Source organism: Myodes glareolus, chromosome 3, assembly GCF_982192425.1.
Source record: "Myodes glareolus chromosome 3, mMyoGla1.1, whole genome shotgun sequence".
NCBI lineage: Eukaryota > Metazoa > Chordata > Mammalia > Rodentia > Cricetidae > Myodes > Myodes glareolus.
In genome coordinates, this window is record NC_142028.1 from 13,500,444 (window position 1) to 13,572,532 (window position 72,089).

Below are 72,089 nucleotides of genomic sequence, written 5' to 3' on the forward strand. Positions count from 1 at the left end.
ATAGCATCTTTCTCTGAACCCCTTTTAAGCCTAAAGGAAATATTTCTTTAATGATTTTAATAAAAATAAACAAGTAAAATATCATACATGCTTGGTACTATGAATCTAGAAATTTATGATTAGGGAATCTCATAAACCTTAGTGGATAAACTGCCAATAATATATATAATATATATATATATATATATATATATATATATATATATATATATATAAATGCATATATATATGTATATATATAGGGGTGGGGTGGGGGTATGTGTTTTGGTTTACTGGTTAGTTTTGTTGAGAACTATGAACTGCCCAAAATGTTGAGATCTAGCACTGTTAAGTCCTCAGTCCTCAATAAGATGTCTGTCAGCCTCTCAAAGACTCAGAGAACGTCATGCAGCAGAGGTTTTAAAGAATGTAGGAGACAGAGGAAGAGCAGAAATTTTATAAAATGCTGTCTTCTGGCTAATGCCTATATAAACTAACATCAGCTGAAGTGACCTGAAAGAGTCATATATGAGACCGAGCCCATCAACTCTGAGGCATGAATTCGAGAGGGATTTTATGTGGCAAAACATTTCATGAGTTTCTATTGGTAGGTAATGATTACAGGAGAACATGTAGACATTTTATTCAGTAGTGTAACCACTGGTATGTTGCCCTTGCTTCTATAAATAATCCTCCACCTGTCTGCATGCAAACATCCCTAATTAAGTCAGTGGATCACACCAAAAGGACATGATGTAGGAAGGGAACAAGTTGATAAGAAGAACAGGTTTAATGGGGGGTTCTGAGTGTTGAGCATAACACAAACATGTTATGTGTGTTTTTAAATCACCCCAAATGTAGATAAGCTGAAATGACTATTCTACTAGTCAAATAAAAATTAATTAGTGGGAACAATTTGAATATTCTTCTGCTCAGGTGAAGTACCATGGTTTTATTTTATGTGAATGGTATTCTTTATATCATTTGACTCATTCTGTTGTCATGTGGTAAAGTTTAGAGTTAAAAGTACCTTTAAATAGAGCATTCCTATTCAGATTTTGTTTTGTACAAATTGATATAGTTATATTGAAGATTGAGGTAAATTCCCCCCAGGATAAACTCTCTCTCTCTCTCTCTCTCTCTCTCTCTCTCTCTCTCTCTCTCTGTGTGTGTGTGTGTGTGTGTGTGTGTGTGTGTATGTGTGTGTCAGACTTAGATTATCTCTGATCTGATTCCCAGGAACATTGCATTCTCTTCTTTTTGAGATACTTATGCTGGGTATAAAGCTTATTTTCTGAACCATAACACAAGAATGAAAAGGAAAACCTTTCCTTTGTTAGACTTTGATTGGCTTTTTTTTTCTCCTTTTTGAAATAACATTTCCCTTTACAGCACACACATGGTGATGCTGGTGGAGGTTTCTGTCCTGTTCAGTCCTACAACAAGCACACAAAAGCTATATTATTTACAATCCTGTTTGTCCAATAGCTTAAGTGTATTTCTAGCTAGACCTTATATACTAAACTAACCCACCTCCATTAATCTGTGTCAGTCATGCCCAACTGGCAAAGTTTCACCAGCTCTGGCAGAGGCATCTGTCTCTGGAGACATCTACATTTCTTCTCCCTGACTCGACCTTCTTTCTCCCAGCATTTAGTTTAGTTTTTCTGTCTGCCTCTAGTCTGCCTTATCACAAGGCAAAGCAGTTTCTTTATTTATTAACCAATAAAAGCAACACATATACAGAAGGACTTCCCACACTGGGTGGTTGTTCTATAGCCACTGTCACTAGCTCCACACCATCTCCCCTTTTCTGTCTAAATAAAAATAAAGGTTTTAATTTTAACGTAATAAAATTACATATAACAAAACAGGTATCTTTTATTATAGCTAAAGAAAACTATAACTACCTATTCTTTTTTGGGTTTTTTTTGTGAGACAGGGTTTCTCTGTAGCTTTGAAGCCTGTCCTGGAACTAGTTCTTGTAGACCAGGCTGGTCTCGAACTCACAGAGATCCGCCTGTCTCTGCCTCCCGAGTGTTGGGATTAAAGACGTGCGCCACCACCGCCCGGCTATAACTACCTATTCTTAAACTCTAGCAAAGACTCCAGAAGGATATAATATTACCTAAGTAAACAGGAAGTGCATTGTAAGCAACTTCCAAAACTCTAGAATTGACAAAGAAATCTCACTGCCTGAACAGTCAGCCAAAATTCTTCTGTAACTTTGGGCACTCATCTTCAGCCTTTAGGCCCATAGTATCTGGCAGACTTTTCTATGAAGCAGGAAATGCAAAGATCTGTTATGCCTTGTAATGGCAAAATCTATCAGTTAATACAGATTTCTGTTATTATTTTGGTGGTCTGGGTGGTTGGGAATGAACAAACAGGTTCCACCAACAAATCGGTGCCAATATGGATAACTACATTCATAAAACCTAAGAAAGCATTTTTTTTCCAGATGGGTTCTATTTGCTGGTGGTGAATACGATCTCTGTGGCTCCTTTAATAGAGGTCTTCCTGGTGCAGCAACAGCAAAACAAAATCAAAAATACAAAAAAATGTGTGGTTTCAAACAAAAACACAAACTTCCTGTTTTGTGCTGCTAGCTTGAATGCTGGTTCTTTCAGGAGGGTTTGTGGGCAGCATGATCTAAGTTCCTTGATGGCAGCATGGGTCAACTTGTTACCAGAGTTGAGGTGGTGAACTTGGCTCCCACCCTCCAGTGAACAGACCTCTGCCTTGTTGGCCTGGGCAGTGCCAAAGCAAAGCAGCCTTAGTCTTAGCCAGGCTGCTTAACATTTTAAAAAGTGGTACTGGTCAGAAAGTAATTACAGATGCACAATAAAGACAGATTCAAATTATAAAGACCTCTAAATGAGTCATAGTGTTGGATAAATATATGAAGGCTTGAGAGAGAGAGGAAAAAGACTATAGAAAGTTATAATAAAAAATGAGTACATACAGTCATAGCTTAAAGTGGTAAATATAATAAAATAAATATTAAATTTGTAGAAAAAGTAATAAAGTAAGAAAAATAAGCCATATAAAGATGGAATATACACAGAGAGTCTGGATCATGTATATTATTTTGATTTTTTTGAGTTTTTGGATCATGAAAGAACTAAATTCAGAGAGATATTTCATTGTGTGGGGTGCTAAGCTAAACCAACATATGCATTTTAATGGTATCTTGACTTCAAAATTTGAGTCTAAGAATTTGTTGCTTTGGAAAAGAGGTTCTTTTTTTGTTTCCATAAAGGATGAGAACCTGTGGATTCCTTCCACACTAATATTGTTTGATGGACCAAGACCTCCTGAGAGGTTGCAGGGAACACCTCCTAAAATTACTTCACCCAACAAAAAGCAAGAAACAGTTTTGAAAGAAATACACCCAAATTCCCAAATATTGTTTGTAAATCTTTGTTTACATTTAAAGGGTGATATGATATAGAGATTAATACTTTGCATTTGTATGAATCTTGGTTTATTGATGCAAATTTAAGGTCAATTTTGTTATATTTATATTTCTGCTCTTGTTTACGGTATTGTGTTTGTGCAGCTCATTTTAAAATGTAATGTGTAATTAAGAAATATAGGTTACTAGATAGTCATCTATTAGAGTCAAGCTTGTGGTGATGTTAGTTGCTTGTGGTGATGTTAGTTAGGTTTCCTAGAGGTACAGAGATATATTTCAGATGGAAAGTTATTCTTCAGATCTCTAAAAGGCTGAAAGAATATGACATTTAAAATGTTTTTAAAACTTAGGACCTTTTATGACTGTGAAACACATCTGCTCCTGGCAGCACCAATTTCTTCAAGAGGAAGATGGGCATCAAAGAGGCTCCTTATGGAGTTGGTTAGTCATTTGGGCAAGAAACTGCTCTTGCCTGGACTGCTTTACTAGACATTCAGGACCCACAGAAAAATGACTGCTGAACTTGCATAAACATGAGAAAATCCTTCAGGGTTCCTAATTCATAGAAGAGTCTGCCAGACATTCTGAAGGACACAGAGGAAAGTGTTTGACAAACTGTCAATATAGGTGGAACTGTCTTTGAAATTTACTTCTTCATGGAAATGTCTGTCAGATAGTATGGGCCTGTAGGCTGAAGATGGGTATCCCACAGTTACAGAACTTTTGCTGACTGTCCATGCAGTGAGGTGTCTCTGTCAATTCTAGAGCTTTGCAATTTGCTTACGGTGTGCTTCCTCTTTACTTGGGTAGTATATCCTTCTGGAATATTTGATGGAGTTGAAGAATAGGTAGTTATAGCTATAGTTTTCTTTAAGTATGATAAAATATAAAGTAGTTATACATATTGTAACTATAATTTTTGCATGATACCTGTTTTGTTATATGTAATTTTACTATGTTAAAATTAAAGCTTTCCTTTTCATTTACACAGAAAAGGGAAGATGGTGTGGGAAGTCCTTCTGTATATGTGTTGCTTTTATGGGTTAATGAATAAAGCTGTTTTGGCCAGTGGTTTATCCGAATAGAGGTAGGCAGGAAAACTAAACTGAATGATGGGGGAAAGAAGGTAGAGTCAATGAGAAGTCATGTAGCCCCGCTGGAGACAGACATCAGACGTTAAATGGTGGATGGAACTTTACCCGGTAAACCACAGCCACATGGTGATACACATATTAATGGAGATGAGTTAGATTAGAATATAAGAGCTAGCTAAAAATATGCTTAAGCTGTTGGCCAACCAGGGTTGCAAATAATATAGTACCTGTGTGATTATTTTGAGTCAGAGCAGTCAGGAAATGAACTAGCATCCTCTTCCAATATGGTGAACTCAAAATCATGATGTTCTACCTTCAGTGGAGTTGCAATACTGCAGAGTTGCCCTACTATTCCTGGTTTAGCTTTTATAGTAGCTTTGGGCCACTGCATTTCTGTGACCTTTTTTCATTAGGTTGTGAGTTGGTTGCACAAACCCTGTCATTTTTGCACCTAGAAACAAACACCAATGTGAGGTATTCTAGTTTTTAACTCAGTTATTTCTCATTTAATTTTAGGTCTCTTATACACCATAGAGGCCTGTAGATCTGCTATGAGGAATTATGGAAATCCTGCATACAATGTATATGTCAGGTGAGATGGAAGAGCATGTACACAAGCCAGATGAAGGAAACTTTTAGTCACAGATAGGCATCAGTGACTATGAAAGGCATGCCAACATCAGCAGCCTTCCTCTGTGGCTCAGGGAAGGTGAACAAGGCATGTGGACTCCTATCTGAAGAAACTCACTTATTACTACAGCTAATAGATGCTGTTAGAACTTCACCTTGGTTTTATAGCTTATCTGTAGGTTGATTTCCCTGTTACAAAAACTGAAAGACATCCTGTTTTAATGAGGATTAAGTAAAGCATCTGGCTCTTCTCTAGACTCCTGTGTGATGGCAGATGTAGCGTTCTTGCACATTCTTTTAGTTCTTTGGCCAGGACCCAGAGTTCAATGAAAAAGGACATCAGGAGACTTGTTTTCTTGAAAGCACGAGATCTGAGCAAGAGTGAGACTATGGAGCCTCTTAGCTCAGACATGCCCTGTGCAGACTTTACTCAGCAACCAGGAGAATCCCAATAAGACCTCTTCTGTGTTTTTGCTTATGTGTCACTTGTTGAGAGACGTGAGACTATTCATGTTTGATTGCTGGCTTTAACTACTTCCACTTTCTACTGTTTTTCTTCTTTTCTATAGTGATAAAACAGCACAGGATTTTTTTGTAAATAGGATTGTGTCAGAGAATATATTTTTCTTTCTGAAGTAGAAAAATGAATGAAATGGAAAAATGAATTGTTAAGCTTTCCTTCGATCATAAACAGATAGAACAAGGGAAATTGTCTTCTTGATAAAAGAGTACAAGCCTATTGCATTTCTAAAATAAAACTGTAATGCACGGGGGTTTTTATTTGTGAAAGGCAGTGGAAAAGAGATCTAGTTATACAAAGGTGACCATGCAATTATATAGAGAGGTTTTGAATGAGAGGCTAATGAAATATGGGACTGGTAGCATTACTGTTTATTCAGCTTTTATCCAACTGTCCTAGCTCAAGCTGATAACCTGAACACTTAAAAACTGAGTAAACAGCGAACAAGCACACATATAACACAGCTCACCTGAAGATGGAATACATTATTTTTCCATAAGAAATTATTACATAAGAGAATTATTCCTTATTTTAACTTTTCCTACTGTTGGATTAGAGAGCAGAAGCATCAAGAGCAAGTGCTTGCATGATTTTTTGTTTGTTATTCCTTGTTATATGTGGTACACAGCTACTAAAGGTCACAGGACTAATTAGTGGCATGCTGATGACAAAAATCCAGTGCTCCTGAATCACTAAACAAGACTGTTTTCTCTAGGAAAATCTGTGACTCCCTTTTTGTGGCTTTCAAACTTTTTTACTTATGTGCAAGATTGTAACTTTTCTCTGACTTTAGTATATTAAATAACAAAACATTTGGTTATGTGTAGCTTAATATCACCTATGCATAGTGTCAATTCCTATCAGACCCCAACAGAAATATCTTGCAAAGTCTGTGTTGTGTCATTATAGTGTATAAAATATAGTTACATTGTTTTTACTTTTACTGTGAATTTTTGTGCTTGTTCTAATAAACTACAACTTTCATAGAAAATTTAACAATCATATATCATTTATAATTTAATGACCCTGACATATTTACCAGGATGATAGAAACTTTCAAACTTAAGCCCTAATATAGAGTATTCCAAATGAAAACTAAGCACCAAATATTAAATTGTTAGAATATATGTGAATATTTTGAAGTTAGCCTTGGGTTATTTGTGTGTGATTTTAGGACAGATAGAAAATCCACATTCGTGTCACTGTGTCCATCATCTTTCATGTTCAAAAAGAAGACAAATTAGAAGACCAAGAAAAACTGTCTGATGTTGTTGAATTAAATTAGAATATGATTATTACCCCATGTCTTCACAAAAGACATTTTGTAACATTTAAGATTTCTGCTAATTACTCGAGGTACATTATCATGCAAAAGAATGTTAGTGAAGGTTGAAAAGGACAAACCAACTATTCTCGTACATCACCATAATTATGCAGCCCCATGTTCGAACAATTACATCTATGTAGACCCACTGTTAAAATCAATGTTACTTGTACAGCTAGTCCTTAATCAATGAAATCAGTCAATTTCCCATGGTCACATCCTTCTTCTTAATTAAGACAGTGATATCTCTGGAGCACAGGGTCTCAGAGAGATAAATAAGTACAGAGGTTGGGAAATGTCAAAGAGGTGACTCTCGATTTTACTCCTGACGAACTTGGGAGGAAATAAGACAGTTCTTTCAGTTCAGGGAAGCAGCACAGGCTTCTAAAGCAATGGCTTAGCATTCATTAAGAAAAGAGCAGGGAGTAGCGTCTGACAGGAATAGCACTAATGAGCAAAGAAGGTTTTCAGCATGCATATCCTTCATAGTCATATTCAGAATTATGAAGGTTGTGCCATCTAAGCCAATTTTAATTAGAGTGAGCATGGACCTCTTTGGACAGTTAGCCTTTCTTTCCAAAATCCATTTCAATATGGTGTCACTTTGTTGTCATAATCAAAATGGCAAAGTGATGGAATAACCTACTTAAAATGTCTGTGGTGTTAAAGCAGATATGGCAAACAGGCTCTAATGACACATGGAATAAGGGTTTACCTGGGGGACATTGACAGCATGCTCTGTGTTGTCACTAGGGCAGGAATAATGATAGAGGTGATGGTTGAAGTCTTCAAAGATGAACTTTTGCTCTCTGTTTTACCAATTGGCTGTAAAAGTCCCCTTCATTGAAAAGGAAAGAAATACTTGCAAGAAAAATGAAACAGCTCTATTAAATTAGAAAATGTAGACATCTCACAGTTTCTTTAAAACAAAATTCACAATGCAGACTAGCTGCACATACACAGGCTTGTGGGAGCCATCTGCTTTTGGTCATAAGAAAACCATTGTTTGATCAAGTAAATAGAAAAATATCAACACACAATACTGACTTACTTTCCTATGATAATTTTATCTCTATAAATATATAATCATTCTTGTCCACACAAAGAAAGTGTAAAATAATTAGTTAGCTTTCAGGGACCACCTAATTATTAAGAACATAAAATACTCTTGCATGGGACCAGACAGAGTTCAGTTCCCAGGACCCAAAACGGGCTGCCCTCCACTGCATTTAGCTCCTGGAAATATAATTGCAGGCACTTGTGCTCATGTATATAAAGCCACACAAAGACTCACAAATACATATCATTTTAAATTACGTTTTTAAATTTAATTTTGTTTGTAGGCATGGTTATATATATGAACACAAATAATTGATTTCTGACCTTATATCTGTCATCAACATAATTTCTCAGAAAGATGTCAGAACATTAATATGTAAAAAGATGCATTTGTATAGGCATCCATGAGTATATATATTGAAAAACTTTCTACAGAATATATAGATACATATTATTATCACAAATATTTTCTTTCCCTGTTTTGCCTAAGTTGCAACCCCAAATAAATATGTCCATATTTTAAATGTGTGAAATTGGTTGCTCTCAAAAGCTTGAAAATGTGCTATCTGTCATTCTTTATATAGTCTTTTAAATTTAATTTGTAACAAAGATAAAGTAGCTGTAAAATGAGAAAACATAACAGATTTTGTACACATATGTCATTGGTTTTAAACCAAACTGACGGATCAAGTTATTGCTTAAATCATCAAAATTTTAATTACAATGTAATTATGAGGTAGTATTAGAGAGCTCAGGATTGGTTTACTCGGAATGTGATTCTCAATGCTAGCTCTAAAATACCTTAAGCAGAAATGAACCCTCATGGATTAGAAGGCCAATCATCTCTTCCTAAGTTTGCCAATATGTGTAGTTGGTTGTTTTTAGTCTTTGCTTCTTTGCTCTTTTTGGGACCCATCCCTCAGCTTCCAATTAAATCACACATGGACACTTCTTAGTTTGATTTGTTTCTAGACATCTCTTCTTACCTTATAATATCACCTCTACCTTTTACCTCTGGGCTTTTATCTTTTCTCTCTTATATATACCATTCTTTACCTCTATCTCCATGGTTGGCTACGTAGCTGGGTAGCCAGTCCCTGACATCCTCTCTCATTTTTCTCTCATTCATTCATCTTCTCCTCCCAGATTTCTTATCCTCTTTTATTCTCTCTGCCTGCCAGGCCTGCCAATCATGTTTTGGGCTTTGTGGTTGGCCATTTTTCTCTTTATAAGATGAACCAGGTGTTTCAGACAGGCAAAGTAACACAGATTCACAAAGTTAAACAAATGCAATATAAAAGAACACAGTACATCTTTGCATCATTAAAGCAAATGTTTCACAGCATAAACTAATCTAACACATTGTAAAATGATATTCCACAATGAATATGTCTACAAACTCCAGAGATTTCCCTTGTATTACATAAGACAGAAGGGGCAGACAGTGTTTGTGGCATTAATCTAAAAGGAGCCTTGGAGTGCTTTAAAGATCCTAAAAGAAGCTTCTAAGTGTCAAGGAAGGAGGAAGGCAGCAACTCCACTTTCAGGGAATTTTATCATTTCTCACCTTCACAAACACCAGGCATACATGAGTGGTATACAGACACACATGGACACGAAACACCCATGCTCATAAAATAATAGTAAAAAAACTTTAATTAAAAATAAGTTAAACCATGATAACTTAAATTTAATGCTGTAAACAATGGCTTTTTGAGTAAATACCTCTTTTAGCCATTCTGAATAACATTCATTAACTTGGAAACTGCATGACAGGAACAGGCTCAAAGGGCCTTCTGGGTGCCCTTCATCCATGCAGAGAGAGAGAGAACGAAGTGATTCTAGTCTTATAATGCATCAAGTTTGTGCTTGTTAGAACCTTAAACATAGACACTGAGAATGACTCCTCCCTTCTCCTTAGAACAGAAAGAGACTTATGCTATTCATATATTTGGAGAGGAATCTAAGTGTTTGGAAAATATTATGAGGGGATGGGGGCAATAGCTCAATGGAACAAGCACTTGCTGAGCCAGGATGAGGTACAAAGCTCAACTCTCCCGAAGGCACAAAAGCTGGGCAGGCATGATCTTCCTTTTCTCTTCACAGGTCTCATTGGGGGCAAGGTGAGACTCCTAGGCCAACTAGCTACATAGAGTAGTCAGACTGGCAGGAACAGAACTCAGTGAGTAGCCCCTTTTCTATAACTAAAGGAAACCATTCTGAGGAAGATAGTAACATTAAGTCTCACCTCAAATGGCATGTGTATACACATGTACACACACCCTATACATATACTCCCAATTATGGGTTCATGTACACACATTAATAAGAACAAAAAAAGTTTTATGAGAATATATTGCTATACTAAGAAATTCTACTTAATTGTCATCCAGGTAGCAACTCTTTATTTAAATAATTGGCTACAATGTACAATCAAATGAAAATAAAATTAAACTTAATAAAACTTGGAGTGAGAGCTTCATGTGTAATAGAATGGCTGTTCTCAGAAAATATTTGATAAGCCAGTTTGCATACTGTAGTGTCTATGGTGATACCATATTGAAATTTCTGAACACAAACGAAACAGTAATGTGTGATATTTTTGCATATAGCAGTGTTTCACTTTCTATAGTGAACTCAGCCTAAATGGAGATACCATGAAACTAAACTATATATATATATATATATATATATATATATATTTATGATTTTTATATATATAAAATCACATATATATATCACATCTATATATCTCTTTATAAATGTGTACATGTACATTGTGAATACAGTTATATGCACATAGAGATAACTTAATAATGCTTGACTCCATGACTTGCTAAGCTACACTATCACATTGAGAAAGAAATTGTTTGCTTACAGGACAGCCAGAAAATAATGCTTGACAGAGCAGTCAATTCAAACAGAAGGGAGATTTTAGATCTGCTGTCCTCCTGTCTTCATGACTTGAACAGATTTGACAAAAAGATACAGCAGTTGTGGGCAAAGCTTGTGGACAGGCAGGAAGAAAACCCTATGGACTTCCGCTTCATGAACCTGATGACGTGTGACATAGTCTCTCTAGCGATCAGGTGTATCCTTTATGTTCTTTCCTCCAACAAAAATGGTGGTTTGTGAGAAAGCCACACAGGTCTGAAGCAGCTTCCTTCTTGGTCCTGGAGGAAATGATCCACATTTTCCTGAAGGAGCCTGCTTAGCAGGGATCCTGCCTGCCAGGAGAATAGAGTTGATTATTTCCACCCTCCCACTTCAGCCTTTTCATCCTGTTTTCTTTTGAGTAAATGCACTTGAGGAGTCATTGATTTTTCTGTGGGTATGGAACACAGTACAATAGCTTCATATCACCTGGTGCTGTAATACCCAATTCTCTGACATTGTAGTTCTCTCTGAATAGACTGCTCTGTCCTTGTTATTCCAATGCTGGGTACCTACACTTCTCCGTCTAAAGACAATAGGTCAGATGACAGTAATCCAGGAATGACGTGGAAGCAGATGCTGTCAGTATACAATAGATTCTAATAAGAACATGAATACCCATTAAATTATTCTAAGGTCACTTGTAGTATGTAACTGAGGGGCACAGTGAACCAATTATATGTACAGTGAGAGGAAGCCAATTGTTATATCCTATGGTATAAAAATCATCATGCTGCCAGAAATGACTGATTATCTGTAGAAAAGAAATAAGATGACTATTCAGTAGTCTAAAAGCTAACTCAACATAAAGATGTTAAAGGGATATTCTTATGAATTTATTATCTCTATGTCACCCTTTAATATAAAAGAAAGTAAGGTTTAGAAACAGTCAGTAACCTGATGGAATCACAAAACTACCACTGTTGTTCAGTTTTAGAGAAGAAAAAAATGTACATGACATTTATCGAAACATCATCTGCATTTATAATACTAAAATGTAAAAATTTGGATGCTAAAGGTTACTTAAGAGAATTAATACATACTCCTAGTGCATCTTATTTATTAAAAGTAAAGAAGGATAAAAGGAAATCCAATTCATTTTAAATCTCCCAAAAGTTGTTCCATAATCACGTTACACAATGAATGCTTCTTGAGTTTTCAAATAGGAAATGTTTGCAACTGATGTGACTCAGGGCATGCTCAGTTCATTATGAAAATGGAATGCAATGTGTGACATTCTATATAAAATTCAGAATTTTCATATTAACCTCTACTTAATTCATACAGAAAACATATTAAAATTGATGAACATGAAATAGATGTATTAAAATAGACTCTGGGTATATTCTGGTTTCTCTTCAGATTGCATCAATAGACTATCGGGAATGGAGATTACATAAATAAAATGATTGAGATTGAAATGCAAGGTCAGCGTCTACTTTTATCAGTTTTCTGAGAGCAAACTGATTCACCAACCCCAAGCCTCTCTTTGTAGGCTATGTAATGGGGGAGGGGGATAGTCAATTGTGAAGATCCACGTTTGGTACTGATAGGACCAAAAATAATAACTCTAATAGGAATTATTAAAGTTGTGAATGAGCTTCTGTTGATGCTGCTGAGCCAACCATATGAATATTATTTTATGAATATTTTTTTAAGTTACTGGATATTGAAGCCACAGGATTATTCTCCATAAGAAGCACCTACTTACTTGGTTGAGTGAAAAGAAAAATACCTTCTACAGGTCAAATTAAAATTTTGATGTATTAAAGATTCTTACTTATAAACAACCAAATCAGCATAGTTATAGAACTAAGGGTTGAAATAGTGAATAAAGCCCTTGCCATACAAGTGTGAGAACATGGGATTAAATCCCCAGAAACTGTGTAAAAACTAGGCCAGCGAGGAAGCCACCTGTAATCCCAGTATGTGGGAAGCAGAGACAGGAGATACCAGGACAAGATGACTAGCCAGAGGAGCTATTTGTTTCATTGGCTTCAAATGAAAAAGCCAGCTTCAAGAAATAAGGTTGACCACAATACAAGAAAGCCCCCATTCTCATGTGTACAAAGGTGTATAGGCGCCTCATACACTCATCCACACGCAGGCAAACAGTCATGCAAAGCATGCATAATACACACAAACACACACACACACACACAATCAAGATTAAGTAATTAGAATTACAGTATAAATCGGACTCAACCATTTATTTTTAAAAAAAAAAACGAGTTGAAAATCATCATGAGAAGAGAGGAAAGGAAAGGCAATTTTCGAGGATCTCCAGAGTCTCCAGGGATCTTTGTGTAGTTGAGGACACAACTGGTAAAATACACAATACATGTATAACTGATCTACAATGTGTGACAGGCATATACACAGAGCAAAGTACTTTTTTATTATGAAAGACAAAGACAGAAACAGACTGAATGTACTTAAAGAAGAGAACAATTGTCTTTGAAATTCTAACTCAGTGTTACGCTGATTCTATTTGCATCGGGTTTGAGAAGCTTTTGCTGTAGGATCAGAAACTGTGGAAAGGAAAGTGTCATGGTTTAATATTTGTAGAAATTATAATAAATGTAAAAAGTGTAATCGCAATGTGTTTTCACAGTGCTTTCTGCATAAAGACGGAGAATTAAGAAGAAAAGCCAAGGCAGCTCTGGGGATTAGAGAAGATATTTTTTCAAATTTGGAGGCAGATGTTCCTCCGTCTGTGGTACCTGCCTGCTTTACATTCGTTTTGGCTGTATCACCACCAACTCGACACTGCTAATCTGCGGAATAGCTCACTGAATAACCAACTGTGTCATTCCACTGTAATCCAGCTAACTAGGCCATGATGCTCTTGGGATATGTTCTAAGCAAGTAAAACAAAGAATGAACTCAAAATACTGTAAGCACAATGGCGATTCCTCACTCCTTATGACTGGGAACTAGTTTTAAACTTAGAAAATATTACTTCTATTTTTGTCTGTGTATATGGATTAACAGAGAAATGTTGATTTTAATATATTTAAGGCGCATATATTTCAGTCAAATTTTACAAAGTTTTTGTAGTTGAAAAATCCTAAATTGTACCATAAAATAGTCTTCTAGAAAGGTAATAGTCACTTTTTTCTTTACAATATTTGTATTAGGAAATAGTTTGCCAATTTTTTTAATGAAGAAAGGACAGATTACAAATAAATATTCTTAGAGCAATACAAGTGAAACAATTCTTTAAGCTGTTTACCTGTTTATGTATTTATATATGCATGTACATATTCATTTATTCATTTATTTACTTCAAGACTGGTAAATTACAGCCATAGGCCCACAGTGTCCAACCTAGCATTTGCTATTTTTGAAAACGTGTGCAGAAATGGAAACGAATATATGTTTATAGCTTTAAGAATTCACAATGAGTACCCTAAGAGAGACATACATAGATCTAATCTACATGGGAAGTAGAAAAAAAGAGGAGTTCCCAGGTGTCCAAGGGAATGTCCCTAGCTAGGTCCTTCGGCAGTAGAGGAGAAAGTGACTAAACTGGCCTTGTCCCATAGCCACACTGATGAATATCTTGAATATCACCATAGAACCTTCATCCGGTGATGGATGGAGATAGAGACAGAGACCCACATTGGAGCACTGGACTGAGCTCCCAAGGTTGAAGAGCTCCCAGTTGAAGAGCAGAAAGAGGGAGAAGATGAGCAAGGAAGTCAGGACCGCAAGGGGTTGGTCCACTCACTGAGACAGTGTGACTGATCTACGGGGAGCTCACAGAGGCCAGTTGGACTGGAACTGAACCAGCATGTGATCAAACCAGACTTTCTGAATGTGGCTGACAATGGGGACGGACTGAGAAGCCAACGATAATAACACTGGGATTTGATTCTACTCCAGGTACTGGCTTTTTGGGATCCTAGTCTGGATGTACACCTTCCTAGGCCTGGATGGAGGGGGGAGGACCTTGGACTTCCCATGCCCTCTTAGGACTGGAGGGGGATAGGGGAGGATGAGTAAGGGAGGGGGAGGGAAGTGGGAGGAGGGGAGGAGGTGGAAATTTTGGATGGTATTATTTATAAAGGAAAAAATAAAAATATAAAATATAAAGAAAGCAAAAGACAAGATCTCCTGAGTAAATTGGGAGGATAAGGACCTTGGAGGAGGACTGAAGGAGAGGAGAGAGGCGGGGAGGGGAGCAGAGAAAAAAACATAGATCTCAATAAAAATCAGTTTAAAAAAGAATTCACACAGAAATAAATCAATTCGCATTATAAACTCACCATCACCGCTATAGTCACCCTCCACCTTCTTTTCACCTACCTACCCACTCACGATCCGATTAGAAATTACCATCCTGATTAACAGCTAACAAAAATCCATTGTGTGCATTTTAAAATGTAATATAAAAGGGTTGATCAAACATTTAGCTGGGAAGTGGTGGTATACATCTTTAATCCCAGCACTCAGGAGGCAAAGATAGGCAGAGTTTGAGGCCAGCCTGGTCTACAAGAGCTAGTATCAGGACAGGCTCCAAAGGGAAACCCTGTCTCAGAAAAAACATATACATTTTATGACAGTTGTTTTTCAAATCAGCACTATTTCTCAAGTTGTTTTCATGGTTCTTCCAAATTTACCTAAAGTGAAAAAATTGTAGCTAGTCTCAGAACTGCATACATCTAATCTCAGCATTGGAGAAATTGAGTCAGAAGTCTTGGAAGTTTATTGCCATATTCAGATACATTGTGAATTTAAGACTAGCCTTGGCTTTATGAGAACCTGGCTTATAACACAAGTGTGTGTGTGTGTGTGTGTGTGTGTGTGTGTGTGTGTATACATATATTGGAAGAGTAGGAGAGAGAGATATGATAAAACAAGAAATGATTGAAGACATCCCCATGCTTACCAAATTTTCTACATTGCAGAAGATTTTCACTTTAAAGATAATTCTTTTATTATTATTATTTTCTACAGATTATTTTCATTTAATCATTTGTGACAGTATGGAAAAGCTAATCTCTGAACTACATAATGAGGCTTTTTTTTTAAAAAAATGTTTCTAATTCTTAAAAATTTTACTTATGCATGTAGTCTAAAGATGATTTTTTTTAAAAGAAGCTTAACATGTAGAATGGAGATAGGGCCCTTGTCAGTAAATCTTGATCTATTGGAAGGGCACACATCCAAGAGTACATGGGTAACACCAACTGTACTTGATGACTTGTTCATTTTAAGAGGACCCCAAGTTGGTTGGTGTGGTGGCCTGAATGAGAAAGACCCCATAGACTCACTACCTTAATGCTTGATCACTAATTGATAGAACTGTTTAAGAAGGAGAAGGAGATCAGATATTCATGGAAGAGGTATAACACTGAGGATATGCTTTGAGGTTTCAAGAGTCCATGCCATTTTTCTCCAGTTAACTTTTCTCTCTGCCTTTTGTTGTGAATCAAAAGGTAAGCTCTAGTGACTGCTCTAGCACCGTGTTTGCCTGTCAGCCACCATGCTCCCCACCAGGATTGTCATGGACTCTAACCCTCGGAAAATATAATCCCCCAATGAACTCTCTCCTGTAAGCTGCCTCCTTAAGTTGTAAGTCATGGTGTCTTATCACAGCAGTAAAACGGTAACTAAGATATATGAGCAGCGAAAGGAGTCATATCTGGAGACAGTAGAGACATACCCATGGTTGACATACAACCAAAGAAATTCTCAAAGAACTACAGAATTAGAAAAATTTAAAATAATACACACACATAAATGTATATATGTACATATATATGTACACACACACACACACATATATATATATATATTCTTTCTCACCATTCTCTTAAAAACAGTAAACAAATAATCTATGACCAAATGTGGTTTTCTTACTTCCTGTTGTTCAACAGTTCCTTCACTTGCCTCATTTCTGTAGCTCTGATAGTGAATTATCACAAATTTTGAGACATAAGCAGCAAAACAATAATCCATTTTCTTAATATCCCAGTATCAAAGTCCTAAATCAGTCCCTGAACTAAGATCATGTTGTCAGTTGAGCCGGCTTCTTCTGAGGACTTCAAAAGCGGATATGGCCTATTTTTTGGTTTCTGTGGTAGCTTGTGTGGCTGCTTTGTAGCATAAATAATAAAAACTCAGAGACAGATGTTGGGATTCAACCTGAAAATCAGAAAAGCAAAGAAACCAGCCACTGCATTTTACCTTGATTGTAGTCTGAAAATGGCTAGCCTACCTCCAGGAAACCACAGAATAAGTCCAAGACTGAGTGCTGTCTCCTTCTGTTTTATAATCCTCTCTAGTTCTGGGATTAAGGGTATACACCACTTCCATGCGGGAACTAGTGTGACTACTGGGATTAAAGGTATGTGTTGCCACTGCCTGTTCTGTAAGGCTGGCCAGTGTGGCTGTTTTACTTCTCTGATCTTTGGGTAAGTTTTATTTATTAAAATAAAAATAAAATATCACTACAGGGCTTGTACATCCTCCTATGAATGTTCTCACCTCCTTGCTTCTAAGGCCATATCTATAACTACTTAGGACTTTTCGCTCCACTTTAACCATATGCCCTATAGGGTGCATTTGTCACAGGTCTAGGGGATGAGTATGTGAATATTCTTGTGAGACCAATATTCTATCTTTAATACTGATGAAGACTGTTTATGATTTATAGACTTCTTAGACAATGACAAACAATGATATAATCTCTATCTACTCTTTTGTCCTGTGTGAATTATGATGAGCATGAGCAATGTTTGGATATTTGTTTAGTTTTAAGACATTAAGTAAGTGAGATGCCTTGAGTAGAAGTAGGAAAGGTGATGCTTCTTATGAGTTTGTCTTAGTTATAGTTGATTGCAAAGTTTGTATATTAGATATTGTGCTTTATAGATATAAACTATAGTGAAGTAACTAGAGATTCATTACTAAGGAGATGTTTACATCATTGTTGAAGATTAGAGAAGTTACATCTAATGTAGTATATAATTACTTGTAACATTTTCAAAAGGTAAGAGTTAAGTGGAGTGAAATTCCTGAAACTGCAAAAATTAATAGGTTTAGAGAGATTATTCTAAAACTGAATGTTATAGTACTAGGATTCTGCAAACATTCTAAGGATATTAAACACATATAAATGGAGCTTGGCTGGTAAGTAAGAAAAAGATATGTGAGAAAGACATAAGCTAACTATTACAAAAAATAACTGGTCAAGATAAATTAAGAAATGCACATCACACGCTGAGGAATAAGATGAGAATTTCGAGTACCATTAAATACCTAAAAAGAAATTTTGACTGATGAGTAAAGAAAAGATTGGACTGTGGTATGTACATATGTGGCAGTAATTTGGAGCCATCTCAGTGGGAGAAAAGGGAACCATATTCTACAGTGGGGTTGATAGGACTGAGGTAAGTTGATGTGGGATTCCCCTCTGTATGCTGCGAATATATTTTATTACCCTTGACTAATGAACAAAGCTGTTTTGACCAATGGCTTAACAGAGCAAAGTAGGGAGTAAATCTGAACAGAGATATAGAAAGAAAGTAGGTGGAGTCAAGGAAGTGCCATGTGGCTGCCAAAGGAGAAATGTACCCGAACAGAATCTTACTCAGTAAGCCACAGCCACATGGCAATACACATATTAATATCAATGGATTTAATTTAAAATGTAAGAGTTACTTAATAAGAAGCCTGAACTAATAGACCAATCAATATTGTAATTAATATAGTTTCTGTGTGATTATTCTTGCTGGGTGGCTGGGAATTAAATGAGCATTCACCATTTACAAAATAAAACCCAACTTGGAGCAACTACATCCACAAAAAGTATGAGAGAACTTGAGAAGAATTCTAGACACACACACACACACAAAAAAAAAGACTTAAAAACAGCCTCTTGGTAGCAACAGTTTTCTCACAAAGACCATGTTTTCTGGTAGCAAACAGAGGCACAGCTCCATTAAAAGAAGTTTTTCTGACTCAGTGTTAGCCACAAAATAATTGCATGGCTTCTCTAAGATCTGGCTTCTTGGTTCATGCTGGTAGAAAGAACTCTGACTCTTTTGGGAGGTCCTGCACTTAAATGGGGTCTGTGAGCAGTATGTCACACATTGCTCAATGGCAACATAGACCTGCTGTCTCCCTGGAGTTGGGGTGGTAAGCATAGCTCATAGAGCTGGCAGTGAAGATATTTGAAGTTGGACTGGACAGGGTCAGAAAACAAAGCAAGTCTGGTTCTAGCCATGCCTCTTAGCATTTTAAGAGGCATTTCTAGTCACAAAATGATTAAAGGTGCAAAATAAAGATAAATTCAGAACAAAAAAAGACCTCTAAATGGGTCACAATGTTGGATAAGTGTACATAATCTTGGGAGAGAGAAGAAAAAAGTATAGAGTTATAAAAGAAGTAAATAGTTTTAAAAATACAAAAAAGTCTTTAAGGAGACAGTAAAGTAAGGTAAAAGAATACAGTCATAGATTAAAGGAGAGAAAAAACAAACCACATAAACATAAAATATACACAGAGTCTGAATTATGTATATTATTGTGCTTTATTTGAATTTTTTGACTACAGAGAGATATTTGATTCTGGGGGCTGCTAAGTTAAACCGACATAATGGTTTCTTAACTTCAAAAGTTGGGTCTAAGGATATGTTGCTTTGGAAAAGAGGTTCTGCTTTTGCTTCCACAGAAGATGAGAACCTGTAGATTCCTTCCAGGATAATGTGGTTTGGTGAACCAAGACCTCCTGAAGGATTGCCATGAACACCCAAATTGCTTCACCCACTTAAAATCAGAAAGCATTTTGGAGAGAACTAGGCCCAAATTTCCTGAATGATTGTTTTGAAATGTTTATTTTCATTTAAAGGGGGTTAATTATAAATGATTAATTGTCACAGTCAATTCCTAATGGTGCTTGAATAACTGAATATTAACATGTAGAAGAAAGAAAATAGATCAATATCTACCCCATGCATAAAACTCAATTCCATATGGATTAAAGGCCTCAATGTAGATCTCACTACACTAAATCTGATAGAAGAAAAGGTAGAAAGTACCCTTCAATGCATGAGCACATGAGACCATTTGCTATATATAACCCCAGTAGCACAGACACTGAGAGCAACAATAAATAAATGGGACCCCCTGAAACTGAGAAACTTCTGTAAAGCTAAGGACACAGTGAATAAAACAAAAAGGCAGCCTACTGAATGTGAAAGATTCTGAACTAACCCCACATTAGACAGAGGACTGATCTCTAAAATATATAAAGAACTCAAGAAATTAGACATCAAAATTCCAGATGCCACAACTGAAAAATTGGGTACCGAACTAAACCAAAAATTCTCAACAGAAGAATCTGAAGTGGCCAACGGACTATTAAGGAAATGTTCAACATCCTTAGCCATCAGGGAAATGCAAATTAAAACAACTCTGAGGTACCATCTTATACCTGTCAGAATGACTAAGATAAAAAACAACAATGATATCTTATACTGGAGAAGATATGGAGTAAGGGGAACACTCATACATTGCTTGTGGGAATGCAAACTTATACAATCACTTTGGAAATAAGTTTGGCAGTTTCTCAGAAAACTGGGAATCAATATATTTCAGGATCCAGAAATAGCACTCTTGTACATAGACCCAAAAGATGCTCAATTATACTACAAAGACATATATTCAACTATGCTCATAGCAGCATTATTTGTGTTAGCAAGAACCTGGAAACAACCTAGATGCCATTCAATCAAAGAATGGATAAAGAAAGTGTGGCACATATATACTTTAGAGTACTACTTAGTGGCAAAAAAAAGGCAGCTTGAATTTTGCATGCAAATGGATGGAACTAGAAAACACCATTCTGAGTGAGGTAACCCAGACCCAAAAAGACAAATATGATATGTATTCACTCATACATGAATGCTAGCTATAAACAAAGGATATTGAGCCTATAGTTCATGATCATAGAGAAGCTAAGTAACAAAGTGAACCCGAAGAAAAACATAAATAGATCCACCTGAAAAGTTGCAATAAACAGAATCACCTGACAAAATTGGGAATATAGGGGTGGGGGAAGAAGGGGAAAGGAGAAGGGGCAGATATGGGGAGAAGGGGAGAGGTTAGGAGAACTTGAGAGAATGAGATAGTCGAGATGGAGGAATGACAAAGATGAGGGCAAGGAAAGAGATATTTTGATTGAGGGAGTCATTGTGAGGTTATCAGAAAACCTGGCCCTAGAGAAATTCCCAGGAATAAACAAGGATGACCCCAGATAAGACCCCAAACAATAGAGGAGAGGGTGCCCAAACTGGCCTTGACTTGTAGTCAGACTGATGTATATCTTAAATATTACCACAGAACCTTCATCGAGCAACTGATGAAAACAGAAGCAGATACCCACTTTGGAGCACTGGACTAAGCTCTCAACACTCAGATAAAGAGTGTGAGGGTTGAGAATATGAGCAAAATCATCCAAGTCATGATGGAAACACCCACAGAAACAATCTACCCAAGCTAATGGGAGCTCACTAACACCAGCCAGACTGGGAAGGAATAAGCAAAGGACCAAACTAGTCCCTCTGAATTTGATTGACATTTTCATGGCTAGGGAAGACTGAGGAGCCACTAGAATTGGCACCAGGACTTATTCCCACTGCTTGTACTGGCTTTTTGGGAACCTATTCTCTTTGGATGGATACCTTGCTCAGTCTAGAGATAGTAGTCAGGGCTCTGGACCTTCCCCAGAGCAATTTACCTTACCTTCTCTGAGGAGTAGATGGGGGTTAGGAGAGTAAGTGGAGGGAATGGGAGAAGAGGAGGGAGTAGGAACTTGTATTGAGTTTGTATAATAAAAAGATAGTTTATTTTTTAAAAAAATAAAAATAAGAAAGCAAAAAATAAAAATAAAAATAGGGAGGATATAGAGATAAATATCTTGTTTGATATGGATCTTGGTCTATTGATGCAAGTTTCAGGTTTATTTTGTTACACTGTATATATGTATTTCTGTTCTTTTTAGTGTATTGGGTGACTCATTTAAAATGTAATATATAGTTAAAATATAGATTAATAGATAATCATCTATAATATTCAAACTCTACCCATGTTAGTTAGGGTTTCTTGATATACAGGGATATATTTCAGATGGATAGATATTCTTTAAACCTTTCAAAGACCTATAGAATATGGCATTTAAAATGTTTTAAGGACTTACACTTTTCTCGACAGTGAGGCATATCTGCTCTGGCAATACTAATTACTTCAGAGAGGTTGATGACCATTAAAGAAATTTGTTATATATTTGCCTTCAGTGTGAGAAGTCTAGCAATTTGCAAAAGAAACTGCTCTTTCTTGGACTACTTGGTGGTATGCTGTATGAACTGGACATGCAGGAGTAACAAAAAAAAGTGACTGTTAGACATTCCAAAGGACAGGATGTCCTTCAGGGTTTTTGCTTCATGAAAGAAACTGCCAGACACTCTGCATGATACAGAAGAACATGTCTGACAAACTGCCAAGATAGGTAGAACAGCCTTTCAATTTTCCTCCTTCATAGAAAAGTCTGGCAGATGCTATCAGACTATATGCAAAAGATGGCTGCCTCAATGTTACAAAATAAATTTGGTTTACTGTCCAGGCAGCGAGATGTCTCTGTCAATTCTAGAACTTTGAAAGTTGCTTACAATGCACGTTCTGTTTACTTGGTTAATATTATTACCTTGTGTGGTCTTTGTGGAGTTAAATTCAGATAGTTATAGTTTTCCTTAGTTACGATAAAAGATAAATTAGATATAAAACTTTAGACTCACAAAGATAGGATAGATGATATTTTTCTTAATTTTCCTAAAGGTAAATAGGCTAAATATTGTTAACTGTAATATTTGATTCATATCTTTTTGTATATATAATTTTATTATCTTAAATTTAAAATCTTCTATTTTATTTAGACATAAAAGGGAAGATAGTGTGGGATTCCTCTCTGTGCGCTGTGAATGTGTTTTATTACCAATGGTTATTGAATAAAGTTGTTTCAGCCAATGACTTACCAGAACAAAGCCAGGTGGGAAATCAGAACAGAGATTTAGAAAGAGAGTAAGCAGAGTCAAGGAGACGCTATGTAGCTGCCAAAAAACACAAACACCAAAAAACTTTAAACCACAGGCCTCATGGCAGTATATAGATTAATAAAAAATGGTTTAATTTTTGATATAAGAATTCATTGAAAGCCTGAGCTAATAGTCCTAATGGTGTTATAATCAATATAGTTTCTGTGTAATTAATCAGATCTGGGTTGCCAGAAAACAAATGAGCAGTCTCTGCCTATAAGTTCTAGTGTTTTGAACTTTGTCTGAAAATAGGCTAATTATGTAAGATTGTTGTAAACGGTACCTACAGGTAATGATAGCTCGTGTTAGCACACAGCCCATCCGATTGAATTGTTCACTTATTACATAATGAATAAGCATCTAAGATTATAAGTACTGGATGGTGTAAAGCTCAAATAGCTATAATTAAGGGCATAAGTATAGATTATGTTGTAAATGGAGATTGATTTACATGGATTTGGAAAAATTTTCTTTCTTCACAAATAGTTACATAGATATTATATCTTTGAAATCACCTTAAATTATTTTTAAAGTTTAAAGCACCATCATTGGCAACTATGTCATCACCTTCATTAGTATTGTACTTTTGATATCTCATTACCTGTATCTATATATCTATATCTATATCTATCTATCTATCTATCTATCTATATATATATATATATACCTCACTAACAAATGTTTTCTAGTTTCAATCCTGAAATAGTCACCATCAGCACATTTTCTTTCAGTATACTTTACAGCCTACTTTATATTGTGGAAGAATCATACCTTTGAGAAATACAGGCCTCCGTTTAAAAACCAGTTTGTTGCTTTCTGATAATGTGACACCATAGCACCAATGTTGCAATATTTGCAGTTATAACTTGGGAGCTAACAACAGCTATTTAATTGAACTGACAGCCCACTTCACTTAAGCAGATGTTCACCTGATACTGTAAACCTCACTGTCTGTTTATAGATGGGGAGGAGAAAGTACTACTGCTCTTTTTTCTTCTAAAAGCACTCTAAACATTTGTCTGTATGCTCACAGGTAAGTGTACCTCTCACTGCTTTGAAGAAGCTTCTGTGTGCAGCAGATAGAGGCTACTGTGGAGGCTCACAACTTGTCAAAATGCAGAGAATAAGTGATATTGAATTAAAACATCTGCAACACAACTCATACACCCAGTGCTCAAATAGCATCATGGGAGAGGAGTTAGAAATACTGCATGAGACAGAGACCAGAACACCATATCCTAGGTAGCATCTTCTAGATAGCTCAGAGATAGTGTGGGAGGTTCTTCTCTCTATGTGTTGTTTTAATTGGTTAATGAATAAAGAAACTGCCTTGGCCTGGTGGTAGGGTAGAACTTAGGTAGGCGGGGAAAACTGGACTGAATGCACAGAGATGCATCACCCATGACATTTCAGCAATATGGTTCTCCGCATAAGACCAGCATGATATCCAACCACAGCAGCTGGCATAATATGCATATAGGTTAAAGAAATTTCATGGAGTTTTACCCCTAGATGAAGAACTTAATTTAGTCATGGTTGCTGATATAGGAAGAATGAATTTTCTGGAGAAATGAGCCCCTTGATATGTTATTCAGTCCCAAGTTGTCAGCCATAACATATGGACGTAAGAGCAACACTCAGGGAGACTCAGTAGGTTTTGCATATGATTATAATAATCATTTCAATAATGATAGCTATAATTGAAGTCATGAATGTAAGAAGGACGGGAGAGGCAAGGAAGAGGTTTGAATGAGGAGAGGGAGTGTTGAAAATAATATAAATACATTATACTTACATCTATAAAAAATTCAACAAATAAAAAATTAGAAAGAATGTTATATAATATTTTGACTTATTTCTAATCATATAAAAGTGATAATATGAATCTTATAAGATTATTAAGTACGAAAGTCAAATACATTAAATTACTAGTACTGCATATCACAGATATCAATCACTAAAGTAGGTTATTATAATAATTAACATAGAGTTTTTTGTCCTGGTCACTCTATATTTTCCAAAGGAAGATGGAAAAATATACCAGCTGTATCTGTAGCATCAAGGGAAATGTTAGTACAAAAAGAAATTAAATTTCTAATTTTGATTTAGATTATGATCTCTGTTTATCATGTTTCCTTATTTTACACATAAACCTAAACACAAAATTTAATCTAATTTTAATCTAATGCTTGTGTGGTGTTATTAATAAGGTTCTGATAAAAAGAAAGGTGTGATAAATAAAACATCAGTCTTTAAAAAAATAGAAAACACAAAAAGAAAAGCATTGGCAGAGGGAGTCATTCTGAAGATCAATCACAGTATAAGTCTTACATTTTAGCTAACTTTGCTTCTGTCACTCAAACAGGTTATAATGTTCAAGGCTGGAGTGTGATCTATTGCTGGGTTGGTAATGACAGTCAAGTTTGCCAACACAATCACAGCACTACATTATCTTAGTCATTGCTCTCTAAAGTGTTCTGAGATACCTTGACTCTGAAAGGCTATATATCAAGTCTATTATATTTTATTCTATATGGTGCCTGACTTTGGGCAATGCATATTCAACAAGATGAATAAAAGGACCTCCAGATGTACTCCATTAATGTGTGCCTTATGCACTCACCATACAGAACATAGGCCCAACTTGAGCTTCATGAAAGAAATTATTTTGAGAGAAAGGATCTCAACCCTGAAGGTAGAAACACCAATCTAATAGGTACCTTAAAATCATCACTACTTCAGATAGTTCACCTCTCTATTGTCACTCAGCACCCCAAATGAACTTGTTTTCCTACAAGAATGATGTATGAAGATAGTAACACATCAGACTCATGAATGTTTAATCCTACATTACTAATATCACAAAAATGAATAAATGACTGATGTTGATGATATCTATGCATGTCTCTGAGTTTATTATTTTTAAAAAATAATTGATTATTTTATATGAGTATGCTTTTAGGTAGCAAGTGTCACAGTGTGTGTGTGTGTGTGTGTGTGTGTGTGTGTGTGTGTGTGTGTGTAAGGACAGCTTTTAGGAGTCAGTTCTATCTTTCTATCAATGAACTACCAAGAATCACAAAATGACTTTGTATCACTTGACATAAATTGCAGTCAGTTGTGAGCTGCTCAAAGTGCTGGATCAAATTCAAACCACTAAGATGAGTTCTTTGTCCATGAACCTACATCTCAGAGGAGTTATCTTCGTAATTGTTTATTTTAGCTTGATTTTTTTTGTGTGTGTGTGTGTGTGTGTTATTTTCCAACTATGTAACCCAGGGTAACTACAAGCTATTAAGTGTTGTATGTTAGAAAAAGTGACAGATTGTTGTTCTATAGACTTATGTTAATATATACACTAAACTACGAAGGTACTTACTCTTTTATTATATTGTTCCCATAAATATCATACACCTTAAGGAATTTAGATAGATCCCTCTCAGTTCATATTTCAATATTTGATACATTATGTTTCTGTCCAGTTTTATGGGTCTGCTTCTAGATTCAAAAGATATTTATTAAATAACTAAACACACTTTATTCAGTTCTGTTCATGTACAAAACTTATGCAAGCTTGGATGATTTAATATATATCCACAATTTTAAAAAATTAATTAACTTTATTGTAGGAGCAAATGCACTCTCTTTTAGTCACAGGGCATAGTGAACATCTCAAAGTATTATTTTAGTCACTCAGAGTAAGATGCAACTAAAAAGAAGAGAAGTGTTTTCTTAAACAAAAGAGAAAGTTAAATAAGGCATCTATGTAATGGATACAGTGAATGAGAACACAATCCATTCCTGCATGCTTTCATCAACCGACCAGTCATTTCAACATTTTAGTTTATCACTAAGGTCTAGAAACTTATAGCCCTTCATTATTCAAAAAATGGCGCTCTGCTCCAGACTTAAATGAATGATCTTCTTTATAATGGCTACATGTCTATCAATAATAAAAAATTGCTACTTAATTTTACCTCATGCACAAAATATTCAAATATATTTAAATATGATAAATATGGACTTTAAACATTCAAGTTTGCTAAGTCAGATATAAGAATTAAACCACTAAGAACATTACAATGTTAAATATTTTTTGAAAATTTGGTGGTTGTTCCAAAGTGGGAAATAGTAAATGACAAAGATCATAAAAATAAAATTAAGTACTTCTGCCCGTGAGAAGATAAACAAAGAATGAGAAAAAAAAAACAAGAGAATCTGGAAGACAACATCATAACATTTACATCTGAAAAATATGCAAAATGTTGAAGAATACTCATGAATCAATGGAATAAAAACTTCTTATAATCCAATAAAAAGTAGAGAAAACACAAACACAAAATTCATAAGCATATGTAAATATCCATTATTCATCATGGAAATGTAAATTTCAATTAAAATTTAATGTGTATAGGCATAAAAAGTAGACAATAAACTAAGAAAAGGAAACAGCATTGGGTCATGAGGTGTAAATAGAAGCCTTGTACATTTTTGCTAAAGTAGACACTGTCATAGCTACATGGATAAGCATTGTATTTACTAAACTTCATGACAGCAGCTACATGACTCTAAACGTCAGTGATTTTAGCTCATACAACTGATTACATATATGTCCACCAGTTTAATGTCAACAGCTATTTAGAGCAATATCTCTCTGGTAATAGCCATTGAAAAACAAATCAATAATCAACAATAAAAGCCATAGTGGATTTATGTGAACCTAATAAATCAGATCCTTTACTAGGGATGAACAAAGTTGAGTCAAAGGCACAAAGAATAAAATGCTTTTATGCCTTCATGTACAGTATGAAAGAAGATAAAATCAATCTACAATATTAAAATCCAGATGATTAGTTTCCTCTGGTGACTATCAGAGACTGGGCATGTGACTGCGTTTCCATTGTGATAATTCATCTAGTTAGATATTATGAATGGAACACTTTTATAGGTGAATGTTAAACTTTGCTCCAAGGTGATAGATGTAAGAAAAAGAAGATGAGTGAGAAATTCACTGGAAGGTCATCTAGGAGTTGTGTCTTTAATCAGTTCTATGAAATACATTGTGTTCATCAACATTCTTTATGGTTTTTGAAACAATGTGTTTATGCCAACTCCAAATAATAATAATAAGCAATTTTCAAATTGTCTAAAATCTTGCAAAAACTTGTTTAACGTATTTTGAAGACGCTCAAACGAAGGTACCAGAAGATGAAACATGTAGATAAATTTAGAAACTTTATGTATTCAGTTTTGTTCCATATTGTGTGGATCCTTGGATTATTATAACAAACTACTGTGTAAAACCTATGGAAGTTTATTATCTCATATATCTATAAGATATAAATATCTAATCAAGATTTTGGCATAAGTACTTGGTCCTGATGCCCCAAAATATGTGTGGTACTTGTACTCAGTCTTCCATATCTTCTGCAAGCTCATCACTTCAGCCCTTGCCGCTGCTGTCACATTATCTGCTCTGTGTGTCTGCATCTCTGACAATCTTTTACTTAGGGCTTAGTTACAACAATAAAAGTTCCTTCTCCAAAAATATTGCTTTGACAAGTTCTGTGATTACTGTTTGTGCATTTCTTAATGACAAACCACTCTTCAGCTTGCTATAGATTGGGAAAGGTTATCATGATTAAAAAAAACAGTACTGTGTAGTATCAATAAAGGTGATGTGAAAGGAAGGAACACATTAAGATTATCAAAGCACAAAGACTATGAACAAAAAATAAGCAACATAATGAGAATGAATCCTCTCCGATAGTTTTAAAAACCAATGTGCTGTAACAGAGATGATGCTTAAAAACAGTTAATCCACCTACTTTAATTAATATTGCATTCAAAGGAAATGATACATTAGTTTGATGGAAAGGAAGCGTCCACAACATTGTCAAGACTTTCCATTAACAGAAGCATGTTCAAAATGGAAGTGTCTATATGTGAGGGAAACCAGAGACTGAGAAACTAGTATTCGAAGCCCAACATGATAGTAAGCCTTTGTACAAAACATAGTTTGACCTGGAGAAGTAATGAGTCACATGCTCATCAGGCATGCTGGAGGCCATTGGTTTCAATTTCTAGCACTCCAGGGATGTAGGAGACCAGAGGTTTAACAGTTCAAGGTCCTTATTGTATACACAGTGAGTCAGAGTTCAATTAGGGCTGCAGGATCTATCTGAGATTAAGGTAAATTCAAGTAACCAACATAATAAATAAGAAAAGGCACAAGCATGTTTTGTGCACGTCTTTCCCACACCCAGTCTGACCCTAAATAGAATACAAAGGTTAGGCACTGCCTTTTGTCTTTCATTGGTTTGCTAGCAAATTTTTTTCTCTTCTGTCAAACTTCTGCAAACATCACTATGCAAAAATGACGAATTAACAAGTTATTTGTCTTCCTTCCCCAGAGTTTTCTCTGTGTGATCTCAGGCTAGACAAAAACCCTTTCAAACCAAATAAAACTTGTGAGGCCATTGGGCTGTTCAATGAACTATTGGAGAGTTAATGTGCTGGAGAATGAAGAGAAAATGTGAAGTATTTAAAGTAGAATGAATTGAATATCCCAAAGCCAGAATAATTCTTTTATTCTTTTCATTCACGCTTTAAATTATAATACTTAAAAGAAAGGAAAAAAAAAAGAGATACAAACATTATAACATCTCATTCGTTCTTTTTAAAAAACACATTTTAATTAATTTCTTTGTATATGTATTTTTGTGTATGTAGTGTGTGTGTGTGTGTGTGTATGTGTGTGTGTGTGTGTGTGTGTGTGTGTGTGATTATGTCACAGTGTATGTTTGGTGTGCAAAGCACTGCTTGCCTGTCAGTTCTACAATTAAAATTCCATGGATCAAATTCAGGTCATCCAACAAAGCGTAAGGTTAGTTGACCCTAAGTCATCTCTGCTCAATAGTTTTCTATGTAGTGTAAAAGAATATGTGATAAAAGAGAATTGAGGAGAGAAGTAAAAGAGTAAATAACGTTGTTAACAAGCTGGTGTAATGCTCTGATTTTTCATTTGTATTTAAGACTATATACTGAGAAGAGTGGTAACACATGGTTTATGGATGTGAAACCAGAACGTTGGTTAGGTTATCTACTCAGCCCTCCAGTAGGAAGATAGTGAAAGAAACAGTATTTATAGAATCATGGTTTGGCTCTATCAAGTGTATGAGCTTTCAACTATCAACTAATCGTGTATGAAATATCCTCTGTTTGTGTGTGCATGTGTGTGTTTGAGAAAGAGAGAGAGAGAGAGAGAGAGAGAGAGAGAGAGAGAGAGAATGTGTGTTTGAGAGAGAGATGGGAAGAAATGCAAGAAGACGTGGGGAAATGACAGTGAAAGTTAGTTGATAGAGTGCATGATACTTAGATGCATAAATCTCTGGCCTTGATCATGAATACCCATCCTAAAGATCTGAATGTAGTAGTTTATACCTACCACCTCAGCAATGAGGATGTAAAAGCAACAATCAAAATCTCCAGGTCATTCTATGCTATGTAATGAGCTGGAGGTCAGCCTGGATAACATAAGACCTTGTTTAGGAAAAAAGAAAAATATCTGCAACATGAATACAATTCTTTGGTATATAGCATTTTGAGTCCAGAAGCCTGGACACAGTTATTGGTTTGAAAACTTTCCAAACAGTTGTTTCTGCCAGTAGTCTGTTACTTTTTGCTGGGTTGTTCCCACTGAGTGAATGTACTGCAGTTTATGCACTAAGCCATTGAAGGACTTTTGAGTTGTTCCCAGTCTTTGACAATTATGGAGAGTTGTGATGCACATTGTGTAGAGTTTTATTTCGCTTTGGAATAAATAAACCAGGACGAAAATTGTTAGGGAAAATATTTAACACTCTGCTTTGTACGAAACCTTGTGCTAGCTGCATGCAGATGAGGGAAAAGAATTTTTACCTTTTTCCCAGATGAGAGGGGAAAGAATAATATACAAAACTAATCAAATGTACTAGAGGTCAATTTATTAACTTGGGTGCTCAAATCCCTGTTTTTATGACTATTTACAAAGATAGGAAGATTGAGGAATGCATTCTTTTTTCTTCCCTGCAATGAAAATTACCCTTCTTCTGAGGAGCATAGTGGGGAAAAAATATCCTTGGGTTGTGCCGGGCTCTGGTTCCCTCTCTTTTGTTTTTGAGGTTGGTTGTCAGCCAACTTTATGGAGAGCATTCTCAACAGAGCTCCAGCTGGTGGGTATCACACATATTCCCAGTGGCTGGTAGGCATGGGTGTGGGTGGTGTCTTAGCTTTAGCTGCAAGACATAGTACTTACACCTCATTAAACCCATGGGAACAGTTGCTTGCTTACTTACATCTCAGGAAGTGTTTTTGTGTTTAAGAGTTTCTGTGACTGAAAACTTCTGCTTGTTGACATCCAGAGGATGCTTCTTTTGGATCTCGTGACTGGCTCCACTCTCAACCAGGTCATGTGGGTAGTTGTGCCACGTGAGTAATCACTGGTGATCCAGATCTCTCCTGATTTCGAGGGGAAGAGCTCTGTTTAATTTTTTTCCATGGTCATTGTATTAAAAAAACTTGACTCAAATCCCTCTTTTTATGATGTATTCTATATGTTATAGATTTTCTGAGAAGTTCATTTTCAAATACAGCATTTTACATGTCTAAAATAAAAGCAAAATGCACGAAGTTTACATTTATGATATTTATGTTTTATCAGGAATATATTTCTTCATCCTGTCTTAAGCACATGTTAAATTTTGTCTACTTTGTATGTAAAGTCTACATGAAGTGTATTTCTAAGTTACAGATTTCATGGAAATAAATACACATACACAGGGACTACGTATCTTGCTCTTGAATTTTAATTTTCAATATTTAATATAGATGTTAAGATCAGTACACAGACACTTTCACATCTCTTAACGCTGTCATTGAATATAGTCATTTGGCAAACCTCTTTGATATTTCAGAAGGAAAAGAATGTACCTAAAATTGATAATCCCTGTGTTAGAAGTTCATCTAGCATTGCAAATATGGAACTTAGGCTTCTAGAAGTCAATGGACATTGTTATCAGGCCAGAGAACTCTTTCATCTATGGTGAACACAGAGTCAAAGTGGTGATTCCCATATCCACTGTGTGAAAACTTTGGTTTGACCCCTGTTTGTCTGCAATCTGGCTGTTAGAAGCAATGTGAGATAAAGGAAAATTGGCAAAATTGGACAAATGTCCTTCAAAATGAAAAGAAATGGCTAAGCCTTGTGGTCATATAAGTTAATAGTATCTCAAAATTTTATTTCCTCCAATATAATATACTTTGTAACTGTTTTAAGGTGAAAAAGCACAAGGTGAATATAAATGTTTATTAATATTTTTCCATTTCCTGGACCCATTCCATCTCTGCTTCAGCTTCTCTTCCCCATAAGGTTGCATAGAATAAACATGTTTGGTCTTTAGGTTATTGCTCTGATACCCAACATGTTTAAAACTTAATTTTCACAATACAGCTCCTACTTCACCCTGTTTTTCCTATTCATTTTTCTTATCTTATCCATACATACAAATGAACATATACTCTGAAGTCATCAAGTCCATTAGCTACTTCAGGACACACCTGCCTAACAGAAATCTCACAAATAAAGGAGAGGATACAGCCAAAAATAATTACCTTGGGTCAATCACATTATATTAACCCAGAAGAAAGTCATAGAAATCATTTAACAATGGTTCAGAACACGTATTTACATATCTTCTTTGTATTTAAGGTGGGGCCCGTAGGGAAATATAAGGAAATATGTATATAGACACATATATGTACATACATATTTCCTGGTATAGATGAGGTAAAATTAATACCATAACCTACTCCAGTGTGTATTTGAGCATGCACATTTGGAGTGCTCCCATTGGGCGCTGTTCCTGGTCTCCATCAAGCTCCGCTCCAGCAGAATCAGACATCCATCTTGGGCTGCTTTAATTGTAAGTGGAGCGGATGGCTGCACCCCTTCAGTACCCGTTTTTAATGTTGTCATGGGTGTCATCTCTGTTTTCAGCTTTTTGGTTTTATTGCAGTTTTATTTTCTGTAATTTTCTTGAAATGTGGAAGAGAGAGCTCTGCCGTGATGAATGGGAAGGAGAGCCCATAGCTCAGTCACCAGTTTGTTCATAGATTGACCGCTGAGTGTAAAGGATGTGACGCTAAGAACAAGCTTGATGAGATGCACTGTTGCGTGTGCAATGATTCATGCCTGTTCCTGACGTTGCTACCTTTATGTCGGAGTCCTGCCTCATTTTTCATGCTTCCCTTTTAATAGATGTCTAGAAGGACAGAAAACCTTCTCAAGCTACAGGCTAGGCTAAAGTGGATACTATGAGCTACCCTCCAGGCTTAGGCAGCACAGTTACCTTGTTTCCTTTAATTTCTCATTTTAATGAGTTTATGGTGTGAATTTATGCAGAAAAGAATTGTTGAAATTTGCCATATTTTTCTAAACCTTTCCTGTCTGCTCATAATAACTTATTGTGATGAAAATTAAAAGTTCCATATAATGTGATTTACTGTGATTCACTGAAAATTATATACATATATATATATATTATAATAGTGAACTTTAAAAAAAGTAGCTTTTATGCAATGACTTTGGATCCTTCTTTCTTACTTTAATTACCCTTTCATGAGGAATCCAACTTATTGACAAGAAGTCATCAATGCCAAGTTACATTACCAATAAGAAACAAATGCCCTCCCTGATGCAGTTCATGAAAAGAAAAAGGAGCTATATAAATCCTCCTTTCAAGGTGAGCATATATAAAATCTTGAAATATCATTTACTATGGGTTCAGTTTAGATGAGAATTCGGAAAACAAAAAAAAATCAGCACATGGAGGTGGACAGAAAACATAATTATTTATTTTATTTTACATTTACGTTTTTGGGTATCAAACCCTTAGCCTTGCCTCTCCTAGACAAACACATCAACACCGAGCCCCCACTTGTCATAACGAGTACTTTTAAAGCTCAGTTAAATAAAATGTACCAATGTGGCCTCTCCCTGGAAGTGCGGGAAGGACATACTGGCTGTTTTTTCTGTAAGTGAGACGACTGAGGGGTTTAGTTTAGGGAGGAAAATATTGTGAGGAAGTATGGGAATGAGGTGTTCTGAGGTCCCCAAGAAATAAATTTCATAATCAAACTTGCTGATTGTTTTATTTGAAAACAGGGAAGGTTTAATTTATTTTCATGAAACATGAATCATACAGATAGAGAGATGGCTAACAGACTAAGAGTATGTGCTGCTCTAGCTGACTATCTAGGTTTGGTTCCCAAACCCCACGCAAGGTGACTCAAACCACCTGTAAACTCAGCTCCAGAAGATTCACTGCCCTCTTTTGGCCTCTCATAGCCCAGCACTAACATGAAAACACACACAAACAAACATATGCATGCACATACACACGCACACACATACACACACACACACACACACACAAACACACATGCACACACACATACAATTTTTTAAAAAATACTTTAAAAAAGAACATCTCAATAACGGGAAACTAGATGCAAGTTTCTGTCGTGCTCACTCCTGTAGCCATTCAGTCCTAAAGAAACACACAGAGGCTTATGCTAATTATATGTTAATTATAAACTGTTTGGCCTATTATCTCAATCTTATAATTAACTCCTGTAATTATCTCTTACAACTTGAATTGTCTGTTTAGCCATATGGCTTGGTACCTTACTTAGTGAGGCATTTTCATCTTGCTTTCTCTGAGTCTGACTGGTGACTTCATCTCTGTGTTTCCTCTTTCCAGAATTCTTCTAACCTGGTCGCCCCACCTATATTTCCTGCCTGGGTACTGGCCAATCAGTATTTTATTAAACCAATACAGGTGAGAAAACTTTGCAGTGTACAAAAGCATTATCCCATAGCATGAATTTTATTCACAAACTAATTTTGTGAAAATCTGCTCTTTTTCCATCCCTACTAGTAATAATCTCTATGGTAAATTTAGAAAAGATCATTTAGGATATTCCTATTCATTCTCCAGCCCACTGTTCTTAACTTCCTTTTTTCTTGTTGACAACTAAGGTACCTAGGTATGCAGAGGATGTCTCTATATCCCCACCCCTCCCTTGCTCTGATCCTGTTGTCTAATTTGGTTTGCTTCATTATTAGTTTTTAATTCAAAATCCGTTTCACTCTCTGTGATGGTCTTCAGATCCTTGGAATGCCTTCAACCATCTAAATTACTATTTCTAAAATGTGTTTTGTTCTGAGGTGGAATAGTCAGAAGATGTTTGCATGACCTTGTGTGGATTTATATATTTTCCAAGCAAAATTAACGGAGTATGAGTCATTTAGAGATCAAATAATAATCTGTTGTTTTCATTCAGTTTTTTATTAGATTCTGTGAAATTCAGATTCAAAGTAACACTTTATTACCAAGAGCACACAATAGAAAAATAATCAATAATTCTTAATATAGAATATTTAGAAAATTAGACATGCAAATCCTCAAAGAATACAAGAAAAAGATGCTCGCTATCACTAGTTTTCAGAGAAACATAGATTATAAAGCACGATGATGCACCTCTTAACTCATACTCACTAGAGAAATAGTGGTTAAAAAGACAAAGACAGAAGGTCGGCACTTGACAAGGGACAGAGAAGAATGATGCCCCTCTACACACAATTACACACACATATGCACACACACACATGTATACACACAAGTATATGGAAGCAGAAGTAGGGTAAGGGAAGGAGGGAAACAGACTAGCTGAAAAGATAAGAGATGCAGAGAATTTAGGGAAATAAATATGAACAAATTATATAATATAGTTGAAAGGGAAATAAGGGTCCAGAAATGTCTACAGACCCATGTGTTTTTAACATTATTTACATTAACTAACATAGGAAATCAAACTACTTGTGATGAATTAAAAATTAATAAATATTCAAAGAAAATGTTGTCAATATCCACACTGAAATTCTATTTGGGAATTAAAGGATGGGATCTTGCTATTTGCAACAATCTGGATGAATGTAGGTGACAATTATGTTAAAGGAAATAAGTTCAGCATAGAAAGACCCTTTTCAGAGACTCTAAGAAAAACAATCTCATTTAATAAGCAAATGGGGAGATGGTTGTTAGTGTGGGTGGCCACGTAAAGAAAAGTCATTGGAGAAACATTTGTTAAAAATACACAATTTCAATTATATATGGGGAATAAGTTCAAGCAATCTATTGAATAATACAGACTATTCTCAAAGTTGTATTCTATTACTGAACATTGTTATGAGATTGCTGAAGAGATGTCTCAAAGGCTGAGAGCTTTTACTGCTCTTGCAGAAGACTTGGGATTAGTTCCAAGCACCAATTATATGTGTCTTACAACTGTCTGTATCTACCTCCAGGTTATCCCAAGGTCTCATCTGACTTTTCGTGTCACTGCCATGCATGCTCACACAAAATCTTGCATATCCATGCACATAGACAGTACTAAAAATAAGAGAAAAATTGTGTCAAATAAGATTGATAAATGTGATGTATTTAATTATTTAAATAGCTATTTAAATATATCTGACAAACTTAATTATTTAAATTTATTTTTCCAAATCAAATAGTGTATATATTAAATGTGTTATATATGGTAAATACATATCATTTATATTTTTAAGTTGAAAGTTAAATTATATAACTGTTAACTAAGAGGAAATCACATTGGTTGTAGAGGTTCTGACTGCATAGGGCTCATTCTGTAGAAAGTTATAGAACACAAGAGGAAAATGACACATAATTATAGAGCATTACCAGGCCCCTATCATGCTAATAACCACCTGTGTCTGTTGAAACTTGTCATGACCAGGGCTGCATATGGGGTCAAACATAGACACACCATGTCAAGGCAGATTTCTAGTGAATTGTTGTCCTGGTCAAGCAGTCATAAGCCTCAGCAAAAGGAACATTGGGTTATCTTCACACAAACACATGGTTTCTACAATGATGTCCCAAGATCTTTTCTCTCACAGTTAGTTTATTTTTGAGACTGTTGGTGTTGGATGCTCTCATGGATTTAAAAGGGAACATAATCTTGTGGTCAGAGAAAATTTGATCAAACTTATGGTATTGTGGAGTTTTATTTTATTCAAATAACAGAAATCTTTGGAGTGATTTTTACAGTTCTGAAAAGTGTTAATCTTGGTAAATCTTTACAAGTATTCCCAATGCTTTTATGAAAATGTAAATTATTTGAAGTCCTTATTGACCATTATAAGAATTACTGCCTATGTGTAAAGTCTTTAATTCTAAAAGTATTTGCATTAATAGTTCAATTGAAATGCACAAGATGCATTGATATTGCGATAAAATATTTGATCTGAAATCATTGTGGCCGTGCCCTCCTGCTAACTGGAGTCCAAGCCATTAATGGTCATTCACTTTGCCCCAATTTCCTCATCACTTAAATACCTCATGAAGATAATCATGTAATCTTTGAATAGATCATATGCAATTCTAATTTACTAGAACTGAAAAATACTTCCTACCTTATCTCATCTTTCCCAACTTTCTCACTTCGTATAAATTCTATACACTTCATAAAATACTGCATACAACAATTTCCACTATTTTAATTCTCTGAAAAAGTAAGATACTACCTGACTGATTTCTAATTTTGTACATATATCATAATGATTCTTTTCCAATGACAGTTATAAGAGCGTGCCAAATTGTTTATAACTTTCTATATTTAGCGTAATATCCCTTGTTACTAATTGAATATTCTTATGACAATAATTTAGATGCATCAGTATGAAAATATACTTGATCAATGGTAACATGACAGACTTATACTAAAATTTTGTCTCTGTGTCACACCCTGTACTTTTACTGAGCATCAGATTGTAGCAGAAGCTGTGAATTAGGAGTGATGAGATGGAAGAAGGCACATGCATTTCAGATGCTTGAACTAAGCCAAAACCAGAGGTGTGGATTCCAGGCAGATTTTCTTATCAATTATCCTTCATGTGCATTTAGTCTAGGGCAGATGCTGTGGCTATATTAATTTTAAAAATGACATAAAGCTTTTGTCTTGAAATTTCTTTCTCATTAGCCTTAGAAAACATCTTTCTTTTTTCCTTTTTTATCTTGGAAATCTAAGGCATAGAATTCTTTCCACTCCTCTTAGCTCCGGTTATAACGGGAACCATCCCTCTGCTTGAAAGCCTTCTTCACACATTTCCCAGATTGATAATCATTTCATGGCTCATTAATTTTAAATAATTAACTATTCATCTATCAACATAGCCAGTGGTACTAATACTACACAAATCACCATTAGCATTTACTTTCTCTAATCTATAACAGTAAACTCTTTATTGTTCTTTATATTCTGTCTTAATCAATGTTTCATATTATTTATTTGTCTTTTTTAGAAGGCTATATAGCTGCTTGTAGTAAGATTGATATGACAGCACATTTTATATTAAAAATATAATATGTATCCACTATAAGTAAGTATATGTTATTATTATTTTGCAGAGTTGCAGATAATTTCCAACTCATCACTTCTCACAGTCAATGGGATATATAAGGTCACCAATTTATGCAATTATAAAAAATATCAATATTATTGAAAATTCAACTACATTAAAGTATAAAGTTAACTTCTAGGGTAATAGCATTTCTTGTCAAGTGTAAAGCACTGTTCCTAGCTTCTCTCATTGGTAACCGCAATTGAAGGACATGGCTATGTGAGATCCATGCACTTTTAAAGCTGACAAATAAAACCATCCAAAGAAATTATTTTCACTTGCAAATTTAAAAGAAAAGATAGGGTTTTGTGGAAGGCAGTCATGGAATAGTTCCTTAAACTAGAGTCTAAAGTCACACGTGAACAAGAAATCAACAATGGAAGAGCATAAACTAATAGAAAATAAATAGACAATTCCAGCAGTAACATCACAAATCATATGGATATTCTTCCAACAGGCGCATGAGATCAATTCTAAAAAGCATGTGAAATCCGTATTGTAGAACTTAACAGTTGTGAAAGTACAAAGGAAAACACAGATGAGAGCTAACATACTTGTGACCTCGGCACTCAGAAGGTTGAAGAGTGAGGTTCAATTCTTTATAATGAGAAGATACTCTTTTATTTTTAAGGTTGAATTTTAAACACCTGCATTCAAATCAAATGCTATAAGGAAAATAAACATCCCTAAATAATAAGCCTGGTGAAATTGTCCTGAAAACCAATTGAAAAACCAATGAGGATGGCTGAAGAGAGTATGGTTATGACTGTCAACTGTTCTAGACCCTACGTCAGGCCCCAGCAATCAGATTGGGCATCTCACACTACCTTTTTATTACACCTCCAGACTATCTGAACTCCTCTTCGGGCCTCTAGGAACAATTTATTCACATGTACATACCCACACAATGGAACACACATGTGCAGATAACTAAACCTAAAAATTAAAATCTTTAAAATAAGATAAAATAAGGGAAGGACTTTTTTATAAATGAATAAAAAGCCCATAATGTTTAAAATTTTAAGGTAACACACCCAGTAGTTACAGAAAAAACTATCACAGAGAGGAAGCAAAAAGATATATTTTTTACGTATGTGAATTGTGAAAGACACTGAATAATTAAAAGAAAATATTTGTTTTATAGACATAATTATATGTATATGCATATATACAAATGGGTATTTTTAATAATGGGAGAGATTTGTTTATTATTGCAGAAAATTATTTTGCATTAATATGGAGCACTGTATTTACACTTTCTTGGGTATAAATACAGCAAAATATCAAACTTGAAAACTACCAAATCATTTTAAACTCTCAAAATGAGTTTGGTATCATCAAATATGTTAATTTTGTACTTCCAATTTTTGATGGAAAACTAGATGACTTTTACAAACAGTAGACTCTCACACAAACTGTCTTGGGGTCTAGTTTGGCCTAATAGTTTCACTTAATATCTTCTTGAGTATAATACTTATTATATATTTCAGAGTTCTATGTAGGAAAAATTGGACTAAAGTACTCTTTCTAAACTTTCTTTTAGAACACATACTTGTATCTAAATGACTACAAATCATAAAGTAGACATTCACATTAAAGTGTATCTTATAACTAATATAATCTTTAAAAGAGAGATAGAATAAATGGTATATATGGAACTTCTCCAATAACTACAATGTAAAAAACATTAATCAAGTCCAGGGGTGCCACTGAGTAACTGAATGTTTACATAACTTGAGCAACATCTTGGCTTGGATCCTCAGCTCTTCAACAAAAATAATCTGTGCATTCATTACCATAGATTGTATCAGCCACTGTAATTGCTCTATTCACTAACCCCAGTGCATTCGATGTGAATGGCAAGTCTGTCTTACAATGTTCAGAAATCTTATTCTCATTTGCCAACTCATTAATATGGCATGAAAGGATGCTTCAACCCAGGTCTTAGTGCTCAGCAGTAAACTCACCCAGCACTCATTCTTTAGGCATCCAGAGATTTGAGAACCAGGGAACACTCTTTGGCATTCAACAAATGCCATGTTATATCTCACATTCCTGGCATAACAGATAGAATCCTTCATCTAAAACACAAATCTAGCCATTGAATATTTTAGATCAATATAAAAATGCACAAAACATCAATATGCTCCTTATACATCTGCAACTCTCCCTCTATTCTTTTTCTCTCCTTCATAATTAATATCATCCTCACTGGAGATGTAATAACCTTGTCTTTTCAGCTTATAGAAACTCACAATTGTAGTTTTTCTGCTTAGAGTAAATCAACCCAGTGCCCAATTTGTCTTAGCATAGACTCCATTTGCTAACTTGAGAAAAAGATTCTGAACATTTTGAGACAGGCTTGCTATTCACAGTTACTACATTGGAGTTAGTGAATAAGTCAATTAAAATGGCTGATACAATCTTGCACAATGAATGCTCAGATTGATGCTTGGTTGGAGCACTGCAGATCCAAGCCAAGATGTTGCTAGGCTTACATAATTTTATATTATCTGATCTTTTTACTTTTGTAATAAATAGTAGGCTATTTAAAACCCGGTTTATTATTTGTATATTACCAATAAAGTCACTGAATATTAGTTAATGGGCAAAGAATGAGATAATTAGATTACAAAATATGTAGCTTTCCTGACTTGATTGGTTTAATGAAAATACAACAGGCAACAGCTTCATATTTCACACATCTGAGGTATCTAAGATGAAATGCACAAGAAGTCCCTTCTTATTTCAGCATTTACTTGTATCAAAGCCTAGTTATAGCGTAAATAACCCTGTGGTTTTTTGTTTGTTTGTTTTCAAAAATAAGTATCACAAAGTAATTCTTGAAACTACTCTCAAAATCATAGCCTAATTTTACATTTCCAGTGTCAGACACTACCATACTTGGCTCACAAATTCAATCCCTTTTTCTCTCTTCTAGACCCTTAATTCTCATGGACATCAAACTTTGTACTTTTAAATTTTCACTCATCTGGTTTTAGTTATAAATATTAAAATAAATGTGACACTTAAATAGATTGCTTCCAGTATAAATCTTTTTAGTGTTTAACAAATCTTGAAGGAAAATGCATTGAGGCAATGAAAATGTTGGGAGGGACCATGGAGATGTTGTGATGAAGAACCAGCCAAGCTTAATAAATTAGGGAAAGGGCAATGGGGAGGGTTATACAGGAGAAGGTAACTGAGCTCTTGAGAGACTGAGAATGATGATTAACAAACAAAGATAAGATGTAGAATATACTACTGCAGACAAAATAAACATATGAAATTTTAATACTGGGAAGTAGGCTGAGTAACTTCTGAAACATTCAAATAGAGCTTAATGCTTTAACAAGCAAACTGTGAAACCAACTCATAGGAGAAAAAGTGACTACATTCAGAATCATGTTGGGGACTAAAATGACTCTCCACAGATATTATGGAGAAGTCAGACTAAAAAGTTCTTCAAAAATCTTCAAAATTTTCAAAAACGCTTTATTTATTGTTCCAGGTACATCATAGCAACAAGAAGAACTAGCAGTACCGTGTAGTGAATAATGCATAAGAGTATAATATGCTGAGGAGTGAGCATATTTCTACTTAAATATAAAAATCCAAATATCAGACCTGTTATGATGTTACCAGGAATAGAGAATAGGACTACTAACAAAAGTACAGTTCTAGTAGTGCACCTAAAATATTCTTCTCTTGTAGAACAAGCACAGAGATCATCACTTGAACTTCAGTAGGAACTTATTTTGTATACTCATGTGCTGCGTCATACTGTGTGTGTGTGTGTGTGTGTGTGTGTGTGTGTGCTAGTGTTGTTTCTGTGTATGAATATGTTCATGTACAGAGGGCAAAGGTTAAAAACAGGGGTTTATCTCTATCATTTTCCACCTTATTTATTTGCTGAGACAAGGTCTCTTACTTAGCCTGGAGCTCATTGATTCAACAAGGCTAATTGGCCTGCAAATATTTTAATTGTCATATTTGACTCTGCGCCACTTGAATTGAAATCTCATATTGCCTCCCCAGGAATTTTACACGTGTGTTTAACATCAACCAATAATCCTTGTGAACAGATTACACAATTTACGGACAGTGTCATCTCTGAAACCTTATGTGTATACTGTTAGAAGGAATGTTAATTGTAATTAATATTTAAACTCAATTCAAGGACATTTTTAATAGAACAAAATGTGGAAAATACTGTACGTAATGGTTAGTGATAATTTTCGACTTGGTGTGGTATGAAATTATCTGAGATACAACACTAATACAGGTAATGTAGAAACAGGACTAAACAAACAAAACTGATAAACAATCCATTCTAAACAAGACTCAATTAAAATAGCTGATACTATTATGAGAAAAAACAATAAAATCTGAGGGACCAATTCTAACAATGTAAAATGTATTACAAAGGTTCCATAACAAGACAAAATGTTGGAAACTGTTACTGAAAAGCTAAGTTCATTTATAAATTGGTCTATATAAATGCAACTGTTATTTGAGACTAATGAAAGCGCAAGGTGAATTTTCAATAAGCAGTTTAACAACAATTACACATTTAGTGAAACAAAATAAAAATAATTTTAAAAAAAAGAACTTCAACTTGATACTCAAATCAAATTTTTAAAAGACAACTCAAAATATATTGTGGATCTTTTTAAAAACATTAAAGTTATAAACATTTAAAAGAAATGTTATGTTGAAAAAGTCTTATGATTTGAGAAATTAAAACATCTTCATAGGTATGAGACTGAAAATATAGTACATAGAAGTAAATTCACTTATACATAGAAGGTGAACCTGAAGAAAATCATGTAATTATCCTTCCGGAAATTGGAAGTAGACAAGAGTGCCAGGTAACTTCGGGTGCGTGGGCGGTTGGGGGGGTTGTTGGAAGGGGAGAGGGTTAGAGAGAAGGGAGTAGGGGAAGAATGGGGAAAGCTAGGTGGACTGTGATGGGGGAGGGAGGAAGGATGGATATGAGATCAGGGAAGAATATATTTCAACTAAGGGAGTCATTTTAGGGTTTACAGGAGACTTGATTATAAATGGAATCCCAGGTCCAAGGAGAGATCCCCAGATTGTTCTCTGGACAGAGGATAGGGTGACTGAACCGGCCTTGGCCCATAACCATACTGATGAATATTTTGCATATCACCATAGAACCTTCATCTGGCGATGGATGGAGATAGAGACAGAGACCCACATTGGAACACTGGACTTAACTCCCTAGGTCCAAATGAGAAGCAAAAGGAAAGAGAACGTGAGCAAAGAAGGCAAGACCAGAGGGAAACTTCACCCATTGATGAATGGAGATTGAGACAGAGACCCACACTGGAGCACTGGACTGAGCCCCCAAGGTCTAAATGAGGAGCAGAAGGAGGGAGAACATGAACAAGAAAGGCAGGACAGTGAGGAGTGCGTTCACCCACTGATACAAGGGGACTGATCTAATGAGAGTTCACCAGGGCCAGTTGGACTGGGACTGAACGAGCACGTGATCCAACCAGATTCTCTGAATGTGGCCGGATTCTCTGAATGTGGCCGGATTCTCTGAATGTGACTGGCCCGGAGTCTTTCTGAAAAGCCATTGACAATGACACTGGGACTTGTTTCCTCTGCATATACTGGATTTTTGGGATCCAGTCTGTTTGGATGCTCACCTTCCTGGACCTGGAGGGAGGGGTGAGGAACTTGAACTTCCCACAGGGCAGGAAACCCTGACTGCTCTTAGGGATGGAGAGGGAGGAGGAGAGGGAGTGGGGAGAGTGGAAGGGTGTTGGGAGGAGGGGCGGAAATGGAAACTTTTATAAATTAATAAACTTTAAAATAAAATTAAATAAATAAATAGAATCAAAATGTAAGGCTTTTTGAGTGATACATTGTTAAAATATTTTACTGTATTTTATTTTTAGTATTTCATTTACTTTTTGTGTGTTTGTGCGTTTCCGCATGTTTGTGTGTGAAGGTCAGAGAACTTTTTCATTTCTCTTTTTCTACCATGTGGATCTTGGGGAACTTCAGGTCATAAAACATAGTGAGGAAGATTTTTATTCGCTGACTTAGGGGTTTGTTACTGTCAAGAGACACAATGACCAAGGCAACTCTTATAAGGAAAGCACTTAATTGTGGTGGCTCACTTACAGTTTCAGAGGTTCAGTCTATTATCATCATAGTAGGAACCATGGTGGCATGCAAGCAGATGTGATACCAGCTACATCTTGCCTCAGGAGGCTCCAAGGGGTTGACTGAGACACTGTGCTGTATTCTAAGCACAGGAAAATTCAAACCCTGCCTCACACACATCCTCCAACTGGGCCATGCCCACTCCAACAAAGACATACCTCCTAATAGTGCCTTCTAATTGTGCCACTCTCTATGAAATTATGGGGCCAATTACATTCAAATTACCACAGTTACTAAGCCATCTTGACAAGCCTTGTCAAAAATTTTTTAAAAAAATATGGAATGGAAAGGTCAATTTCAAAACACGCATACACACCCCAATTTCAGAAAAACAAAAACAAAAAACCATAAAGCAAGCAAAGAAACAACAACAGAAAACATTTCAATTACAGAAAGTCAAATGTTCAAAAATAAGACACAGATATTTCACTGAAGAAAGATATAGGTTACAAGCGCATCAGGAAAATGAAGGTGAACATTAAACAAAGAATCATTATAGGTCTGGTAGGATATAGAAAGTCAAAATACTGGCAGGTAGGGTTGGAGTCATGGCTCTGTTGTTAAGAGCATTTGCCACACTTCCAAAGGATGGGAGTTCATTTCCCAGCATGTACATCAGGTGTCTCATAACCACACAAGGACCTATAACTCCAGCTCCAAGGGATACAAGTTGCTTGTCTGATCTTCAGTGGCATCAACACAAATATGTGGATCCATGCCCCAGGTAAATTAATAGTAATAACTCTTTTCTGAAATGCAACACAATGCTGACTGTGCTGTACACGGAAGAGGATAAAAAGTAGTTAAACATGTGCATGATTCTACAAAAAGCAACAATTTAGCTAACCCTAAATATTGCTTATATTTGTTTAGGAATATAAAACATGCATGCAACATGACCCCGAAATTTTATTTTCACACTTACCCAAAGAAACAAACATCTGCTTAAGCAATTTCCAATCATAGTTACCCTAAACTGAAACTACTCAGTGTCTTTCATTGGGAGAGTGAGTAGAAAATTGATGTATCAAAGCATGTAGTATGTTCCTCATGAATAAAAATAAACTGGTTTCACATACCAACTTGGATGAATTCATGAGTGTCATCCTGTGTGAAAGAACATGCCTAGTAGTGTTCTTTCTGTAGGGTTTAGTTTACAAAATGTTTTCTAAAACATAAAATTATTTATAAAGATAATAGATCATTCTTTTAAATGATTAGGGTCAGGAAAGAGTGTGAAGACTGAGGGTGCAGAGTCATGCTTTAGACTGATAAAACTGTGCTAAAGCATAAATATGATTGTAAATATAGAAATACCAACAGAAAATAAAGTTCACAAGGGTACCTGTCAGGGAAAATCAAGTTGGTAAGCTTCACAAATGAGGCACCACGATAGTTTTAAAGGTATCAAATTTAATCCATTACCCTAAACATGAACAGTTTAAAAACCAAAGATATACATTAATTATTTAAACTTACAGAGTTGTACAAAAGTAACATATGACAATTTCTAAAATTCTGATTAATTATAAATGTTGGAAAAAGCCTGGAGCTTTCTGACACTGAACCAAATTATTTTCATTGCACTGTGCCACTTTGGGTAGTGAAAACCAGAATATATGTTGCAAATAGAAGGCTTCCAGAAAATCTGAAAATTAAAATATAAATTACATCACATTGAGTTGTATTTTCCTTTCAGACTGACATCAAGACTATAACTGAAGAAGTTCTATAAGCTTTTAACCTTTCTTTCTCACAACGACTTGAGTTTTTTCCAAAAGAGAAATGATGGACCCATCTGGCACAAGGAGGACAATGAGGTGGGAAGAAATGCCTGCACCTCTAGAACTGGCCAGATGCCAAGGGAAGGAATCATCTTCTTCCCCCTTGTGATCTGAATCATCTCTTGTTCACTCAACCATTTAGTAAAGAAAATTGGAACAACTGGAATTGTGGACTGGTGAGAAGTCACAGTTTATCTTTGTGTGGTTAAAAATCAATTGTAGTGGAAAAGAAACCAGAACAAATAGAAAATGACTGGCCTTGCCAAAGTGTAACAACAAATCAGTTTAAAATGCTCTTGTGAGAGAAAAAAATATTTTAAAAAGACCAAGAAAACACAATTTGAAAGCAAAAATTGACATAGGGTAAACCAAGTTGAGGAACAGTGAAAATGTTTAATTTTGCCACAATATCAAATACCTAGTCACAGACCCATAAGAAAGAAAGGAAAAGAATGCATGGTTCATGATAAAAGGTGGTTTGGTGTGGAAAACATAAGATTTAAAAAAGAAAACTCATCATTCTATTTCATTAAATCATTTCAATAGCTAGATATCAACATTTTCCAATATATATTAATCAATAAAATTATGAGTAAAGAAATCTTTTAACTATAATGTTTACAGATAATCAGACAATTTAAATCAAAATAGCAATGTGCATAAACTCTCCTTTATACTTTGTCATCTAATTTCCTAAGTAGCACTTATTATCCTTGTATATTTTCTCATAGACCAGAGTCTACTTGCCTATATCCCTGCATGCATTTTAACTTAATATTAGTAAGCAGAATACAAATTCTATGAAACTAGGGATATGTCTTATGATCATCATCATAATCTACAATTCTGACCATTTGCCCTGAGTATAGCGTTTCTTTAAAAATATTAGAAAGGTGCTAGGGTGTTAGATCTGGGTGTGAGGACTGAAGGCAAATTTCTAGTACCCAGGTAAAAAGCAACACATTCTAGTACTTAGAATCCCTTATCCCATTTTTGTAATATACAACATTGGATTTTTGTACTAAGCTCATATGAAATAATAGAGGAATATTTTTGAAAATGTAGTGAGTGGATATTATAAGACATTCTGAAACCAGGGTATATTTGGTAATTATTTCAAATAGGGGGAAATTTGAAATTTGATTTGCTCTGTGTACATTCTGAGTCTATAGGAGACCTGGAATTTGATGAAGTTTGATGTTACAAAATGGATTCATAGTCAAGATTATTAAGGGGACCCTATCTTAATTACTTTTACACACCATATGACTCTGATGCTAGAGTGGATAGGATAGCACCTATTTCTCATCTTTTTAATGAGGCAGTAAAGCTTAATGATAGACATCAACTGAAATATTGAAAAAATCCTGAAGCAAGTATCCATGAGAATCTTAAAGAGGTTCAAAATAATTTCTTTAGATGTATAATAGTGGTGAACATGCACCAGTACAGAACATGTTAGACACAACCATGCTTGTTCAGACCAAGAGGAAATAACACCAACAGCAAGTCACCTGCTCCACTCCTACCCTCAAAGTCAGCACAAGAGTAAGAGAGAGAGTGATTGCCTCCCCCTTACTTTATAGGAGATCATGTCCACAGACAAGAAGCCATGCCCTAAGGCCAGTATCCCAAGTCTGTTTGTGGAATGAATTCCCACAAAACTCCCCCTTTTTGTCTAAATAAGAAGGTTTTAAATTTAACATAAAACTATTTACAATAACAATAATTATCAAATATTATCCAGGAGAAAGAAAAACTAATAACATATACAGAAATGAAACTACAACAGACAAAAACAACATCAAGCAAGAAACACATACTAAATGTCCAGGCTATAGGCAATTGGTAAGTAACAGAGATTATTCCAATAGCTTTCCTTTCCTGAAGAGTCTAAGTCTTGTATCTAATACCCAGCTAATATAAGAGAGAATAGTAACTGTGACCACCTAGTCTTCAGCCCCATGAAAGATCTGAGGAAAAAAACATTACCTGAGTAAGCAGGAAGTGCAAGCAAGCAACTTGAAAAAGATTGAAGAAATGACAGAAACAGTTATCTGCCTGAATAGTCACCCAACATCTTTCTGCAATGTTGGGGCAATCAACTTTGGCTATAGGCCTAGAATATCTGACCATTTTCACAAACATTAGTATTTGAAACACTGCCCTACCCTGTCTCGGCAAGGTTTAGCAGTTGCTTTACTTTTTATCCTGCTTGCCCAGATTGGACAGCATGATTGCTGGTAATAGTTGAGAGACAGCAGCTCTTTGACTGATAGTCCAGGTTGTGAAGAAGAGAAGAAGCTCCATATGGAGTGTCTTCAGTGTCCATCATTCCCTTGGGAATAGATCAGTGCTGCCAAGACAGTCGTGTCTCATGTCAAGAGAACTCTAAATTATTGAAACATTTAAATGTCATATTCTGTAGGTCTTTGAAGTGTTTTAAAACTATCTATCCATACAGAGTAAACCTCTGTGCATCTAGAGAACCTAACTAACATAACTATAAAAATGATAAACATGGGTGACTATTAACATGTAATTCTTAATAACCTATATATCTTAAAGACTATACCTTCACATTATAAAAATAATCTTTAAGCAGATGTGCAGCATGAGGACAATGACCTTGAAATTGTAACAATATATAAAAATAACTCAATCAGAGGTATAAATATGTAGTACAATATGACAAAAGCATCTTTAATTTGTATCAATATACAAAATATTTTAAACAGAAGTAGAAACATACACACCATATAACAAAAATAATTTTACATTTCTGTAAAAAATATTGTAAACAGAAATAGGGACATACACAATATAACAAATAAAATTTTGAGTTTGTATAAATATAAAATTATCTTAGACAGGAATACAAAAATAATTTTACACATATATATCAATATACAAGAATCTATACCAGTGTAAATTTTCTATAACTAATAGTTCCTAAAATAGTTTACAAAAAGATATACTTATCTACTTTATTATCCTATCATCTATTCCCAATATTTCTATTTCTAAATGAGATTTCTGGGTCTGATTATTATTATTTTGTATCCAACTCAATAATAACTTATAACCAACTCTAAGAGAAAACAAAAACCATCCATCCCATTTGTTGGGAGAGGGAGCATTATTTTCTTAGAATTACTTCCAGCTGTCTTGGGGACAATGATATCTTTATGGTATTCTGAAAAAAAATAATGGAGTAGGTGGGCCTTCTTTCTATATGTTACTTTCATTGGTTAAATAAAGAAGCTGCCTTAGCCTTTTGACAGGCCAGCCCTTAGGTGTTGGAGTAGACAGAACAGGATGATGGGAGAAAGAAAGCAGAATCATGCAGACGCCATGACTCTCCTCTCCAAGATGGACACTGGTAAAACTCATACCAGTAAGCAACAGTCAAGTGACGATACAGATTATTAGAAACGGATTAAGAGAATATATAAGAGTTAGCCAATAAGAGGTTAGAATTAATGGGCCAGGCAGTATTTAAAATAATACAGTTTCGGTGTAATTATTTCGGGTAAAACTAGCTGGGTGGCGGGAAGCCACCCAACACTCCTTTTACAACAAACTAAGATCATGGCTATGTCTCAAGAGGACTATCTTTAACATTTGTAGCCAGTCTCTAGATAGTGGGTAAAGCTTATCTGAAGTTTTAATCTGATGTTCTGGCTAGACTGCTGTGGGAAGGTAGACCATCTCAGCCAGCCACCTTGGAACCATCTACAGCACTTTGTAGCCCAAAGTCAATTTGGTTGTTTTTTGGCTCAGGGGCATCATCGCTATGAACCAGGTGGAAATTTTGTGGGACCCCATCTTCCTTCAAAAGGCTTCAGAGATTGCTGTTAGGTAAACATGTTGTTCACTGTGGAAAACTTAAACATTATTATATCAAAATGGAAAGTTTAACTTTTAATATACATATTTATCCAAAAAAGGTACAAAAATGAAAAAAATAAATATTGGAAGAAATAGAATGTTGGAGAGATAGCAGAGTTTTGACAACAGTAGTCCCTAGATTTTTAGTTTCCTTATGTCCCACACCAGGTGTCTCTCTTGACATGAGACAGAAACTCTGAATTTTTTTTTAACAGCATGCTTGGATTTAAAGAAGGAGAGAACTACTATTCAACTCCAAAACCAGCCATGATTTTTAATTGAGTAGGGACTGCAAATATTCTAAGAAATAAAGAGATATTGATGTTTAGGTAGTGAGAATTTACTCTGCTGTGAATGTTGGTGCCATAGATCAGATTTTTTATTGGTAATTTTTTCTGAATACCGTTCGCTTCTTCTCTAGACATCTAAATAACCAAGGTCTTTTGATTTCTTGAAGATGGATATTTCTATTTTTCTGTAAAGACAAAGAGAGCATCTGTCATGGTCTTTGTGAATTTCCCTTGTAATTTGTAGGATTGTCACATTGGTGGATGAGGTGTCCTTTCTCCTTATCAAGAGGTTTCTCCTGTTCAAATTAAATTTTGACCATATCCACACCTTTTGTTCTTCTCTAGAAACAAAAGCAAAATACATTTCCCAACATAGCACATGTACTGGTTTCCTTTCTGAGGTCAACACATTTTTGAAATACACAGGCTGATTTAACTCAGACATTTTTCCTATTGTCCAGTGTCTCTCTAAAGTCATTGTTTCAATCTCATTAGCATTAAGAAAATCCAGTGTTAAAAAGGCATTTTGCAATCTATCTCTGGATATTTTGTTTTTCCCTACCTGTTTATTTTAAGCATTTCTTTTACAGTGTGATTAATTAGATCTTTCTATAACTGCTTGCCCTGTAGGACTGTGTGGTATAACGATAATATGCTTAGTATTAATAACAAGCAAAAATCTTTCATTTTACTAGAGTCATTTGCTGGAGCATTGTCAGTGTTAATTTTTACAGGTATTCCCATGATGGCCATGACTTTTAATAGTTATGTAATTACAGAATCAGCCTTTTCAGAACTCAAAGCAGTTGCCTGTTGAAATCCTGAAAATGTGTCCATTGTATGGTGTACATATTTTAATTTTATAAATTCTACAAAATGAGCCACATCTATTTGCCAAATTTCATTTCTTTGTAAACCTTTATTGTATAGGGCTGAGAGATATTAAAAGATGATTTTGACGATGCAAATTAGGATAGAAGGCAAATTGGGTACTACCTTTTACACTCATCAAGATAGGATAGATATGGAGTATTTTCTCTGAATTTGTCAAATGCAAATGGACTAGACAATGTTGATGTATTTATTTCACATATATGTATTATATAGTTATTTTACTTATTGTATATATTTTCTCTTATATTAATTATAATGCTTTTTTTATTTTAGAAAAAATAAGGGAAATGTGGTGATATTGTGTTTTTACTCTGATAAATAAATGTTGCCTGAAGATCAGGGTGAAAAGAGAGCAATGGTTAATCATAGAGTTCCGGAGGTCTGTACAGACAGACCCAGAGTGACATGATTGGGTGGAGAGAAGTAATCAGGCAAGGTTAAGACTGGAACTTGGTCTCTTTTTGGTTAGAGAGTTGTATAGGTAAGATCTTTAGTGGTTGGCTGTTCAACCTCTGATCTTTCAGCATTTACCCTCTAATATGTGATTCTGGGATTTTATTATTAAGATCTATTAGAATTCATGCTACAGAATCCACTGACATTCAAAGAGAATAAAAATAATGAATAAGAAAAAAGGGAGAGGTAAATGATGGGGAAGAGGAATTAAAATAAGCATTCTCCAAACATGCCTCCATACTAAGTTCTATGTAAAGACCCAAAGCCAACATAGGAATATTCTCCTGTACCAGGCAGCTGAGACCCAGGCAATTACAGTAGCTGAGCTTCAGTCAATATCAAGCAGTCAACTGACCACAACATGTCCAAAGAAGGAAAAGACAGACCAATAATCAATCATGTGTTTCTGTATCTCATTTCCATTTTCTGCCCATAAGGATTACATGCCTTCATGATCGAATAAACTCTCCAACCCTTGTCTGGTTCTGAGATTCTCCCCATTCAAGCATCATTACTTGATCAATTGTCTCTGTTAAATTTAATTTTTGTACATTTTCTTTTGATGAAAGGTAGAAAGGAATTTTCACCAAGACTGATCTGAGAAGTGTTGATAATAAAAGATTTCCTGTATTACCTACAGATAATAAAAAGATAAATAAAAAGATAATAACATATGTGTAAAAATAATTCAATAAATAAAGAAAATATTGTGATTGGTTTGATAAATATATATTAACAAACTGAGTATAACTATGTGAAAAAATAATACATTTTCATTAAATTGACAACTTCAAAATCCTGGTTATTAAAATGCTAGAATTCAAGAGTAACTACACATTTGAAAGAGAAAAACAACTAATAATGTCCATTAGATAAATAAAAAGAAAACCTTAAGTAGAATTTTAGATGCACCTTTACAGCAGCTATATTAACATATTCTATTAATCCCTTTTCCATATGAGTAAAAATTTACACTGATTTCTCAATCTATTTTTAAGCCAAAAATAGGTGTAGAAAACAGCTCTGTGCCCTATAATAATAATATAATAGAAATGCTCTATTCTTTTAATCTTTTCAAAGTTTTAAGACAATATAACTTAGTTTTACACTTTCTACTAAATAATTTGCTGTAGCTCTAAAGTAAACCACTTAGATAAGTCAATAAAACTGGCAGACATAATTACAAATTTAGTCAAATTTATTATTCCTATAATCAAAATCAGATATATCAAATGTGAGAAATTTAAGGTAAATCATTGAAAGCAATAGAACAACTTGTTGTGCCATTTACACAAACTGAATATAATAAAATTTACATTTTTATTTCATCAGAAAAATAAAATATTTTTCACTAAGAAGAAACTGAATATGAAAGGGAGAGAAAGGACAGTATGAGGGGACAGGAGAAACGGAGAAAAAAGACAAAGAAATGATTAATGAAAGACAGAAAAGGAGAAAGGAATTGAACTGAGATTACATCTTACAAATTATTTTATTTTGAGGGAACTGATTGATTATCCCTATTTGGCTTTGAATTTCTGGATTTTGTCTGAACAATATTTAAGCTCTCTCACTAAACTTTAAATAAATATCCTTAGAAAAACTACATGACTTCTTACATATTCAGGATAAATCCATAAACAGTCACCTTTTTCAATAGTGGAACATTAACCAGGTAGGGTGTGGTGCAGGCCTATAATTCCACAGTCAAGAGACTACAGCACAAGGGTTACTAGGAGTTTGAGGCCCCCTGGGATATGGAGTGAGTTGCAGGTCAGTCTGGAATAGGGAGTAAAAGTCTCTCAAAAGAATAAGTAGATAAATTAGAAAACAACAACAACTAAACAAATAATGACCACAGTAACATGAACGAGTTTCAGAAATACAATGAACAAAACAAGGAAAACATTAAATGTATTAAAATCAATTCAATAGTTAGAATTCTTTTACATAAGCTTCATTTAAGACAAATCTTACACATTTAGTGAAATTTAAAAAGAGTGGGAATGATGCTCCCTTCCACCTTGTTTGCTCCCTTCCGCCTTGTATGCCCCCTGCAACAATCAAGAGAGGGCCTTGAAATCTTCTCTGGGTGAGACAGTAGAACTGGTTCTGGAGAGGTGAGTGTGGGAGATCCAGGCCCAGGGGCCTGAAAGCCAAAGAACTGACCCTCCTCCTTGCTGCAGGCTGCATCGGGTGAGCTAGACAAGGCAGCACTGGAGAGCTCAACCAGGTGGCAGCAACTGGGGAGAGTTGAAGAGCAGACTAGCCCAGCTTCCATCCAGGGCTATGAGTTGGTCCACTCCAACATTCACCACATCTATGAGTTGTTGGAGCATGTGAAGGAGATGAACCTAGAGATCCACGACTGCAGGATCCCCATAACATAAGGCAACAACAGGCCATCCAAAAGAAGTCCCAGAGAGAGCCCATTATCAATGGTGTAGCAGATCCAGATGAGGCCTCAAATCAGACCAATGTCTCATGACAATGGACATTTGCATGGGAAGATGAAAGGACTAAGAGATAAACTCTATTGTTCGGTATGTTCAGTAGGTCAATAGGCCACACTACAGCTTTCATGTTCCATGATGAGATTCTTCCTCCTCCTCCTCCTCCTCCTCCTCCTCCTCCTCCTCCTCCTCCTCCTCCTCCTCCTCCTCCTCTTCTTCTTCTTCTTCTTCTTCTTCTTCTTCTTCTTCTTCTTCCTCTTCTCCTTTTCTCCCTCTCCCCTCCCTCTTCCTCTTCTTCTTCTTTGTTTTGTTTTCTTTGTTTTCTGTTTTTATTTTGTGGTTTTGTTTTGTTTGTTTGCTTTGTTTGGCTTTCAGTTTTTCTTTTAAATTTTGTTGTTTTGATATTGGAGGTGGCAGACACAAAGGGTAGATGTGAAGCGGGATGGGGCATGTCACACAAAGAGATGGTGAGATCCAGAGGTATGATGTGAAATCCTCAAAGAATCAATAAAATTAAAAAAAAAAAAGAATGGCGTGGTGATTTGAAAGAAAAAGGTCCCTAAAGGTGTAGTATGAGGAGCAGCAGGCTGCATCTTGCCACCTGGCTAGCATACACCCAAAATAATCACACAGAAATTGTATTAATTAAATTACTGCCTGGCCCATTAGCCCTAGCCTCCTATTGGCTAACTCTCACATCTTGATTAACCCATTTTTATTAAATCTATGTATCACCATATGACTGTTGCTTACTGGCAAGATTCTAACCTACGTCTGTCTCAGGCCAGAGATTCATGGCATCTGCCTGTCTCTGCTTTTTTTTTTCCCCAGAATTCTGTTCTGTCCACTCCGCCTACCCAAGTCTGCCCTATCAAAAGGCCAAGGCAGTTTCTTTATTCAACCAATGAAAGACAGAAAAACCTCCTACACCATAAAGATAGTGGCAATACTGAAAGGTGTAGCTTTGTTGGTCCAGGTATGGCCCTATTGGATGAAGTGTGTCATTGTGGAGACATGTTTGGAGATTTCATGCATGCTCAAGCCATGCCCAGTATCTCAGACCACTTCTGTTACCTATAGGACAAAAAGGAAGAACTGTCAGTTTCTTCTCTAGCACCATGTCTCTCCTCGTGCTACCATGCTTCCCAACATGACAGTCATTGACTAAACCTCTGAACACTAAGAGAGCCACCCCCAATTAAATATCTCTTCACAGCATTAGTACCCCTAAGACAGTGGGCTTTATTTACTATAAAAACAATTATATATTTATTTACTATAAAACCAATTTAAATTAGCAGGTAGACCTGGGTTGGTTCTGTTCCGCTATTAGTTTGTGTTATTGGAATAAATGGATCTCTTCACATCGTGCTTGTTTTGATTTGATCTTTTAAAATCATTTAAATATATCAAATTTCTTGACCCCACCATACTGATATTTGATTAAATAATATCATGTAACATTAACACATAAAGGATCCAACTAAGAGCAATCCATGTTCTTTTCAAATATCATCCAGAAGTAAGTAAAAGGCTGGGATGGATTCAATCCATCTGGTACCAGAGCCTATGCTGAGGAACTGTACTAATTACTAAATTAATTTGCTGTGATAAAGCACTGGCTAAAACTAACTTATCGAGGGAAAGGGTTTATATAATCTTACACTCCCAAGTTGCAGTCCATCACTGAGGTAAACTAGGGCAGGTGTTTAAAGCAGGGTCTTGGAGGTGAGGACGGAAGCAGAAGCCGTGGAGAAATTGTGCTTTCTGGATTGCTTCCCCACAAATTAAGCTACCTTTCTTATGTAGCCAATGCACACCCAAACCACTCAAAGTGGGCTGGGCCCTCAATTATCAATCAGCAATCAAGAAAATACAAGTCCATAGTCTAACCTGATGGAAACAATTCCTCAATGGAGGGTTCCTCTTTCTGAGTGTTTTTAGTTTGACTTTGCAATCCTCCTGCCTTAGCTTCTGAGTGGTTGGATTAGAGGACGACAGGACCAAATAGGCCTGACTCTACTTATCATTAATTTATGATCCCAGAGATCAAATCCAGAGCATTGTACAAGCTAGGCAAATGCTCTGTCCTGATTTGGATCTCCAGCTGTTTTGAAAATACTTTTGATGATGGTGGAACACAATTCATCTTTGTGGAGTGAAGCATTTCTACAGAGGAAACAAATATCTCTCAAATCTTTTTGATGTATGCTAGAAACCACTGGATTGACTTTATCAACACAATAACAGACAGCCTAAACCTCAATAGCAAAGCAAAGAAACTCTATTCTCCTGTCTGAGATGCTTCGTCGTATCTCAATGATGATCTCATTACCATATTTACATGGTAATTAACTAGAAACTGCTGGTATGCTAATAAAAAGATGAACGTTAAAATTAAAAGATGATCACATCCTCTTGTTAATGATTTTTTAATATTTAGCAACTGTGCTTTCTAGGGTAAATATCAATTTTTGCTTTTAATTATATCATAACCAGTAGTGATTACGATGGGCTCTTTCTCCTGAAAAATAAATGACTTAAATTGACCTACTTCAATTTTATTCATTACCTCTGATATTGAAACCTGTATTTGACATATTATTTGATCTTTTCAAACCACATTCATTCGCAGAAAGAAAGCCCCAAGACATTTTATTTCAGAATATTTTTAAAATATTCTGAGGTTTTGCTAGTTAGGTGAAATGTGACAGTAATTTCAAGTTCTTTATTATGGCTTCCTTCTGCAGCAAGAATCAATTATTCCATGCATATTAGTGTCTGGTTTTCAGCTCAGTATTTAAGCAATTAGTATCTGTATCTATAAATTAATACATTTATATTCCTAATGGGACTTTAATCATACAAAATGAATAGAAACTGTCTTCGGGGTTTATTAATGTTGAAGGTAAAAGCTGTTTATTTCATATTAAAGCTCAATTAAATTTCAGCTTCAGAGGGGAAAGAGAAATTTTTGACACTCTTCTAGCTGCTTCTACTTCTGAATTCTCCCTGAATAAAGACAACTAAAGAAGTACGTTTCAGTACCTTTCAAAGAAAGAATGTCTGTTTTAGATAAATTGTACTTGTTTTCATATTTTCATACCCAGTAATTGCTGACATAGATGTTCACATAATGACATCTAACCCACTGAAATGATTTGAACTTTCAGTATCAACTCTCTAACTTTGAGTTAGATAATATGTTTGCCTCTAAAAATGTTTATAACCGCTGACAAATATTTTATATCTTCCAGTATGGACAGATCCATAATTTCAGATTATTCTGTGGCTGATATAAAGGTTAACATTTTAAAATGAATTTGTCTGATGTTTTATCAAGATAAGGGAAGTACTTTTGCTGTGCTTTGAGCTATCCATGCTGGTTGAAAAGTAAATGCTTTTCAATTTTAAGTCTATGAAATTATTTTAGTTGAATAATTCATACTATATACACTTAACCTCTTCTGTGCCTACAGTTCATGTTATGGTATAGTCTATAGATATATGCAATATTCATCAAGATCAGTCACAGAAATATTTTACCTCATTAAAAAAATCTCAAACTTGTTTCCCTTTGGCACCATGACACACATGAAATGTGTCAGTCATCAATGACCTCTGACTACTGACCATTTTCTGCTTTATGTAATTGGAGGTTTCTCTCCCACCCACCAGTTCCTGAATGACCATTCTGAGGCATAATATTATTCACAAACTCTTTGGCCTATTAGTTCAGGCTTATTACTAACTAACCATTTATTTTAAATTAACCCAATGTTATTATTTTATATTTTATCTCATGGCTCTGGGCTTGTTACCTCACATCTTACTTTTTTGGTGGCTGCTGGTATCTCCCTCAAACCTGCCTTCTTTCTCCCTGTATTCATTTTGGCTTTCCCACCTAGCTATTATATTCTGCCCTACCACAGGTCAAAGCAGATTATTAACGATGATAATAAAATATATACACATTATCTCACATCAACTTTATACATTCATATGAAAAGAATCATACAATATGTTCTCTTTATTTCATTTACTGTAATTTTTTCAAGGTCCTCCTAGGTGGTAATGCCTAACAAAACTTCACTTTTAAAGCTAAAAGTCACATAGCAAATTTTATGCTAATTTTTCATTGATCAAAATTCTGTATCCCAGGGCATGGTGACAATCATCTTTAATCCCAGTATCCAGATACAGAAGCAGACAGATCTCTATTAGGTCATAGGCAACCCTGTCTACTTAGGGAGGTCCAGTCTACCTAGGGCTGTATACTGAGACCCTGCCATACAAAGTTTAATAAAATAGTTTAAAAGCTGTTTCTATCTTTTGGTTATTCAGAATAATATTATTATAAACTTTTCTTTTTGGTTTTATGAGACAGGGTTTCTCTGTAGTTTTGAGGCCTGTCCTGGAACTCGCTTTTCTAGACCTGGCTGGCCTTGAACTCACAGAGATCTGCCTGCATCTGCCTTTCAAGTGTTGGGATTATAAACTTTTATAAGCGGGTTTCTATATGGCTATAGTTTGTTTACATTTTCCTTATATTCAGGACTGTAACTGTTTTATTTTTATGATATTTTTGGTCATTTTAGAGTTTTTAAAATTGCATTATTCTTCTTTAAAATATATTTAAAATATTGCTAACTGTGATAATTATTCTTTGTTCTCAACCTGACTTTTTCTGGAATGAATGAAAATCCAGAAATGGAAGACACACTTGTGGTCTGGACAGGAAGACAACATGCAGACTTAATCTGGATCTTGAGGCAGGAAGATATATCCTTAATCTGGGCCACAACTTCAGATGAAAGCCTATATAAGGACAGTGAAAGAAGGAAGGGATTGCTCATTCTGTGACTGTGTTTTCTCACATTCTCAGCAAATCCACTGTAGCAGAAGACAAGCTGAGACACCTATCCTCATGGGACTGGGCAACTAGTAGATTCATGGATTTTCCATTCACGCTAGCCATTTATGGATTGCAGCCTATAAATCATGTCAATAAATTCACACATACACAGAGACAGACAGACAGATAGGTAGACAGATATAGATATAGATAATAAATACAGATATCTCAAGCAGAAAGAGAGGAGAGGTTCATTCTTTAAGTTCTGTGTCTCTGGAGAACCCTAATTAATACACCAACTTGGAGAATGTGGAGAATTGCCTCTTCTGTATCAGGTTTCCATCATCTTCCCTTTTTTCTTTTTGGATTTATTTAAATGATGGGCCTTGCCTGTAGCTGATTTTTGAGACAGAGGTAGGACTGTCACTTGTCTGGACCTCACCAAGGAGATATATATGGGTCATAGCTTTCCATTATAAAATATTGAGGAAATGAGTAAAGAAATGGAAGAGAAATATACCAAAAGGTTTGAAGAAATGAGTAAATCCATAAATGAAATTCTGGGAAACCAAGAAAAAACAATCAAACAGGTAATGGAAACAGTTCAAGATTTGAAAACTGAAATGGAGTCAATGAAGAAATCATAAGCCGAGGGCCGTCTGGCTATGGAAAATCTAGGTAAACGAACAGAGACTTCAGAAACAAGCATAACCAACAGAATACAAGAGATAGAAGAAAGAATCTCAGACTCTGAGGACACCATAGAGAAATAAAACGCTCTGACCAAAGAAAACAGCAAATCCAACAAATTCTCATCACAAAACATTCAGGAAATGTGGGACACAATAAAAAAAAAACAAATCTAAGAATAATAGGGGTAGAAGAAGGAGAAGAATTGCAGATCAAAGGTCCAGAAAATATATTCAACAAAATTATAGAAGAAAACTTCCCCAACCTAAAGAACAATATCCCTATGAAGGTTCAAGAAGCATACAGAACACCGAATAGACTGGATCAAAAAAAACCATAACCTCGCCATATAATAATCAAAACACAAAACATTCAGATTAAAGAGAGAATATTAAGAGCTGCAAAGGGAAAAGATCAAGTAACTTATAGAGGTAAACCTATGAGACTTACACCAGACTTCTCTATGGAAACCATGAAAACCAGAAGGTCCTGGATAGAGGTACTGCAGAAACTAAGAGACCATGGATACAAGCCCAGACTACTTTACCCAGCCAAGCTATCGTTCACTATCAATGGAGAAAACAAAATATTCCAGAAAAATAAATTAAATTAAAAATGATATATTTTCATGGTGTTTGTTTCATTTGATTTTTAAAAGGAGATTTCCTCAGCTCCTTGAGAAAGGATCCCAGATGCTTTCTTTATTTGATCATAATACCATGAACATTGTGCCCAGATCAGAAACCCCAACAAGCCAGCCCCTCATGTTACAGATGGCGCCCACGTGGATAACTGAATCCACAGAAAGCCTGAGAAAGTATGGGAAAGAAAAGAGTAAAGCATGTTTTCTTGGTGGCAGCAATTTCTCGGTTCTGCTCTGCTTGCTAGAGGCAAGCAAGCACTCTCATCTAAGAGAGGTTTTCTGACTCAGCTTTAGCTGCAAAACCCTGCAGCTCTTTTAAGAGGTCCTGCCACTAAACACTTAACCGGTGTTGATGAAAAGCTGAACGTATGCTTTTCTGTTTTCAGCCATAGCAGGAAAAAAGCTGTGCTGTTTTAAAATGCCAGCTTTCTGGGCCGTCTTGCCAGGGCAAACTCTGACTCTTTGAGGCAGGCAGTACGACTGAGTGTGGTCTGTGAGCAGAATGCTGCAGCTTGCTTGCTGGCAAGGACCTTGAAATGCCATAGAGTTGTGGCAATAAAAATGGATCCAGCAGTACCTCTGCCATGAGGCTGGAAAGCTAAGGAATGGGCTGGATCTAGCTGTCAAAGCCACAGCTCTCCATATTGCTTAGTAAATTAAAGGCTCATGTGGTCAGAAAAAGAGAGATATACAGTAAAGAGAGATTCAAAGAGGAAGAAAACCTCTAAATGTTTTACAGTGTGTTAAAAATATATGCAGGCTAAAGGTTAAAGTCATTAAAAATAAAAAAGAAAGAAAGGGAGAAATAGGGTGTGGTGGTACACACCTTTGCATGGGAGGCAGAGGTATGTTGACCTCTGTGACTTCAAGGGGCAGAGGTAGATTGACCTCTGTGACTTTAAGGTGTGGTAGCACACACCTTTAAACTCAATGCTTGGGAGGCAGAGAAAGACAGATCTCTGAGTTCAAGGTGTGGTAGCATATACTTTGAGCCCAGCACTGGGGAGGCAGAGACAGAGTGGATCTCTGTGAGTTCAAGGACAGCCTGATCTACAGAGTTATTCCAGGACAAAGATATACAGAAAACCTGTCTCAAAAAGTAAAAGTAAAAATAAAAGAAATAGAGGTTAAAATAAAGCCACATAAAGATGGAAAATACATAGAGAATCTTGATACTGCATGTTATTATGCTCTCTTTGAATTGTTTGAATGCTGAGAAAGGAGCAACAGCTGCTAAAAGACTTTTGTTTATAAATGCTGTTGAGCTAATCCAAGATAGATATTTTAAAAATACCTTGACTTCAGAATTTGAATCTAAGGATGTGATACTTTGGAAAGGAGGTTCTTCTTTTGTTTTCATAGAGGATGAGACCCTGTGGATTGCTTCTATCCCAATATAGTATGATAGACCTCGTCCTCCTGAAAGGTTGCTATGAACACACCCTCAAGAAATTACTTTGCTCAACTGCTGAATGAAATGAATCTAGCACACAGGTTATACCGTGAAAGACCTGAATAACAGTGCCCCTATACAGCAGGAAGAAGTTTGGAGAGAAATAACTATGTCCATATTCCCAAATATTGCTTATAAATGTTCTTTTACGTTTAAAAGGGGATATCATATAGATATGAATAATTTGCATTGGTATGATTTTAAGATCAATTTTGTTTTATATATATATATATATTTCTTATATTGATTGAGATATTGTGATTATGTAGTTCATTTAAAAATGTAATGTATAATTAGGAAATATAGGTTGTTAATGGATAATCATCAATAATACTCAAGCTTGTAGTCATGTTAGTTAGATTTTCTAGATGTGCATAGATATATTTCATATAGGCATTCTTCATGTCTTTCAAGGACTACAGAACATGGCATTTAATGTTTTAATAAATTAGGACTTTTCATGCCAATGTGACACATTTGCTTCAGGCAGCACCAATCTACTTCAAGAGGAAGATGGGCATCGAAGAGGCTCCTTATGGAGTTGGTTAGCCATTTTGTGAAAGAAATTGCTCTTGCCTGGACTGTTGTATAAACTGGACACAGAGAACCCGCAGAGAGAGGATTGCTGAACTTGCCTAAAGGTGATATGATCTTTCGGGGTTCCTGATTCATGAAAGAGTCTGCGAGACATTCTGCAGAACACAGCAGATAGTGACTGAACTGCCTTTGAAATTTCCTGTTTCATGGAAATGTCTCTGGATACTATGGGCCTGTAGGCTGAAGATGGATGCCCCAACGGTACTGAGGAACTTTGGGTGACTGTCCAGGCAGCAAGATGTCTCTGTCATTTCTAGAGTTTTGGAAGTTGCTTATTTCTTGTTTACCTAGTTAATATTATATCCTTCTGCAGTCTTTGATGGAGTTGAAGAATGGCTAGTTATAGTTATAGTTTTCCATTATTATGATAAAGATAAAATAGATATAAATATTTTAGCTGTAATTCTTACTCGATAACTGTTTTGTTGTATGTAATTTTACTATGTTAAAGTGAAAACCTTTCTTTTTTGTTTAAATAGAAAAAGGGGAAATGATGTAGGTGGGCCTTCTGTCTGTGTTATTTTCATTGGTTAATAAAGAGACTGCCTTGGCCCTTTGATAGGACAGAAAATTAGGTAGGTGGAGTAAACAGAACAGAATGCTGGGAAGAGGGCAATGAGGCAGATGCCATGGAGCCAGGCACCAGGTCAGACATGCTGAATCTTTTCCGGTAAGACACCACCTCGTGGTGCTACACAGATTATTAGAAATGGGTTAATCAAGATGTGAGAGCTAGCCAGTAACTAACTTTCTAGAGATAATGGGCCAGGCAGTGTTTAAATGAATACAATTTGTGTGTTGTTATTTCTGGGGCTAAACTAGCCGTGAGGGAGCCGGGTGTGACAAAAAACAGGCCTTCCCGCAGCTCCACATTACACAGACCAGTACTCTAGAAAGAGCCAAGTCACTGAGAACTTCATCTTGGGCATTGCACACTCCAGTACTGTTAGGAAAAAATAATGTTTATGAATCAGCTTAAGATGCCTGGTGTTTTATCACAGCACCCTAAATGCACAATGCAGCACAGATCTAATCCTAAATGATGCTCCATGAGACACTCAATTGTGAAAAGAATATATAATATATAACAATGTCATTCTCTAAGCATTAAAAGGAAAAAGGAGAGGAACACAAAAAACAAAACAAAAAGAAAACCACCAGAGAAGCGGAGAGTCAAGATGATCACTGCAATGATAATGGGGTTGTCTCCCAGTACAGAGGGGTCAAAGATAAATAAAATTAAAACAACGTTTATTTTATGTACAGTCAATGGCCAAAGTTAATTTAAATTAGAAAAAATTTTCAAATGTATTATAAACATTTTATTTAAAGCATACACAATAATATTAGGAGTGTGTGGATCTTGTATAAATTAATGAAACTTTTTTGCATTTTTGTTTTATTGAAAATAAAAATAAAATAATTTTTCTCTTAACTATGTACTGATTGTTGCTGCCTATCCCTCCACTCCTCCCTGTTCCTCTCCATGGACCCTCCCAATAAGGTCCATCTTCTTTCTGTCTCATTAAAAACTAACATGTATCTAAGGGATAATAAAAAATATAATAAGATAAAACAAAAACTAACACATCAGAAAAAGAACAAAACAAACAGAAGGAGAAGAGCGCAAGTTACAAGCAACAGATGTAGATCCAGAGACCTACTTGATCACATACTGGGGAATCCCATTATAAACAATATACTGGAGATATGTGTGTGTGTGTGTGTGTGTGTGTGTATGTGAATTGTAAAAATATGTATATATGTATACATAATATATATATTATATTTTATGTGCAGTGTATACACATATCACTACATCCTAATCAGAACTCCTCTGGGATATTCTGTGGCTGCCCCAAGTTTTGGAGATCCTGCAGATATTGTTCCACAGTTCTATGCATGAGCTCCAGCAGGTCTGAGATAGCATAGATGCTATGGTGTGTCAACCCAAGGCCCTGCTGGCGGAAAGTCATCAATGGGCCTGCCCCTCGGGGAAAAGCAGGTGGACCTCAATATGTACGATAAGCAAATATGTGGTGGAGAAATGGAAAGAGAAACAAAATGGTTCATGCGCTGTGGACAGAGGCAGAAAGGAAGAAATAGAGACGACTGGTTGGTGGAGGCCCGCTTGCCACCTGGAGCCATGATGAAGGTGGTGAGGAGTAGACTGAAGGCAGAGGTTTGTTTGCCACCCAGGGCCATGGTGATGTCTGGGACAGGCTGCTGCCCAAGGTCTTGTTGACATCACTGGTCCTACAGTAGCCAGAGTCTGTGTTGCTATCCGTGGCTCTTGTTGCCATCGAAGGCCGATTCTAGGGGTCTGGTCTACCTCCTGGAGCCATGTTTGGATCCAGGGGCCACACTGCTGCTGGGGCTCTGCAGAGCTGAGTGGCCTTCACCGCCACCTGAGGCCACGGTGACAATCACACCCAGGCTACTGGTGAGGACCATGTCTGGGTTTACAACCCTTCTGCAGCCAAGAGGTCTATGATGTCCATGGCCCCTGTTGCCACCAAGGGCCACATAACACTCATATTCCAATATTTAAAAAAAATGTGACAGATCCTTTTATCTGTAATTGACTGTAGCCCTAACCTTACATGATCAAAACAGAAGTAAAACTATATTCCAAATCTTTGGTCTACGAATTTGGTCACTGGGGGTTTTCTGTGACATGTTTGTGAACTTCCAGTGTGTAGCATTTACGACCCACTGAGGAGATGCTGTAAACTTCGTACATAGTTGCTAAAATAACCAAACTTGTCTTTTCTCCTCTGTCAATTTGTAGAAAACTTGCATTTTCTCTTCTAAATTCACTTTAAAAGAAATCCTTTGTTTTCCATTTAAAGTCCTCTGAGAATGTGAAGACGCCCATCATTTTCCCTGTGTTTCTAAATATCCCTTTTCTTCTACACAGTCTTCACTTCTTAGCTTGCATCAGAAATTTTATTTCTGTCATTGGAGTTTGTAGAAGGGATTGTCTTCTCACCTCTCTCCCTCTCCAGACAGCTTTGCTGTGCCAGTTAAAGCAGGGGAAAATCTCGTAGTTGTGTATCCTGCTGGAGTTTCACGACAGATTATGTATTTGTACTTACCATCAATTGTATGAGCAAACTTTTGTCAGTAACAATGAGTTTTATTGTCCCCCCTACCACCACTCCTATTTTCTGTACTCTTCATTTGTAGTCATTCTCAACAATTTCTTTTTGTTGGTTTTATGAGTTCAGTCATTAACAGAAATCTGAAAGTGTGGCTTCATAGACAAGCTGGAGAAATCAGAACAGATGGCTGTCTTTATCACTTTATTTTTCCTCAGTATTACCAACCATCGCTGCTGATTGAGGGGACCTCTGGGAGACTAAGGATTGAGCCAAGAGGAACACATGTTCTCTGCTCTGAACAACTTGCTGTTGGGATTCTCCAGAGCTATTTTTACTAAAGCATCCTTTGTCCACCCTCACAAGAACCCCACACGTAACGGTAACTACTGATTGTGAAATGAGCCTGACATATACAATACTTTCTTTGAAAACCCAGCAGTTGTCCACTAAGGGAAGGACTTTATTATCTGTGAAGAGTTTTATTTTCTAGCCCCTTGTAGGCCTTCAATTGAGCCTTCACGCTGGCCCACAAACAGAAAGAAGCATAAAGTAATAAGAGATAAATGGTTCTCAACCATCTACTGAAAAGCTTTCAATTTTCTAAAAATAACACCATTTTCCACGCACAGTGCTTCTGTCATCTACCTAGAAATGTGTTAGTGACGAGTGAGAATATACATTTTGTGTCTCATTATTTAAATTTGAAGATTTTGACTTGAGTTTGTACTTTTTGACACAAATTGCACCAAATACTGTGATTGCCTAGTCTGTAACAATTCCTGGAGTTAATCACTTATTTTTATGCTTGATGAACCAAAACACAACAAAAACAAAATCTGATTTTTATGTTTTCTTATAAACTGTGGACATTTTAGTATGAATGGAAATTTCCACTCAACAGTTTGAAATTTATTTCAAAGCTTCTTAGGGAACATCTGCAATCCAGCACATCAGAACTGCTTGGGAAGCTCATCAATACCCACAGTGATTCTAGAGTCTCTTTGTGCAGAGAGTTAGTGGTTGACTGAGGCTTAAACCATTCCATGTGTGGCTAAATTAAGACATTTGACACATGTGCTACCTCACAAAAATGTGTTTCCAAAAGTATCAGAACTAATAATGTAACACTTTGCATGAATAAAAATCAACACAAATCAAGTGTTGCTTTTGCACACTAACTGTGACAATAGACTTGTTTAGATTATCTCAAAATATTTGCAATTAATTTGATTATGGAAACAAAACACATCTGTACAGTTAAACATGTAGTGTACAGATAAAAGAAGCTAACACAAATAAATGAAAGAATACATGTGTTACTTGAATAGAAGTAGTGCTGTCAAAATGCTCATTTTCTCCAGACTCTGTATAAATTTAGTGCAATGTTATCCCAAACCCCAATAACAGTTACTACATAAGGAAAGTCTTACAATTAGACTTAAACCTCCAAAGTTTTACTTTTTATGAAACACAATGCATTCATTTGTTCTTTTATGAATCATTTTTTTTGGTGTAAACCTTATCAGACTTTATCTTGATCTGGAGCCTTAATATTTATCTATGCTTTGTTCAAACTACTTTATAATTTTCAGATCTATATTGAAGACACTGTTCTATTTTGAGTTAAGTGTTTCATAAATTAGAAGTTTTAAGTCAAAGAAAATTTCTTCAAAATACAAACTACTACCCTTTATTAAGATATTCTGAAAGGAGTTGTTTTGGACTTCATCAAAATTATGTTGGTTGCACCTGTGTGGGCCTACTTAGGCCTGTCTGCTCTGTTTCTCTTATTATGTTTAATTACACCTGCCAACAGCACTTAGCTTGATTTCTGCAGACAAATACATTTTCTTTCTACTACCTTCTTCTTTTCCCAGATTTTAACCCTTCTAGTAGCTTTGACTTTTAATATAACTTTAAAAATATAATTTCTAAAGATTTATTTTACTTGGATGATTATGTCCATGTGTGTGCTGGAGGATAATGTGCCCTTGACTGTGGGTACTCTTTGAGACCAAAAGGCAGTTTTGATCCCATGAAGCTGAAGTTACAGGTGATTAAAAACCATCTGAGTTGGGTTCTGGGAACCAAACAAGGATTCTTTCAGGAACCATACTTACCCTGAAACAAGGAGTCAGCTCCGGGTCTAGAAATACTTTAGTTTACTTGACGAAGCTGTTTATCAATGTAGAATCTTCTTCTTCATAGATATGAAATCTGGCTCAAACACAGGGTACTCTCAAATAACCAGGAATTAACTGAGATCTTAGCTTTCATCATCCCTGTGTTGTTTTCAGAATGTTTTTGTTGAACTTATACCTGACTCATTTTAGTGGCTACAGTGGAATAGCATTTTACTGTTACTGTTTCTGTGTTCATCAGTAGGTTGTAAAAAACATTTTTATAATGTTTTTATGCAACTTTTTTTTAAATTTTATATTTTATTTTTTTAGTAATTTTATTAGAGTATAAAAGTTTCCATTTCCGCCCCTCCTCCCACCCCCCTCCCACCCCCCCCACACTACCTCTCCTCCTCCCTCTCCATCCCTAAGAGCAGTCAGGGTTTCCTGCCTAGTGGGAAGTTCAAGTTCCTCCCGCCTCCCTCCAGGTACAGGAAGGTGAGTGTCCAGACGGACTGGATCCGCAAAATCCAGTATATGCAGAGGAAACAAGTCCCAGTGCCATTGTCAATGGCTTTTCAGAAAGACTTCGGGCCAGCCACATTCAGAGAATCTGGTTGGATTGCGTCCTCGTTCAGTCCCAGTCCAACTGGCCTTGGTAAACTCTCATTAAATCCGTCCCCTTGTATCAGTGGGTGACCACATCCCTCGCGGTCCTGATTTACTTTTTCATGTTCTTCCTCCTTCTGCTCCTCATTTGGACCTTGGGGGGCTCAGTCCGGTGCTCCAATGTGGGTCTCCCTCTGTATTGCCATCCACCGTCGGATGAAGGTTCCCTCTGGTCTTGCCTTCTTTGCTCACGTTCTCTTTCCTTCTGCTTCTTGTTTGGACCTAGGGAGTTAAGTCCAGTGTTCCAATGTGGGTCTCTGTCTCTATCTCCATCCATCGCCAGATGAAGGTTCTATGGTGATAAGCAAAATATTCATCAGTATGGTTATGGGCCTAGGCCGTTTCAGGCACCCTCTCTTCTGTCCAGAGAACAATCTGGGGATCTCCTTGGACCTGGGATCCCATTTATAATCAAGTCTCCTGTAAACCCTAAAATGACTCCCTTAGTTGAAATATATTCTTCCCTGATCTCATATCCATCCTTCCTCCCTCCCCCCATCCCAGGCCACCTAGCTTTCCCCATTCCTCCCCTACTCCCTTCTCTCTAACCCTCTCCCCTTCCAACAACCCTCCCCCCCCATGCACCCGAGGTTACCTGGGACTCTTGTCTATTTCCAATCTCCAGGCAGATAGCTACATGATTTTCATCAGGTTCACCTTCTTATTTAGCTTCTCTAGGATCACGAATAACAGGCTCAAAGACCTTTAATTATGGTTAGAATCCACATATGAGTGAATACATACCATATTCCTCTTTTTGGGTCTGTCTTACCTCACTCAGTAAAGCGTTTTCTATTTCTATCCATTTGCATGCAAAATTCAAGATGTCATTGTTTTTTACCGCTGAGTAGAACTCTAATGTGTATATGTTCCACACCTTTATTAACCATTCTTCTATTGAGGGGCACCTAGGTTGTTTCCAGGTTCTGGCTATTACAAATAGTGCTGCTATGAACATAGTTGAACAAATGCTTTTGTAGTATGATAGGGCATCTCTTGGGTATACTCCCAAGAGTGGAATTGCTGGGTCCTGAGGGAGGTTGACTCCCAGTTTCCTGAGAAACCGCCACACTGATTTCCACAGTGGCTAAACAAGTTTGCATTCCCCCCAACAATGGATGAGTGTTCCCCTCATTCCACATCCTCTCCAGCATAGGCTATCATTGGTGTTTTTGAGTTTGGCTATTCTGACAGGTGTAAGATGATATCTCAAAGTTGTTTTGATTTGCATTTCCCTGATCGCTAAGGACGTTGAGCATGACCTTAAGTGCCTTTTGGCCATTCGGAGTTCATCTGTTGTGAATTCTCTGTTCAGTTCAGTACCCCATTTTTTAATTGGGTTAATTAGAGTTTTAGTGTCTAGTTTCTTGAGTTCTTTGTATATTTTGGAGATCAGACCTTTGTCTGATGAGGGGTTTGTGAAGATCTTCTCCCAGTCGGAAGGTAGCCTTTTGGTCTTACTGACAGTGTCCTTTGCTTTACAGAAGCTTCTCAGTTTCAGGAGGTCCCATTTATTCATTGCTTCTCTTATTGTCTGCGCTCCTGGGGTTCTGCTTAGGAACTGGTCTCCTGTGCTTATATCTTGTAGACTACTTCCCACTTTCTCTTCTATCAGGTTCAAAGTGGTCGGAATAGCATTTTACTGTTACTGTTTCTGTGTTCATCAGTAGGTTGTAAAAAACATTTTTATAATGTTTTTATGCATCTTTTTTTTCCTTGATCTTGCTGAACTCAGTTGTTTGTTAATTTAATCGCTAGATTCCTTGGGATTTTTATGAATGTGTAATCCTGTTACCTGCTAATAAAGAGAGTTGTTTTTATTTTCCCACCATCTGGGGTATGTGCCTGTTAATTCCTTTGTCTTTTGTTGTGGTGCTAACTCGAGTTTGCAGGACTGTATTAAATAACAGTGATGGGGACTGACATCCTCAGTTAGTCCCTGGTCTTAGAGGACAAGCAAGAGGCATCATCCCGAGGTATGCTGCTAGCCATCATCTGTGTTTAATTGTTCTCTGTAAAACCGAAGATGCCCTTGTGCTTCCCACTTTTCTCATAATATTTTACTGTTCATTTTTACCAAATGATTTTTCTTTGCTTCATATGATCCAGTGATTTTTGTTTTGTTCTTTAACTTGTTAAGAGATTGGATTGCATTGATCCATACTTAGCTGTTTAAAGTCTTGAATCCTACGATAAACCCCAGCTATTCAGCTCAACAATTGCTTTTTGTATATTATGGTCTTCTTGATACTAGTATCTGCTGATTTTATTTCCCAGTCCCTTCCAGTTATCTCTGCTTATTGACATGTGGAGTGACTTTCTATTAAATGTTAGATGTTTTCATGTTCTATTATGAGCATAGATTTCTAATATAAATCTCACTTTTAACTGGATTTCTCAGTTCTATTCAGGAAACAGTGCCGTCGTATTAGTCAGTGTAGGTAGAATTCCAGCTGCCCAGGTCTTTATTAATGTGAGACTTGGGTGGGATTGCTTTTACATAAAGGGCTAGTGTAAGAAATGTAGTTTCTGAGTTGATATAAATTGTAGCCTGCTTGCTGAAAACTTAACAGCTAACACTCACATATAATCATATGCATATCATATTTGTTATTTTTTGGGGGGTCTGTGTTACCCCATTTAGAATTTTTTTTCATATCTAGGTTCATCCATTTACTTTTAAATTCTATGATATCATTTTTAGTATCCAAATATTTACCATTATATAGTTATATTCCTTTTAGCCATTCATCTGTTGATGGATATTTAGATTGTTTCCAGTTTCTGCCTATTATGATCAGAACAGCAATTAACATGGATCAAGCGTCTCTGTAGTAAGGTGTAGAGGCCTCATTTGTTCATATATTCACTCTTCTCTCTCTTCTGTTAGATTCCAGGAGCTCAGCCTGGTGCTTGGTTGTGAATCTCTGCATCTGGTTCTATCAGTTGCAGCATGAAAGCTCTGTGATGAGAGTTGGTGAGAGTTGGCAGCCTGGTTCCTGGTTGTCAATCTCTGCATCAGGTTCTGGCAGTTGCTGGATGAAGGCTCTTTGATGATAGTTGGCGTAGTCACCAATCTGATTACAGGGGAAGGCCAGTTCTGGCTCACTCTCCACTATTGCTAGGAGTCTTAGGAATTTTTCTAACACCAGGTTTCTTTCTTACCATGAAACTCGTGGAAACTCCTTAACTCTAGACCAACAACTGTGGCATCTCCATGGGACTGGACTAGGTCCTCCATATGGAGGAGACAGTGGTGGAGCTTGGATTATCTGTGGGGCACTTGGCAAGAAGACCTGGTGCATGAGGTAGCTTATTGGAGCCCACTCCCTACGGTGGGATGCTATTTTCAGCCATAATGTAAGGGGGTGGAGCTTTGTCCTGCCCCCACTTAATGTGTCAGAT